Source organism: Humulus lupulus, chromosome 3, assembly GCF_963169125.1.
Source record: "Humulus lupulus chromosome 3, drHumLupu1.1, whole genome shotgun sequence".
Taxonomy (NCBI): domain Eukaryota; kingdom Viridiplantae; phylum Streptophyta; class Magnoliopsida; order Rosales; family Cannabaceae; genus Humulus; species Humulus lupulus.
In genome coordinates this window covers 228,952,066-229,024,154 of record NC_084795.1, presented here as the reverse complement: position 1 = coordinate 229,024,154, position 72,089 = coordinate 228,952,066, and the positions used below count along the sequence as shown (strand labels likewise).

The 72,089-nt window shown below is 39.9% G+C and overlaps 1 protein-coding gene, 1 long non-coding RNA gene and 2 other non-coding genes across 5 annotated transcripts; all 4 read right to left on the bottom strand.

The window, feature by feature from the left end:
- Window positions 1–22,873: 22,873 nt before the first annotated feature.
- Window positions 22,874–22,980, bottom strand: LOC133828208 (small nucleolar RNA R71). The gene has a single exon (XR_009890841.1). It is a non-coding gene; the product is annotated as a small nucleolar RNA R71 (small nucleolar RNA).
- Window positions 22,981–34,913: 11,933 nt separating this feature from the next.
- LOC133827736 (small nucleolar RNA R71) lies at window positions 34,914–35,020 on the bottom strand. The gene has a single exon (XR_009890387.1). It is a non-coding gene; the product is annotated as a small nucleolar RNA R71 (small nucleolar RNA).
- A 7,418-nt stretch (window positions 35,021–42,438) lies between these two features.
- Window positions 42,439–43,568, bottom strand: LOC133823457 (late embryogenesis abundant protein 46). Its single transcript, XM_062256233.1, has 2 exons — window positions 43,379–43,568; window positions 42,439–43,006 (listed from the first exon to the last, which is right to left on the bottom strand). Exons 1-2 carry the CDS (start codon window positions 43,484–43,486, stop codon window positions 42,599–42,601), a joined length of 516 nt encoding a protein of 171 aa, XP_062112217.1. The 5' UTR covers window positions 43,487–43,568; the 3' UTR covers window positions 42,439–42,598.
- A 17,075-nt stretch (window positions 43,569–60,643) lies between these two features.
- Window positions 60,644–62,281, bottom strand: LOC133821549 (uncharacterized). 2 transcript variants are annotated; one of them, XR_009887664.1, is made up of 3 exons: window positions 62,221–62,281; window positions 62,065–62,142; window positions 60,644–61,748 (listed from the first exon to the last, which is right to left on the bottom strand). It is a non-coding gene; the product is annotated as an uncharacterized LOC133821549 (long non-coding RNA). The 2 variants fall into 2 exon arrangements; XR_009887663.1 differs by having other exon boundaries at window positions 60,644–62,142.
- Window positions 62,282–72,089: the final 9,808 nt, after the last annotated feature.

Below are 72,089 nucleotides of genomic sequence, written 5' to 3'. Positions count from 1 at the left end.
AGAAGGTTTAGAACCCCTCTCAAGATAATGATATCACAAAACTGGGCATTTTCTAGGTAGATTTGGGTAGTTCATGGTAACTTTTTTTTTTTAGGAAATGCCCATTTGAGATGTAGAAGATGAAAGGTTAGGGTTCAAAAATTAGATTGCTTAGGGAACACACTACTTGGGTGGTCTCTTCTCTAAACCGCCTCCCAAGGTCAGTAGCGGTCGGATTCTTTGACACACAGATCCCGAAATATCAGGGGTCTGTTGGGAAACCGAGGTGCGTAGCATAGGGTAGCGCGTGTGATCACGCAACGGGCTGAGACCAACTCAACTCGTATATCACGGATACCTTTCTTCCCCACTCATCCATGTCATAATCTTTATAAAATATTAGGTCGCCTACTAAGTTATTCATCATTCTTGTTCGCAAGGCAATCTAATGGTGTCCAAGAACAGCGCACCAAAGAAGAACGTACCAAAGAAGGATGCTCCTGGTCCGTTTGCCCAGCAAATCAGCCAGGGGAAGGAGATCGCCTCTGAGTCTCCCCTTCCCCACTTCGGCCCCATGGTGGAGAGGGAGATCGTGGTAGATCCCAATGCTTTCTACGAGGAGGAGACGATCGTCTCCAAGATCACGACCCAAGGAAGGGTCAATAAGATAATGTTGTCCGACAACATTAAGGTCGGGTCGGGGGCTTCATCGCTTGACCCCATTATGAAGGGGAAAGGAGCTACGCGCCTCTTCAGGATGACTTCACGGCTTGAACCGAGGAGCACTTGAAGGCGGGGGCCTTCCTTCCTCTGGACCAGCACTTCACCGACTTCCTCAACTACGTGAAGTTGGCACCGTTCTAACTCCCCCCGAACTCATACCGACTATTGGCGGGGTTGGAGTATCTTTTTCTAAAGCACGAGTGGGAGGTCCCTATTCCGGTGGACATCCATTATTTTTTCTACCTCAAGGCCAGCCCGGAGAAACGAGGGCGAGGTGACGGGTTCTATTACTTGACCCGATTCCCAAACTCGCCCTCAGTCATTGAGCTCCCCAGCCACCCCAATGACTATAAAGATCAATTCTTTATGTCAAATGGGCTCCGCAACTGCGAACATCGATACTTCAACCATCCTCGTAAGTCTCATTTCCTTTCTTAGCTCATGAAATCATTCTCTTTGTGTCCGGACCTACTCCTCGTGTAAATACTAATTGAGTATTATTTTGTGCAGCCATATTCACGAGGACGGACAAATATGTGACCTTCGGGGGTCAATACGATACGCTGTCTAGGCTTCTATCTAGTGAGAAGGACTATCGCCAGCCCATGACCGACAACACGATGCTGGCGTGTAAGTTAATCGCTAAAGGCCAGAATTTGGCCTTGAGAAGAATACAGGCTATTCTCCCAGTGGCCCGCAAGCTCCCACCTACCCATGAAGGAGACGTCGAGGCCGTTGAAGGCGAGAAGCAAGAAGAAGATGAAGTGCCTCTCGTGCGGAAGAGGCGGGCTCCCGAGGCTGTTCGGGACCCTAAGTTAGAGTGAGCTTCATCGGGGGCAACAGCCGGCCCCTCCGGCCAAGGTAACCCATATCCCTATAGGGAATTAGATAGGGCTATCGCTGACCTTAGGTTAGTTAGGTTTAATCCGAACAAGCTCGTCCATCGTCACCCTAATGATCCGGACTGTAATATAACCCTACTCCAGTATGTGGACCACTTAGTGTTACGCCATGACATGGGCTATCCTAAGGGTACCGTTGTCGTAGATAATACCCTATCCTTTAGGTCAGTCTTTTTTTAAAAGTATGAGATCAATCATAGGTCGTGGCGCTCTCTGCTCCAAGGTACCCTTGCCCCTGGACTTAGGCAGTATGTAGAGGAGTCTAGCCCTGAAATAGAACCTGATCCTGAACCTCCCCCGATTCAGGAAATTATAGACTTAGGTTCCCATCTCCCCAAGTAGTCCTGAGGCTGGAGGTCGTGTTAATAGATTCCTCCCCCAACCCGGAGGGTAGGACTTTTATTATACCGTATATATAATTTTTTTTGTTGTAAATTTCTGACTTTATCCATGTTCTAACTCCCTTCTTATTCATTTCAGACGAAGAAATGTAGTGATTCAGAGCTTCCGATCTCCACACCGCTTTCCAGGTCAGGAAGTTCAGCTCAGGTCCTGTCGTAAAGAGGCCCCGCTATACGAAGAAAACGCCTCCTGTGGCAGGAACCACATCCAAGTCCCCTGCTAAGGGGAAAGGTACGAGCTCAGCAACTCCGACCTCAACCGTGATGGAGAAAAGGATTCCCCCTCCTCCTCCTCCTCCTCGATTTGCACCAGCTTGGGATCAAGTCATACAAGCCGATCCCCCAGCTTCTGCTGCCCCTTTCGCCACCGTTCGCATTCCCATGGATCCCCACGACCTGGAGAAAATCCCCAACACCTTCAGGGGGACCCTTTATGAGACTGTGAACCACATGGTGGAGCATGTTTACAAGGCTAACCCAAGGGACCTCAGGACGATTGAGGAGCATAGCCCGAAGAACATCTTGGAGTCAGCTATGGGGATGAACCTCACTGTAAGATCTCCTTTAAGTTAGTGTAATTTTTCCTTTTCAATTTTGCCCCCCAGTATGCGCCTAACTATCCCCTTTGTACTTTGCAGGCGGCCCTAGCTCAGCACCGCAGCATAGCCCGAGCTCGAGCTAGGAACGATGAGCTCCAGACCAAGCTCCAGGCCGTAAAGACCATCCTGACCGTAGCTCAAGAGGGCGAGCAGGCTGCCAAATCTACCCTTGCAATCGCGCAAAAAGGCGAGCACAATGGCAAGGCCGCCCTTGCATCGTACCAAGAAAGTGAGCAGGCTGCGAAGGCCGCCTTGGCCACTCTTCAGGTCGAGGTCGCTGAGGCCAAGGCAAAGCTACAAGAGGTCGAGTCTGCGGTGGAGGAGGAGAAGGCGGCCTCCCTATCATCCATGGAAGATATGTTGTACCATTGTTGGGCATTCAACCAGGATGGCAAATTTTCTTTCATGGCTCCCGAGCTGTGGGATCCCTATCTTGAGAAATTCAAGAGCCATCGGAGACGGGGGAAGCCTCTGTTGTGGGCGAGCAGGAGGTTGTGGAGGTCACCTCCTCGGAGCATCCTGGAGGAGTCTGAAGCGGAGCTCCAATCTGTTGTTTTGTTGTTGTTTTTTTCTCGAGACAATTTCATTTTTAATTCGTATATATAATTTTAATATTTTCCTTAATTCTCCCATATATTTGCACATTTGAGATTTTAGGTCGAGATAGATATTTTGAATTTGGTTACATTCGAACCAGATGTGTTGATTTATATCATATTTGTTAAGTGTCAGGCCTTGGACCTGGTTATATTCGGGAATTTAAATATTTCAAACTTAGTTCACGTTAGGTTTATTGATATCTCAAGCTTCTAGGAAAGCCATCAAATTTTCAATTTTGCTAACTTCTATGTTTTGGACCTGGTTGTATCCAGGGTTTTAAATGATTTAAACTTAGTTCGTGCTAGGTTTATTGACACCTCATGTTTTCTTAAAAGAAAAACATCGGTTAATCAATTTTATTAACTTTTAAGTGTAGGACCTAGTTGTATCCAGGGTTTTAAATAATTTAAACTTAGTTCGTGCTTGGTTTATTGACACCTCATGTTTTCTTAAAAGAAAAACATCAGTTAATCAATTTTACTAACTTCTAAGTTTAGGACCTGGTTGTGTCCATGATAGTTTTGTACCTGCTTATATCCAGGATTTTAAGTGTTTCAAAGTCATCCTTAATTTGTATATCTAATTTTAATCTATCTCGGGTTATATGCCCCCCAAGTAACCAAAATGTGAACTTTCTCGGTTACCTAGACAAACGTTATCACACGAATTGATATATAAATAATCTTGCGAAGGTTTAAGCTTAAAAGTATACGAAAAACAAGAAATACATGATGATCCCTTCATTTCTTAGTCAAATGGCTTTTATAATTAAGCCATACATAGATGGATGGTATCACTATTGATACTACTTCTTTAGGTGCATGGCATTCCAAGTCCGTGGGATTGTTTCTCTGCTAAGTCGAGCTAATTTGAAAGTTCCTTCACACATGACTCCCACAATCTGATAGGGCCCTTCCCAGTTCAGACCTAAAGTGCCATCTTTAGGGTCCTTGTTCGCCAAAAAGACCCTTCGGAGAACCAGGTCGCCCAAACCAAATCTACATCTTCTGACCTTCGAATTAAAATAACGAGTGATTTTCTGGTTGTAATGTGTGAGCTATATTTGTGAATCCTCTCGTTTCTCATCAATCTGGTCGAGAGACGCATTGAGCAACTCCTCATTCTGCTCCTAGCTAAATGTCTGTAGTCTGTGCATGGCTACTTTTGTTTCGACGGGAAGGACGGCCTCACTTCCGAAATTCAGGGAGAAAGGGGTGTGTCCCGTTGATGTCCGGTGGGAAGTCCGGTACGCCCATAGTACCTGCAGGAGCTGCTCAAGCCAGACTCCCTTGGCCTCGTCTAACCTTTTCTTATGACTCGCTTTGAGGGTCTTATTCACAGCCTCGACCTACCCATTGGCCTGTGGGTACGCGACCAAAGAGAAACTTTTAATTATGCCATGATTTTCATAGAACTTAGTGAAGAGATCACTGTCAAAATGAGTTCCATTATCTGACACGATCTTCTTGGGAAGCCCAAATCGATACCCAATACTCTTAACAACAAAGTCGAGGACTCTCTTTGAGGTGATGGTTGCCAGAGGCTCGACCTCTACCCACTTCATGAAATAATCAATGGCCACCACCGCATAACGAACTCCTCCCTTTCCCATAGCTAAAGCTCCTATTAAATTAATTCCCCATACTGCAAATGGCCATGGGGATGAAATCATCGTTAGCTCGACTAGCGAAGCTCGTGCGACTGTGGCAAAGCATTGGCATTTGTCGCACTTCTGAACATGGGAGATGGAATCTTTTGTTAAAGTGAGCCAAAAATAGCCCTGCCTTAATATTTTTAAGGATAGGTATTGCCCCCCAGCATGATCCCCACAGAAGCCTTCATGCACCTCTTACAGAATGGTTTTAGCCTCCTTCGGCAGAATACACCGCAGAGGAGGCAAGGAATGGCCACGTCTGTACAATATTCCATCCACTATTACATATCTTGGAGCTTGATAGAGTATCCTTCTCGCGTATTTCCTCTTTTCAGGTAGCTTCCCTGCTGCAAGATACTCCATCATGGGGGTCATCCAGGTCAGCCTAGTGTCAATCATCTCGACCTCCATCGCGTTTCCTGCCATACTTGGACTTTCCAAGAATTCCACCAATACTACGTTAAAAGTCTCAGCTTCCTTGGAGGTGGAGAGCCTCGCCAAAGCATCTGCGTTAGCGTTCTACTCACGAGGGATTTGTTCGACGGTGCCACACTCAAATTCTGATAGCTCTTTCTTCACCTTGGCTAGGAAAGCTGCCATCTTGGTACCCCGCACTTTGTACTCCCCTAACACTTGATTAACCATGAGTTAGGAATCACTATAACACTGGACGACCCTTACCTTCAATTTCTTTGCCACTCTAAGCCCGGCTAACAAAGCCTCATATTTGGCTTTGTTGTTTGACGCTTCGAATCTGAATAGTAGCGTAGTATGGAATCGATGCCCCTCCGGAGAGATCAATATGATCCCAGCTCCGGACTTGTTCTCGTTAGAGGAGCCGTCCATGAATATTCTCCACAAACCGGTTCTTTCACAAGCTCCTCTTGAAATCCAATGCATTCATCCATGAAATCAACAAGCACCTGGCTTTTGGTCGAGGTTTGTGGATTGTACAGTATCTCGAACTAGCTGAGTTCGACTGCCCATTTTAAGAGACGTCCCGACGCTTCAGGTTTTTGCAACACCTGCCTTAGAGGTTGGTCGGTCATGACGTGGATTGAATGTGGACTGGAAGTATGGCGTAAGCTTCCTGGAGGCTAATTTCAGGCAAAACGCCATCTTTTCCATCAAAAGATACCATGATTCAGCTCCGAGAAGTCTTTTGCTTATATAATACACCAGTTTTTGAACCCGGTCTTCTTCCCAAACCAACACGGCGCTGGTTGCATTTTCTGTCACAGCCAAATAAAGGAATAGGGGCTCCCCTGCCACTGGTTCAAACAATACTGGGGGCTCAGCCAAATGTGTTTTTAGATCAAGAAATGCCCGTTTTCACTCCTCAATCCATTCAAATTTCTTATTTCCTCGCATCAAGTTATAGAATGGCAAGGACTTGTCAGTGGATTTTGAAATGAACCAATTTAGGGCTGCCACCCTTCCAGTCTGGCTCTGGACTTCTTTACACGATCTGGGCAAAGGCATTTCTAATAGTGACCTGATTTTATCTGGATTTGCCTCTATCCCCCTTGTATTGACTATGAATTCGAGAAACTTTCCCGACACCACTCCGAAAGTACACTTCTAGGGATTCAACCTCACATTGTATTTCCTCAGGATCTCGAAACATTCATTTAGGTCAAACACATGGTCGTCGGTAGTCTTGGATTTGTCTAGCATGTCATCAACATACATTTCCATATTTTTTCTGATCTGGCCAACGAACATTCTGTTAACTAACCGTTGGTAGGTAGCCTCGTCGTTCTTTAGTCCGAAGGGCATAACTTTATAACAGTATACATTTGTTGGAGTCATAAAGCTAGTATGCTCCTGGTCCACAGGATTCATTGCAATCTGGTTATATCTAGAATACGCATCCATGAAGGACATAAGCTCATGCCCCGCGGTGGCATCTACCAACTGATCAATTCTCGGCAATGGAAAGCAATCCTTAGGACAAGCTTTGTTCAGGTCGGAGAAATCGATGCGGGTCCACCACTTTCCATTTGGCTTCAAGACCAGGATAGGATTCATGACCTAGATTGGATATTTTGCTTCACGAATGAACCTGCACTTTAATAACTGAGTTACTTCTTCCTCCAACGCCTCAGCTCGAACTGTTCCCAGACGCCTCTGTTTTTGGGACCTTGCGGGCACGCTTTTATCCAAATTCAGGGTGTGCATGATCACACTCAGGCTGATCCCCACCATGTCCTCATGAGACCAGGCGAATACATCTAGATTCTCATGCAAGAATTTTACAAGCTCCTTTTTTCTACCATCATCGAGATTTTTCCAAATCATAACGATTCTCGAGGCATCCTTGGGATCTATATTTACCTCCTTGAGCTCCTCGATAACCTGGAGCTCTGACTTGTCCTCGCCTATTCGGGGGTCGATATCATAACATGGGGTAATGTCTCTATCCTTGGCTTTTTGAGGTTCTTCCATCCCGAGAGCAGCTTTCGTCTCCTGGGACTCCTCGCCTCCGTCACTTACTGTCATTGTCTGCTGCCCGGGTTATGATTTTCCCTTAGTGGAAATGCTATAGCATTCCCTGACAGTGAGTTGATTGTCCCTAATAGTGCATATTCCCACAGAGGAGGGGAATATGATTGCTAGGTGACAGATAGAGGTTATGGCTTCAAATGCCATCAACGCAAGTCGGCCCAAGATCGCATTATAGGCCGCTGGACAATCAATGACCATGAATTCCAAGAGCTTGGAGATAGTTCATGGACCTTCACCTAGAGTTACCACTAACTCGATTGTCCCAATGCCTGCTGACCCCTCACCAGAGAATCCATACAGAATCATGGAAGTTGCCTTCAGGTCTGTTATAGACAACCCCATTTTTTCTAAGGTGGACCTAAATAGTAGATTCATAGAACTCCCATTATCTACTAGTGTCCTCCTAACTCTCCGGTTGGTGAGCTGGACCGTTACGACCAAAGGGTCGTTATGTGGGAATTGGACATGACTGGCATCTTCCTCTGTACAAGTGATTGGTTGCTTCTCCAATCGCTGATGCTTTGATGATCGTGACCCCGGAACAAATTCCACTCCATTGTGGGATTTTAGCTCGTTGATATACCTCTTCTAGGCACCTCTGCTCGTGCCTGCTAGATGAGGACCTCTATAAATGGTTGCTATATCTCCTCCCGTTATTGGAGGAGGGTTGTCTTGATTCACCTAAGCTCCATTTTGATTCATTGGAGCCTCCGGAGCTGATGGAATGTTTTGTCCAGCAGGCTGTCTGGAAGTCACTCGATTCCGGGCGTACTGAGCCAAGGGTCCTACCCTGATGAGAGTCTTGATCTCATCATTTAGTTGTTTGCAGTCATCAGAATTATGACCAATATCATTGTGGAATCAACAAAATTTCGAGGGATCTCTTTTCGCCCTTTGATTATTTAACGGCTCTGGTTTCTTCCACGAAAGGCAACCAGAATTTTCCAAGAAGATGCGCTCTCTAGTATCCGTGAGGTCGGTATAAGTTGAATAGACCGGTTTAAACTTATCCACGGATTTGTTTTTCTTTAACTCACTCTGGTCACCGTCACCATTTCCCTTTGTTTTATTACCCCCTTGGTTATTCTAGGAAACAGTTTTAGCTGCAACACCAGCCACATTTGTTGTCGCCCCAACGGGTTGAATAGGGGCTTGGCTGGTTCCTGCAACAGAAGCTCACGCCTCTCCTAGGTTAATCCACCTTTGAGCTCGGTTCAAGAATTCATCCACAGTGTTAACTCCCTTTCTCTGTAGTTCCTACCATAGGTCGCCTCCGACAAGGATTCCTGTCCTCATTGCCATAAGCTTAGAACTTTCGTCGACGTCTCTAGCCCGTGCGGCAACGTTGGCAAACCTACTCAGGTATGCTTTCAAAGGTTCTCTGAGCTGCTGCTTTACATTTGCAAGGGAGTCGGCCCTAATCCGAGTTTCCTAAGAAGCCCTGAAAGCTCTCTTAAAATGAGCAGAGAAATTCTTTCACGAGCTGATAGAGTGTTTTTTTTACTGTTTGAACCATTGCCTAGCGGCCCCGATCAGAGTCGAGGGGAATACTAGGCACCTTAGCTCGGGCCCGATGTCATGGGCCATCATCAGGGTGTTGAACATCCCCAAGTGGTCAGACGAATCTCCATCTCCATCAAATTTTGATAAATGAGGCATCCTGAAACCCAGTAGTTATGCAGTTGTCTCAATGTTTGGGGCAAAAAGCTCGAGCATTATAACTCTACAAAATAGAGTTAGTTTACCATATTTTATATGCTAATTAGTCCTAAGTTCTTAATTTTTTGATTAATTTATTAAGTTTTTAAGTAATTTTGACTTTATTAGTCTTATCATGATTTTATATATTTTTGTGTGTATTTATAGTTATTGTGTTGTAATATATTGTAGTTTAATTATTTGAATTATTGTTGTGTGTTTAGTGGTAAAAATAAATGCATATTTATTCAACTTAAGTGTCAAAAAAAATTAATTTTAAATTAATGAGATATATTTTTATTTTGAAAATATTTTATTTGAAGTTAATTTATACTATTTTATAGAAATTAACTTGCATTTTTTTGTTTAAAGGAAATCAAAAGAAAGAAGTGGCATTTTTTAGAGAAAGGCAAAGGAAATGGCATCACCAGCCAGGCCCACGGCCCATCAGCTCACCAGGCCCGCATGGCCCCCTACAACTGCCAAGCCGAAGTACTTCATTGCCCCAATGGCCTGCACCACCGAAGTCCCCTGCTGTCCCACCAGCCATTTCCTCCTGCCCAGCCATCTGGGCCGCCAGCCTTTAGTTCGGTCCAAGGCCCGCCAGCTGTCCGCTAAGGAGCCTCGTGCCACCATCATCTTGTGGCCCTCATGCAACCCCATCATGCCTTTTGAGACCCATGCCCAAGCCTCGTGAATGCCCGAGTCACACATGGGTACTCACTTAGGCACCAAGGGTCTTGCTTTGTGAGACCCATCCCCATGCCTCGTGAATGCCCAAGTCATGCCTGGATACTCACTTAGGCACCAAGGGTCTTGCCTTGTGAGACCCATCCCCATGCCTCTTGAATGCCCAAGTCATGCCTTGATACTTGCTTAGGCACCAAGGGTCTTGCCTTGTGAGACCCATCCCCAAGCCTCGTACATGCCTATTTCCAGGCCTCCTACCTGGAGGAAAGGACGGGATAAAAGAAGTACGGATCGGCACTTACTAAAATATAAAGAAACCTAGAGAAGATATTTAGGTAAAGGGGACCACTAGGGATGAGATAAATGTACAAGCACGGGATGTACAACCCTGAAAAAGGGCAAAGGCATGACTCTGACATCTGTGTCCTACAAGTAGTGGAGGTATGAATTTGTACAGAGAATGGAAGCACTACATGCATACCTCTGACTATGTACCAGGCTGACACCATAACCTTCTGCTCCACCACGACCTGTGCCACTACCCTGACAATGTACCTATGTACAATCTTGACCCCTGGGACCACAATGTATGGGGAGCCATTAGAGCTCCAGTATAAATAGATCATCACCCCTCTAGAAAAGGGGTTGGAAAATTGATTGTATGCTAAGGCTGTTGAGTAATATACAATTTCGACTCCATTCCAGTTCTACATATTTACTCTTTCTAGTTTTCTCCATCTTCTTCTGAGATACCTTTGGCAATATAGTCTTAGTTTTCTAACCTTTTATCGTTGACGAGATTTCACCGTCAACAATGGGCCTTTAACTTTCCTTAATAACCGCGTATCAAGGTCATAAAGAGGAAATATTCAATGCAACTATTATAGGATTACAATCTTAGAAGTAAATAAATCAAATTATACGACCAGCCTGGTCGTATCTAATAGTTAAGCCTGAAGAAGTGATGTGCCTCTGGTCAATAGTCGAACAGCACTTCCGCCACGTGTCAACCACATGTGAGAAATCCTTGCCACGTCATTAGCAGCCATTTTTTGGGTAAACATTTGCCCCCAAAGTTTATTTATTGCGACCAGCAATAAGTAAACTTAGGAAATTGACCTTTCACTTACTCCACGAAACCTGTCAGAGCCTCCCTTGTCCTCTTGGAAAAAGCAATTAATCATGTCTAATCAAGCCCTTTCGGTTTCCCAAAATCTTGTCTGACGCCTATTACACTTCCCCATACTCAGAAAAAAGTAATTAATGATTACATCTTTTATCGTGTCTCAGTCACTATATATAATACCCCAAATCCATATTTTTACTTTTTACTTTTCACTTTCCATCTTCTTGTCAAGAACTCCTAAGAACCTCGACTTTCAGGGCCCAAAAGATTTGAGGAGCCTCCATCGCTGTTCTAAGGACCCACCGTTCGGACGCTCAAAGCTCTTGTATCAGACCCCTCTTTTCATCCAAGTAAGTTTTACGAACCTCTTGGACGTTTGAGATGCCATGCAAAACTGTTCTTTATATATTCAAATTTGTGTTCTTGACTGAAACTGTTTCGGGGTAATGGCCATATTGATCAATGCTTGATAGGGAAGTGAAATAGTGTTGTATAGGAGTTAAGAGCAAGTTTGATAGTCGAGACCGTAGACTTAGGGTGTAAAATCGAAGCAAAAATTCGATTTTTAGGCTAGTTGAAAAACTGGGTTTTTCCCACCCACTCGGAGCTGAAAAAGTTTTCTCTGAAAAACTTTTTACTTCCGCTTCTGAATCTATTTCTCAAACTGCTCGTATAAAACTTAGTGTTTTTGTTAGAATGTTGCTGGCTGTATAAAAGTTTAAGTTTTATAGAGCAACGTTATTCTAACTCTCAACACAAATTTTTAGGCTTTACGTTCTCATCTCCCCCTTTCTCTGTTCGCAGCTTTTCATGCAAGATCCGTGGGGAGGTGAGAGACCCATCGATGACGACTTGCTAGCTCAATTTCTCGAGGACAAGGAGCAACCATCGTTACCAATACATGAAATTCCCTTTTCTCGTGCCACTTCAAACACTCCATCGACCCTCATCCAAAATATGGGTCGAGCAAAAACTAAAGCCCAGAAAAAGAAACCTTCCAATCCTTCAAATCAGCCTGCTCCTCGGGCTGAAATTCCCTCGACCAACAGTCGAGAAAGAAATATTCCCGACCCTAGCATCCAAACTCACGCTCAACTTCAAAATGCCATTCAACCAGATGTTGAATGGTATGTCACCCCTTCTAGCCGAGTAACAATTAGGATGATTACGAATTATATTAAAAAATACAGACTTCTTGGGTAACCTTAGTCCAACCCACCAAAGACCAAAGGGCAAACTTGCCTAGAGGCACTTTCAGTGCCTGGTCGAGGTATCACATCGAGACAGGAGCTATCCGGCCTTTGCACCCTTTCTTCCAAGGAGTGGCCAACTATTTTGGGGTCACTCTTTTCCAAATAACCCCTAATGGATATAGAATGCTCTTGGCACTCTATATCCTCTATAGCCATAAGAAATGTCCTGTCCTCACACCACATGAGGTCAACTATCTGTTCGGCCTAAAATCCAACCCCAACCAGGAAAACACGGGGTTCTTCCACTTCTGTCACTGTCCCGTACTTTCCTGAGTGACACAACTTTTATTTCCAATGTGGGGAGGTACCAACTTGAGTACTTCCTGACTATGGACATGGTTGCCAACAATCTGGCCTTCACCCAAGGAGGTAATACTTTAACATCCCTGGTCTCTTATTTTTCTGTAATTTTTTCCTGCACTTTCCTTAGATTTTTAGCGCCTTTCAGGCCCATGGTTACGACCAGACCCTACTCCAGACATGGAGGTTCGATCAGCCCTCTTGGCCAGTATGACTGGCGTGGAGAAAAGCGTCAAGCATCTGGTCATAGAGGCTAACCTTAGGCTGGTCGGGCTTTTGGCTCCTCACCAGGATGTGAGGGAGTCAACAGCGGGAAGTGCCACTGGCAAGGAGATTCCCGAGCAGCACCCAGACGTGTCATAACCTCAAAGGAGGAGGATGGCTGGAGTGACAATCAAGGAACCCTCTAGCATCCCACGAGCTGCCGCTCCCCCCGCCCCACTGGGAAAGGGAAAAAGGAAAGCTACCGAAACTCCCACTCCCATCGACGAATCTTCAGATGAGAACAGTACTGATATCTCGCTCTTAGATAGTTTGCCAATTCCCTATCACTTATTTAACGAGGACGGCAACTTTAAGTATACTCCAAACTTAAGTTCAGATTTCTTCCAGGCAGTAAGTAGTTCAGTAAATAATGTAGCGACCAGTAGTTGTAGCATGGGTAATTTACTTATAATCTCTTTATTTTCACTTTTATTCCCGCCTATATATCTTGTATCACTGCTTGTGTTGTTTCTTTTTGTGTAGATATGTCATCTGAAGACATGTTCAAGCATTACAAAGCTGCCGCTGCATCTTCAAGCAAGAAGAAAGATAGCAAAAGGACTCGGGGGGAGAGCAGTAAAATCGCCTCAAAGAAGGCCCGAGCTGAGGACCCTCCAGCCACTGTCCCTTTGAAGGAGAACACGCCACCTCCATCACCACTCAAACAGCCAGCCTCAACTTCTCCAGTCGACCAGGATGCTACTCCTCCAACACCTGTTGACCAACACCCCACACCTCAGGACCCTACCAGCCGAACACACCGCACTCAGCCTTCTCAGCCCGAAGCCTCTCTGTCCAGCTTCGTGGTCAGCTTAGCCAGGGAGAGGATATACAAGCTCTCAAAAAATAAACGCTGTCAAGAGGCCATTGACGACACTATTTCCATGGAGACCGACCAAATACTCAACCGGAGACTGAATGAGATAGTTAGCGTAAGTTATTTCCTAATGCTAAATAATTTGCTTTTGATTTTTTGCCATCGCCTTACCCTTTTCATCTGATTGCAAGGATTGTTGACCATGACCGCTGGCTGGCGCCATGCGGGTGCAATGGTGTCCAAGACCAAAAATTTTGACACCACGCTTTCTAAGGCTAAGAAAGCGCTTGAAGAGAAAATGCTGACCTGCTCGAGAAGAACAATGAGCTAACCAAGCAGAACGGCGAGTTGCTTGAGAAAAGTGCAGAGCTGTCTAAGCAGAATGAGGGACTGCTCGAGGAAAAAGCCACTCTGACCGAGGAGCTACTGAAGATTCGGGATGCCTTGAAGAAATCCAATGAAGACAAGGAAAAATTCAGGGAAAGCGCCAAACTCAACTACCAACAATCCAAACAGCTCGAGCTTGATTTGATTTCTAGCAAGCAGGAGACGGAGGATCTTGAAAAGCACGTGAAGGAGCTTGAGGAACTCGAAGCCAAGAACTTGGAGAAGTACAAGGAAGCCACTCATCTTTGCTTCTACGAGTTTTGGAAGCACAACCAGAAGGCTAACTTCAGCTACCAATCAGATCGCTTGAGGCGGACTCTAATGTCTCAGTGTGACATTCGCCTGGAGGAAGAAGAGAGGGCTAAAGTTCCTGCTTCCCCAGAAATCTCCCTGGCAACAGGGATAGATGGTGTAGATAATGAAGCTGGCGCAGCTATCGAGGAGGATGCTCCTCAAGACCCTCCAGCTTCTTAGTCTTTTTCCTTTCTATCTTTTAATCTTTTAATTACACGACCTACGGGTCGTGATGTAAAGACACTTTAATTTTCTAGTTAAAATTTTATTGTTGCATGGGCAACTTTTACTTTTAATTGAACAATTACATCCGAGCAGTAACTACTCACAGTGTAAAAGGTTTCCTTACGATATGATAATATTTTCCTTTTATTATAACATATGTTCGCATGACCGAACTTAGCATAGTACTTTGGACTGATTTTAATAAAATATAAAAAATTTGAAAAATACTCTAAGTACCTTAGCATGCTTTCACTTATTTTGCTCATGTGTTTACATACCTTTCGATATGCTTTGCTTACTAGATGCCTTATATGCCCCCCAAGTGATTGAGGAGCTTTAGGTTCTTGGTCACTTGCCTTGACCAGAACCTTTTCGAACATTATTGGTCGGAGCAAAATAATTAAAATGATAATACAGCAAAACAACACGCGTAATGAGCAAATACTTGTAATAAATACAATAATTGGCAAGAATGACGCGTGCAATCCCTTATATTTCTCGTAATAAATGGACAAAAATTGTCTGTACGAGTGATCAATAAGATCTTACACTTATAAGCGATTAGTCACATAAAATGACCAACCCTTTTTCATAACTTGTAAAAAGTAAAATTAATACAAGCCAATTCTTTAAGAAGAATTGTTTATTGATAGTACTTGCGTAGGTGTTCTCCATTCCAATAGCGAGGAATGAGATCTCCATTTAAGCGAGCAAGTTTGTAGGTTCCTGGATGGAGAACTTCTTCAATCTGGTACGGTCCTTCCCAATTAGGTCCGAGTACTCCAGCAGCCTAATCACGGGTATTTAGGAAAACCCTTCGAAGTACTAAATCTCTGACGTTGAATTTTCTCTCGCATACTTTAGATTTGAAATACCGGGCGTTGGGCTTGTTCACGTTTCTCATCGATCAAGTCCAGGGATTCCATCAGTATTTGGTTATTAGAGCCTTGATCATACGTTATTCTACGATGTGAGGGCAGATCTAACTCCACATGCAACATAGCCTCATACCCATAAGCCAAAGAAAATGGAGTATGGCCTATTGCTGTTCGATGAGAAGTTCTGTACGACCAAAGGAATTCTGGCAATTGCTCTGGCCAAGCACCCTTAGCTTCTTCTAGTCTTTTCTTCAGGGTATCCTTTAGCATTTTGTTGACTGCTTCGACTTGTCCATTTTCTTGGGGATGAGCAACTGAAGAAAAGCTTTTGATAATCCCATGCCGTTCGCAAAAGTCCGTGAATAAATCACTATCAAATTGTGTGTCATTGTCTGAGACAATTTTCCTTGGCAATCCATAGCAACAAACAATGTTTTTAACCACAAAGTCCAGCACCTTCTTGGTCGTTATGGTTGCGAGTGGCTCGGCTTCAGCCCATTTAGTGAAGTAGTCGACGACAACTATAGCGTACTTGACGCCGCCTTTTCCCGTAGGTAAAGAACCAATCAAATTTATCCCCCATACTGCAAATGGTACGGACTTTGCATCTGTTTCAGTTCGTTAGGGGCTGCTCGCGGGATTTTTGTGAATCTCTGGCACTTGTCACATCTCCGTACAAATTCCATCGAGTCATTCATTGTTGGCCAGAAATACCCTTGCCTCTGGATCTTTTTTGATAAGCTTTGCCCCCCAGCGTGGTCTCCACAAAAGCCTTCGTGCACCTCTTTCATCAATTCTTTGGCTTTCTCTTTCAAAGCACATCTGAGGAGTGGCATTGAGTATCCCCTTCGATACAAGACTCCATCGACCAGGATATACCTAGCAGCCTATCGCTGAAGGGTCCTAGCTTTGTTTCTGTCCATCGACAACATGCCTTGCATCAGATACTCTACGTATGGTTCCATCCATGTATCTGCCACCTGGATCACCAAAGTGGTCTCCTCTGCTTTGATACTTGGCACAGATAGTCGTTCAACCTGTACCATGTTCAGAGTATCAGCATCCTACACACTTGCTAATTTGGCCAAAGCATCCACATTTGAATTCTGGTCGCGAGGTACCTGCTGAAGGGTGTACTTGTCAAACTGCGCTAATAGATCCTTTGTTTTGTTTAAATAGGCAACCATCTTTAAGCCTCGGGCTTGGTACTCTCCCATGACCTGATTTACCACCACCTGAGAGTCACTGTAGATGTCAAGTATCTTTAAATTCATGTCCCTGGCTAATCGTAACCCAGCGAGCAACGCTTCATACTCAGCCTCGTTGTTGGAAGCAGTGAAGTCAAACCTGATTGCACAATGAAAACGATGCCCTTCAGGCGTAATCAGGATCACCCCTGCCCCTACATGATGCACATTGGAAGAGCCGTCTATAAATAACTTCCATGAAGGAGGTTGATTTTGAAACTCAGGCTCTTCAGTCTCTTTGGTCTGCTCGCTAGCTGTAAGTTCAGTGAACTCTGCAATGAAGTCAGCCAGGGCTTGCCCTTTTATCGCTGCTCGTGGTAAGTAAGAGATATCGAACTGCCCAAGTTCGATTGCCTATTTCAACAATCTTCCCGCAGCCTCTGGCTTTTGCAGAACTTGCCGCAGAGGCTGGTCGGTCAAAACGTTGATTGGGTGTGCTTAAAAGTAAGGCCGCAGTTTCCTTGAGGCCAAAATTAAGCAATAGGCTAGCTTTTTGATGGGCGAGTACCGCTGCTCTGCTCCAATTAGCCTTTTGCTTACATAGTAAACGGCCTTTTGTACGCCTTCTTCTTCTCTTACTAAAACAACACTAGCAGCGTACTCTGTAATCACCAAATAGACAAACAAAGTTTCTTCATCGACCAGCTTTGATAGGATGGGTGGTTGCGCCATGTGAGTCTTTAATGCTTGGAAAGCCTGCTCGCATTCCTCCGTCCATTCAAACTTTTTGTTGCTTCTAAGTAGATTAAAAAATGTAACGCACCTGTCTGTTGATTTTGAAATAAACCTAGTTAGAGCGGTAATTATTTCGGTCAAACTTTGAACATCCTTAATCTTTGCTGGCGATTTCATATCGATCAGGGCTTTGATCTTCTCGGGATTGGCTTCAATTCCTCTCGAGTTAACTATAAATCCCAAGAACTTCCCTGATCCTACTCCGAAGGAGCATTTGAGGGGATTCAGCTTCATCTGATAATTGTTCAATACGTTGAAGCACTCCTGAAAATCCTCTATATGCCCTTCTGCCTTCTTCGACTTAACCAGCATGTCATCAACATATACCTCCATGTTTGTCCCGATCAGCTCCTTAAACATGTGGTTGACTAGTGGCTGGTAAGTTGCACCAGCGTTTTTCAAACTGAAGGGCATTACTTTGTAACAGTAAAGCCCTGTATCAGTTCGAAAGCTAGTGTGATCCTCATCAGTAGGATGCATACTAATCTGATTATACCTGGAGTGTGCAGCCATGAATGAGAGAATCTCGTGCCCTGCAGTGGCATCGACCAATTGGTCGATTCTTGGGAGTGGGAAACAATCTTTGGGGCAGGCTTTATTAAGGTCTGTGAAATCCACGCATGTTCGCCATTTGCCATTTGGCTTGGGAACTAGTACGGGATTAGAGACCCACGGTGGACAAAACGCTACCCTGATGAACCCATTCTCCTTTAGCTTCTCCACTTCTTCTCTTAAGGCCTTTGATCTACCTTTTGTGGAGCAGCCTTCTTTTCTGTTGCACCGGTGGAAAACTCTTGTCGATGTTCAGGACATGGCTGATGCCTGAGGGGTTTATTCCAACCATGTCTTTGTGCGACCAGGCGAAGACTTCCTGGTTCCTCCTCAAAAACTCCACCAGTGCTTGTTTTGTTGTTGTCTCTAAGTTTTTACCGACTTTCAAAACCCTGGTCGGATTTTCTTCATCGAGTTGGACCTCCTCAAGATCCTTGATGGGTCCTACTCCTTCCTCAAAATCCCCAATGCGAGGATCCAAGTCTCTATCCTCGCATTGGGCAACGCCCTATTTGGTGGCATTATCACCTGACTCGGACTGAACATCGATTGCCATTTGCAACTCTTTTCTGGGAACATCTCTCGATACACTTTTCTTTGCCTTAGTTATCGAGGCGTTGTAGCACTCCCTCGCTTCCCGCTAATTTCCTAATACGCATCCTACCCCTGCGTCTGTTGGGAATTTCATGGCAAGGTGCCATATTGACGTGACGGCTCGTAGGTCGACCAAAATTGGCCTCCCAATTACAGCATTGTATACCGAAGGACAATCAACTATTATGAAAGAAGTGAGTAATGTCCTGTTAGCAGGTGCAGTACCTGCTGTAACTGGAAGCCTAATTGACCCAGTTGGGGCGAGCCCTTCGCCAGAAAAACCATAGATGGTTTGGTTGCATGGCTCCAGGTCCTTGACGGACAGTTTCATTCTCTCTAGCGAAGACTTTTATAGGATGTTGGCTGAGCTTCCTGTGTCAACCAACACCCTCTTCACCATCATGTTGGCAATTTGAACGTCCACGACCAGCGGATCGAAGTGCAGGAATCGTACGTGTTGGGTATCATCTTCAGAGAAGGTTATTAATTCCTCCTCTATTCGAGCTTTCTTTGGTGCTCGATCCTCCACACTCATCATCTCGATGTCCTGGTCGTGGCGTAGGGTCGAGCATATCATTCCCTTGCCTTCCCACTGTCCCCTGAAAGGAGTGGGCCTCCACAGATGGTGAGTAAACTGCTTGCCACAGGAGCTGGCTGTAGGGGTGGCGAGCGTTGGCGTGCAGGCACCTGCTTGTTCCCACTTTGAGCCTCTCGCTGGGATCCTCCTGTGGCTCGCACATATCTCCTTAAATGTCCCTGCCTAATCAAGAACTCAATCTCGTCTTTCAACTGGTTACATTCATTGGTGTCATGGTCGTAGTCGTTGTGAAAACGATAGAACTATGTCGTATCTCTCTTGGAGATATCTTTCCTTATAGGTGTGGGTCGTTTGTAAGGCACGCTGGAGCTGGTTGCCTGGTAGACTTCCGCTCAGCTTTCGACAAGGGTCGTGTAGTTGGTGAATCTCAGCTCGTATCGAGTGCCTTTGGGGCATTTATTCTCAGAAGCTGAGGGTTCATTGTTCGCCCGTTTTCCATCGTTCCTACCATTGCTATTCCCATTGCCCTTGCCATTGCCATTGGGTTTTTCTGACCCGTTGGCGGCTTTGGTTGGGTTCTTACTTCGACCCCTTGTCTTTTGTTGGCGATTTCCCTTCACTGGCAATCGCGTCTTCGAGCTTGATATATCAATCAGCCCGATCCAAAAACTCTTAGGTACTTCTTACCCCATTCTTTTTGAGGCTACTCCAGAGGGGTGAATGGCGCCTAACCCCAGCAGTTAGAGCCATCATCTTACCTTCATCGCTCACTATCTTGGCTCCAGCTGCTGCTCGCATGAAGCATTGGACATAGTCTTTTAAGGGCTCTCCCTCCTTCTGGCGTATCTTGACCAGCTAGTTGGCCTCTGTGGGGTGTACGAGACCCGCGTAGAATTTTCCATTAAATTATTTTACGAACATCTCCCAAGATACTATACTAGCAGGAGGGAACTTAAAGAACCACTCCTAGGCAGTGTCAGACAGTGTCGCTGGGAAGATCCGGCTGCGGGCATCTTCCGACACTTTCTGTATATCCATTTGTATCTCAAACTTATTAACGTGAGATACTAGGTCTTCGTACCCGTCAAAGTTCAGCAATGTTGGCATCTTGAACTTACTGGGGGTTTCAACCGCAGCAATCCTCTGTACAATGGGAGTACCCCTCCTCTGATCGTACTCAATATGGGACATTCGTCCCCCAACCAGCTGTTGTACTGCCTGGTTTAGGGCAACAATCTGAGTCTGAACGGCTTCTGGGACTGTTGGGGCAACCGGTGCCGGGGGAGCATACTCGTCGTCCTTTCACGGCGGTCGTTAAGTACGTCCCTTAAATCATCATCCCTGGGTTTCTGCTTGCTAACTCCTAGCCGATCAAAGATGTTCTGCTGCCTGGGTTGCCCCCCAGCGTTATGGCTAGCTGGCCTATTTTCTCAAGGTGGGGGGCTTCTGCCTCCACCTCTTTCCTCATTTCTCCGACCAGCATTTCCTCTGCCGAAATCAGCTTCATTATAGTCATGGCCATCTCTAAATTGTGTCTGACTAAGGCGTGACTGGATATTCACGCTATTTCCTCCTTGGGCTGGCATCTCCCGAGCGTCAGGGGGAGGCATGCGCTGGTCGTTGGGTCCCCGTGCATTGTTATGTCGTGGGGGGCCCCTGGCTGCAGAGCCTGACTCGATGTTCCTTCTGTTGACGGAAGGACGCTGTCCCCTGCTCGATAGATTCGGCTCTTCATCCCCTGGGCGTCTAGAGCTACAGGGCAGTTGCTCGGTCCTATTCTGCCTCAGGCACTGGGGATTGCCTCGACCAGCCTGAGACGGAGGCTGCTGCTCAGGATCCCTAGGTGGGACAACATCTTGAGCCACAGGCGGCTGCTCAGGCCTTTGAGGGCTTTCTGGCTGGAGCGGAGGGCTAGGATTAGGAGCCCTCTGAGGCGGCGCACTCGGCGGCTGATCTGGCTGAGAGGCTGGCGTAGCCTGACTCCTAGCCAATTGGATGGCAGCTTCAAGATCGGCCATGGCATCCCTCTGCCGACAGTCCATGTCCACCTACCGCTCACTCAGCTCCTAGCGCAGGCATTCTATTTCTCTTTGCTGCAGCGCCATTGTCTCCGCAGCATTCTCCTGATTAGCCCTCAGATTAGCCAACTCAACCTGCAACACCCCCAGCGTTTCTCTCAACGTTTCAGAATCTAAATCCTCCTCTTCAAACTCCAAATGTGGTTCATTCTCAGCCACATTTGGGGGAGGAGGTTGGGATGGTGCAGCGCCAGCGGGCTGTCCAGTCTTCTTGGATACTTTCGCCATTAGATTTTTTTACAATTTTTTATCAATCTCTCAAAGAAAGCACCAGAATGTTGACCCTCAATTTGGCCAACGACACGGAGTCAAATATACGACAGGAAACGAGACGACAATTAAAAATTCAATCTAATGGAAAAGAAGAAAACACCAATGATTTATAGTGGTTCGGCCCCAAAGAATGGTAATGACCTACGTCCACTTAGTGCTATTATTAATATTGAATCTCAAAGTCGTGATCAAAGAACTAGGGTTCTTGAGTTTCACAAACCTTGAGAGAATTACAATGAAATGATGGATAATCGCACTATAGCTCTCTCTCAATATTCAGAAAAAGATTCAAAAGTCAAAAAGTCCCCTCCTTGAGCTATTTCATGCATATTTATAGGCTCAATGAGGGTTACCTGGGCCAATGGGCCTTTAACTTTCCTTAATAACCGCGTATCAAGGTCATAAAGAGGAAATATTCAATGCAATTATTATAGGATTACAATCTTAGAAGTAAATAAATCAAATTATATGACCAGCTTGGTCGTATCTAATAGTTAAGCCTGACGAAGTGATGTGCCTCTGGTCGATAGTCGAACAGCACTTCTGCCACGTGTCAACCACGTGTGAGAAATCCTTGCCACGTCATCAGTAGCCGTTTTTTGGGTAAACATTATGTTTTAGTTGATGGAACTTGTGCCTCCTAATTTTTACCTTATTTTTGTTATGGTTGATGGCATGCTATGCCTCCCTACTCTTACCTAATTTTTATAGTCTTATTTAATTTTACCTTATTTTTCTGTCTTTTATCATATTTTAGTGTAATTGTGAAAAATACTTGAAAAAAAAAGAAACTTAAATCTTGTCCTTTCACCAGAAGTAATTTTTGCATAAAGGAAATTTGAACAAAATTCCCAATCCACCTCTACTAATTAATCTCGGGGAGTTGTTAGTAGTGCGCGAGTAAGTGGAATCAAATAGGCCTCAGGACAAGTAAAAAATAAGAATTATATTGTTGTAAAATCTCTAAAAATCCGAAGTATGCTCTGTGTTTGCGGTTTTAAATGATCTTCCACATCAGACAATTGTTTGTTTGAGATTATCTCTGTTGATTTGTGAAAATTGTATGCATCATTGGGAAAGTAAGTCTAAAAATTGATTAGTAAAAAGACGTTTATCTTTGTTTGAAATTGAAAGTGTTAGTAAAAATTTAAGCATCATGGAACCAATTGCTAATCCTGTTGATGAAAATGTTGTGCTTGAAAAAACTTTGCTTGAATATTTTGAACCTATTTCATCTAATGCTCCTTCATGTATCATTCTTCCTACCACTTCTGCTACCCATTTTGAGCTTAAACCATCAATCATTCAATTGTTTCCATCTTTTTATGGGTGAGATAGAGAGGATCCCTACATGCATGTCAAAGATTTCTTAGAAATTTGCTCAACATTTAAATTTCAAAAAATTTCTGATGAGTCGGTCAAACTAAGATTGTTACCTTTTTCATTAAAACACAAATCAAAAGCTTGTTTATATTCCCTTCCCATGGGGTCTATAACTACATGGGATCAACTTTATAATAATTTTTTGCTGAAATTTTTTCCTATGTCTAAAACTGATAGTCTAAGGAGAGAAATCTCCGAGTTTTTTAAAAAAGATAATAAAGAGTTTTATGAATGTTGGGAAAGATTTAAAGATTTATTATTAAAATTTCCTCATCATGGTTTTGAAAAATGGAGAATTGTAAAATATTTTTATGATGGTTTGACTCCCTCTAATCGTCAAATGATTCAATCGATGCATACTGGAAAATTTTTAAAATTTCAAGGACAAGAGGCGTGGGACGCCCTTGAAGATTTATCTATCAATTCACAACAATGGAATTCTTTTGATCCTAGATCTAGGTCAACTAATTCACCAAAAAGAGGAGGAAGGTATGAAGTAAAAGAGGAATTAGACTTAAGAACATCCTTAAACAAATTAGCGAGAAAAGTAGAAGCTTTAGCCATAAGCCAAACTATAAACTCTCCAATACAACCAAGAAGAGATGTTTGTTCTATATGTTATAGTCCTCGCCATAATGCCCAATCATGTCCTTCCTACCAAGAAGCCTTTTCTGAGGAGGCCAATGCACTTCATGCTTATGGCAAACCAAATGATAGCCCATTTTCATCCACCTACAATCCAAATAGGAGAAACCATCCGAACTTTTCATGGAGACAAAACCAACCTCAAATGAATCAAGGGCACCAATACAACACGCAAAACCAAACTCATGCCCCACAAAATCAACCATATTCTGAACAAAGGAAACCTTCCTTAGAAGATACTTTACAACAATTTATGCAATCCACTCAACAAATCCTACAAAATTAGTGTCAATCAATTACCAAACTCGAGACACAAGTAGGACAACTCGCCACTGCTTTAGCTGATAGAGAAAAAGGAACATTCCCTAGTCATCCTATCCCTAATCCAAAAGGTCAATATGAGATAGGAAAGCCTAGTCATAATGGAGAAATCAAATCAATTTCAACTCTTAGGTCTGAAAAAAACATTGTCAAACCCAATTACATACCCGAGGTTGAAAAAGAAATAGAAAAAGAAAAAGAAAAGAGTTAGCCTTCTAGTTCTAATGCTAATGAATCTTCAAACAAGGAAACTCCAATCCATCCTTTCATTCCAAAAGCCCCATTCCCACAAAGATTACTTCCAATTAAAAAAGGCAGCCAATACAATGACATCTTAGAAGTTTTTCAAACAAGTTAGTATCAATATCCCTTTCTTAGATGCCATTAAACAAATTCCTGCCTCCTCTAAATTTTTAAAGGATCTTTGTACTTTTAAAAGTCACACTAATGTTCCTAAAAATGCCTTTTTAACTGAGCAAGCTAGTTCCATTATTCAATAGAAGAGTCTTGTTAAATATAAAGAACCTGGGTGCCCCACAATTTCATGCATTATTGGTGATCATTTTATTAACAAGGTTTTACTTAATTTGGGTGCTAGTGTGAATTTATTGCCTTATTCTGTTTATAAGCAACTTGGTCTTGGTGAACTAAAACCTACCTCTATAACCCTTCAATTAGCCAATCGTTCTGTGAAAATTCCTAGAGGCATTATAGAGGATGTTTTGATAAAAGTTGATAAATTTTACTTTCCTATTGACTTCATTGTTCTTGATACTCAACCTGTGGAAAATATGCATGCTCAAATTCCTATCATTTTAGATAGACCATTCTTAGCTACATCTAATGCAATCATAAATTATCGTAATGGTGTTTTGAAATTATCTTATAGAAATATGACTGTTGAATTGAATGTATTTAATGTTATTAAATCTGTTGAGTATGAGGAAGTGCATGAAGTTAACATGATAGATAGTGTTTGTGAAGATGATGAAAATGACTTACTTGACTTTTGTGAAAAATACTTTGGTATGAACTTGCATGTTGATGATGGGAATTCTTTGCCAGAGTCTATACCCTTAAATGAAACCGAAGTTGAACCTTTTTCACCCTTAGATCATGTTCAATCAATTTTTCAAGTCTCCAAAGTTAGACCTTAAACCTTTGCCAGAAGATTTAAAATATGATTTTCTAGGAGAGTCTGAAAACTTACCTGTTATCATAGCTTCCGCTTTAGATAAAGAACAAGAAGATAAATTGTTAGATGTCCTTAGAAAACATAAAGAGGCCATAGGTTGGACCATTGGAGATGTTAAAGGAATTAGCCCATCCATATATATGCATAGAATCCATCTAGAAGAGGATGCTAAAACCTCTCGGGAATGTCAAAGAAGGCTAAATCCAAATATGAAAGAAGTAGTTAGAGAAGAGGTCATAAAATTGTTAGACGTAGGTATTATTTACCCTATTTCTGATAGTCAATGGGTTAGTCCAGTTCAAGTTGTGCCTAAGAAGTCTGGGATCACAGTTGTTGAAAAGGAGAAAAATGAATTAATACCTACTAGAGTACAAACGGGGTGGAGAGTGTGCATAGACTATAGAAAGCTAAATAATGTTACTAGAAAAGACCATTTTCCATTACCCTTTATTGATCACATGCTTTAACGTTTAGCTGGTCATGCATATTATTGTTTTCTTGATGGGTATTCGGGATATAACCAAATCCCCATTGCCCCAGAAGACCAAGAAAAGACTACATTTACATGCCCTTTCGGGACTTTTTCCTAACGTCGAATGCCTTTTGGGTTATGCAATGCACCTGCAACTTTTCGAAGGTGTATGATTTCAATTTTTTTTGACATGGTTGAAAGATTTCTTGAAGTGTTTATGGATGATTTTTCTGTGTTTGGTTCTTCCTTTGACGAATGTTTGCACCATCTTTCACTTGTTTTAATTCACTGTAAAGAGAAAAACCTTGTGCTTAACTAGGAAAAATGTCATTTTACGGTTAAAAAATGAATTGTTTTAGGTCATGTAATCTCATTTGAGGGAATAGAAGTTGATAAAGCTAAAGTTGATCTTATTTTAAAACTTCCCCCACCTAAAACTGTGAAAGAAATTAGATCATTCTTAGGACATGCCGGTTTCTATAGAAGATTTATAAAAGACTTTAGCAAAAGTTCTCGGCCTTTATGCCATTTACTTGGAAAAGAAAATGCTTTTGTCTTTAATAATGATTGTCATGTTGCCTTTGAAAATTTGAAAAATTTGTTGACTACTGCACCCATTATTCGACCCCCTGATTGGAAAATACCTTTTGAAATAATGTGCGATGCTTCTGATTATGCTATAGGTGTTGTCTTAGGACAAAGACTTGAAAAAATACCTCATGTAATTTACTATGCTAGCAAAACTGCAAATGATGCTCAATTAAATTATTCCACAACCGAAAAAGAATTGTTTGCTGTTGTTTTTGCATTGGAGAAATTTAGGGCTTATGTGTTAGGATCTAAAATTATTGTCTATTCTGATCATTATGCATTAAAATATCTCTTATCGAAAAAAGATGCTAAGTCTCGTTTGATCCGTTGGATCCAGCTTTTACAAGAATTCAACTTAGAAATACGTGATAAAAAGGGATCTGAAAATGTTGTTGCTGATCATTTATCTAGACTAGTTGTTGAAACTATACATGATTCCACTCCTATCACTGAAACTTTTCCTGATGAACAATTGGTGCATGTTTCTTCCTTGCCTTGGTATGTTGATATTGTTAATTATTTGGTCACTAAAGAAATACAATCTCATTGGTCTAAGCATGATAAATCTAAATTTTATTCTGAGGTGAAAATTTTTATTTGGGATGATCCTTACTTGTTTAAATACTGTCCTGATCAAATAATTAGAAGATGCATTCCAAATTGTGACCAATCTAAAATCATATCTTTTTGTAACGATCATGCATGTGGAGGGCATTTTAGTGGTAAGAAAACAGCTGCTAAAGTTTTACATTGTGGTTTCTATTGGCCTACTATCTTTCATGATACATATGTTTATTGTAAAGCTTGTGAACGTTGCCAAAAGTTAGGAAGTTTAACTAAAAGAAACATGATGCCCTTAAATCCTATTCTTATTATTGACATATTTGATGTTTGGGGCATTGATTTTATGGGACCATTTCCTAACTCTTTTGGTAACCTTTATATTCTTGTTGGAGTTGATTATGTGTCTAAATGGGTTGAAGCTATTGCATGCCACACTAATGACCATAAAGTTGTGCTTCAGTTTTTGAAAGAAAATATATTTTCCCGTTTTGGTTCACCACGTGCTATCATTAGTTATAACGGTACATACTTTTGTAATAAGTCATTTGAACATTTGATGAAACAATATGGCATTACACATAAAGTCTCAACACCATATCACCCACAAACTAGTGGTCAAGTCGAAGTGTCTAATAGGGAAGTTAAGCACATTTTAGAAATAAACTGTGAATCCAACTAGGAAAGATTGGTCCTTAAGACTCACCGATGCATTATGGGCGTATCGTACAGCGTAAAAAACGCCCATTGGCATGTCCCCCTACAGACTTGTGTATGGGAAGGCGTGCCACTCACCTGTTGAGTTACAACATAGAGCCTTTTAGGCAATTAAGCAGTTAAACTTTTCTTTAGACAAGGCAGGTGAGAAAAGAAAGCTTCAATTGAATAAGCTAGACGAAATTAGGAATGATGCATATGACTATTCAAAAACATATAAGGATCGTAAGAAATTTTACCATGACAAAAATATTTTTCTCCAGGTCAGAAAGTCCTTTTATACAACTCTCGTTTGCATTTATTCCTGGGAAAGTTACGCTCTAGGTGGTCTGGTCCTTACATTGTTCGTATTGTTTTTCCACATGGTGCTATTGAAATTGAAAATCCTAAAAATGGTGATATATTTAAAGTTAATGGACAAAAATTAAAACCATTTTTAGAATTAAAAACCAATGACGTGGATGAGATCCTCCTTGAGGACCCTGTGTACCATGCTCTTTGATTCCTATTTGATCTTGATAACTTGTGTTTTATTTGTTTTGTTTGTTTTATGTGTTATTTAATTTTTGTTTGTTGTATCTTTTACTCTCTAGTGATGCACCATATCGAGGTACAACCATTCTAAACTCTAAACTCTTGTCAATTTTAATTTATATTTATATTTTGACACATTGAGGACAATACTTAAATTAAGTTTGGGGGTATCGAGTTTATATGGTTATTATCATTCAGGAGAGTATTATTTATTGTGTTTATGTTTTGCGTTCTTTTTATTTTTGAATTTATGTTTTGTGTTTATGTTTTGCGTTGTTTTTATTTATGTTTGTTTGAAAAAAAAAATCAAAAAAAAAATTGGTGATATTTTGCACTTTCAATGATAAAATCTTGATTGAGTTTGAGTTTAATTCTCTTAACAATATGAATAATTTTTAAGCTTTGTTTTTAATTATAGGGTCAATTTTGCTTATAACAAAAATTACCTTTTGCATAGCAAGAACACTCTTATTTCCTATAAGTTTAAGTGAAAAAATAATTTTAAATAAAAACCTCTTTTCAAAAGCGAAATTGGAAATTTAATTAATTACATAAGATTAACTTTTATTCATAATAATTTTTTAGAATTATTTTCATTGTGCAATTTTTGAGAAAATCATTTTTATATCACCAACAAAAAAAATGTGTGTTTTAATTTTTCTTTTGCTTGAGGACTAGCAAAACTTTAAGTTTGGGGGTGTGATAACTCTACAAAATAGAGTTATTTTACCATATTTTATATGCTAATTAGTGTTAAGTTCTTAAGTTTTTTATTAATTTATTAAGTTTTTAAGTAATTTTGAATTTATTAGTCTTATCATGATTTTATAGATTTTTGTGTGTTTTTATAGTTATTATGTTGTAATATGTTGTAGTTTAATTATTTGAATTATTGTTGTGTGTTTAGGTGTAAAAATAAATGCATATTTATTCAACTTAAGTGTCAAAACAAATTAAGTTTAAATTAATATTTTCTTTAAATTAATGAGATATATTTTTATTTTGAAAATATTTTATTTGAAGTTAATTTATACTATTTTATAGAAATTAATTTGCATTTTTTTTTAAAGGAAATCAAAAGAATGAAGTGGCATTTTTGAGAGAAAGGCAAAGGAAATGGCATCACCAGCCAGGCCCACGGCCCATCAGCTCACCAGGCCCGCATGGCCCCCTACAGCTGCCCAGCCGAAGTGCTTCATTGCCCCAATGGCCTGCACCACCGAAGTCCCCTGCTGTCCCACCAGCCATTTCCTCCTGCCCAACCATCTGGGCCACTAGCCTTCAGTTCGGCCCAAGGCCCGCCAGCTGTCTGCTCTTGCTCCAGCACTTTCTAGGTCACACGCCCAGCCCAACCTCCACCTCCTTCAACTTCGGCCAGCTCCAGCACTCATTCGGGCAACCCCAACATCCCAACCGAAGACCCCTTCACCCCAGCAAGCACGGGCTAGCTCAAACTCCCAAGCCCAATCCAGCCATCCCAGCTGCCACCAGCCACCTTCCCACTCTCTTAATCCCAAAAATTGTCCTTTTGTCCCTTTGTACTTTGGTCTAAAAATGGTACATTTTTACCCAACTTCTCTACAACATTTTACCCAAAATCATCATCACCTCTACAATTTACCCCTACTTGCCATTTTATTACTAATTTAATTAATCTAATCAATTTAAGCAATTTAAATTGATTATTTTAATAGTCTCATTTTGGCTATAAATAAGGGTATTGAAGACCATTTTTTGGGGTGCTTAATTTTTGGTTACCATCTTCTTTTCTTCCATTTTCTCTCTACCATTCTCTCTTCCATTTTGGGGTTTTTCAAGAGCATTTTCAAGTATGTATTTTGTTTATTTTGTAATTTCTATTCTATTTATGTGCTTCTAATCTTTTTCATAAGATTATTAAGATCATGATGAAGCAACTTGTAACTAGATAACATTTATGTTGTATGTTGATTTCCCTTGTAATGCAACAAAGTTTATGGATTTTTCTTCTTCATATATGGCTTTCATCTTTAATATCTCATAATTTGGATTGTTAGATAATATGCACTTTGTTCTTCCTTTTGCAAAACATAATATTCTTTGTGTAAGATGTGTCATTAAATTGTACACATCCAATGCTTAGAACAAAAATATTATGTTTTGCCTTATAAATAATGTTATTTGATTTTTTGTTGTTTCATTAGGTTGATTCATATTAAATACTTTGAAATTATACTTTTTGAAAAGTGAAGAAAAATCCTATCTTTTTAGAAGTAATTTGTGCTTAAAATTATAAATCTATTTGGAAAATGATAGTTTAACTTATTTTAACTATCACTAAAACTTGGGAATCAATATACTAATAAGTATTATTAAACTTACATTTTGTCGATTCTAGTATCTTAATAATCTTTCTTTTAACACTTATTTTCAAATCATTATTGGTTTATTTTTATTCTCTTAAATAGCTTTATTTTCAATCTTTTATTTTATGTTCATAACATTAAAACTCATCAATGTTTGGAGCTAGGTTAGAATTTATTAATTTTGGTTTAAAATAGTTTTCTTTTTTATTTTAGACAACTCATTTGGGTTCGATCTCGTTCTTACACGAACACTATATTCCATATACGATTCGTGCGCTTGCGAGTATAAATTTTTAAAACATACCCATTTTGGGTCCATCAGAGCTCATCTCCTGAATCATATTCATCTTTTTCATTTTATGATAGGAGTCTTTTCATCAGCTCCTCCATCTGGGCTAACCTTTCGAGGGTTTGCTCTTTGATTCCTTAGTTATTCTGGGGTTGTTCAACAGCTCCCGCCCTACCGTACACGCTCAGCGGGTTGTTGTCCCTCCAAGTTCGAGCTTGGTTTGGTGGGGCATTCCCGTTATCACGTACTTCAGAAGGACCTTCCTCTTGACGAGTGTAACTGGCTCCTTTGTTTTGGACTGAATTTATCCTCTGTGAGTTTAGGCGATCTCGTAGATCAGGCTGTGGATCGAACCGAGGGCTCTGAGCCGAACTCAGGTGATTTCTCAAGTCTGCATTGGACCTGCCACTTCGATGGCTCTCAGTCTAGTAACTCCCATTAGCGAAACTCAGTGCTCGTGGTTGAAGCTAGGGATCTAGATCATTAACGCACGTCCGCTGGGCATAAGTAGGGGCTGTGGGAGGAGGATTTCTCCTGCTGTCCCCATAAGTTGGAACATTTTGCATAGAACGAGGCGGTGTTGGATGTCTTATGGGTGATGGGGGATGTTTGACTGGTGAGGCAATTCTTGTCCCATCAGGACGAACCAAATTAGCCTGCGGTCGTTCTGCTCCACCATTTCTAACTCTCTGCATCTAGCGATCTGATCGTGACGCAGGAGGGTTGGCTGGAACATGCTGTCTTTGCGAGCTTGCCCCAGACATTCCCCGTGGGTTGCCATGGGCATTTCCAGGCGCATACGATGGTGGTACTGAACTTGGGGTCGAGGTCCTAACCAACCGGCTGACTTGTCGATGGCTCCTGGGAGGGCCATTAGGCTGAGCATCTTGGTGATCTTGTGCCATGGGCGCAGAACTTGGGGTGGCAGTTCTACCTGACCGACTTGGTTTGGATTTTTCATTCTTGCAGGACTTATGAGATCCACTTTACCTTTTTTCGACATTAACGCTGGCTGCAAGAGGGGGTAGCTGAGCCAAAACCTCATCGATTTGCTTGTTTTCTTTGGTCAAATGGTTTCTTAACTGCATGTTTTCCAGTTCTACCGCAGTCAAGTAATCTGGGTTTGGATTCGGCAACAATGACGTCGAACTCCCAGTGTCATCGTGGCCCATCGGTTGCTTTCTCGATCGTTGTTGGATTTCAGGGCTATGCTCATGATAACTCTACAAAATAAAGTTATTTTACCATATTTTATATGCTAATTGTTGCTTAGTTCTTGAGTTTTTAATTAATTTATTAAGTTTTTAAGTAATTTTGAATTTATTAGTCTTATCATGATTTTATATACTTTTGTGTGTTTTTATAGTTATTTTATTATAATATGTTGTAGTTTAATTATTTGAAATTAGTATTTTTAGATTAAAAGTTAAAAATGTAATTTTATTGAACTTAATTGCCAAAGTAAATTAAATTTTAATTAATATTTTCATGGATTTAATATGGTTTATTTTATAATTGAAAATATTTGATTATAATTTAATGTTTACTTATTTTGCAGGATGAACTTTGCATTTTTTTTGTTATGCTTGAAGAGAGAAAAGTGTAGTTTTAAAAAGAAAATAACAAAAGAAAAATGGCATTTTTCTTAGGCCCAAGGAGGCCTGCCCAGATCCGGCCCACCTTCCTCCAATTGAAGCTACTCCTGCCCAGCCACGGATTGGGCCTTCCAGGCCCACAAGCCCTCTCTCAGCCGAAGCTCCTCGTGCCTCCAGCTTTTGTCTTCAACGTGAGCCTTTAGCAGCTCAGCCAGATCCACTCCTGGCCCAATTCCTCTTCAGTCAGGCCCACCCGAGGCCTACGCCTGACACTTCACCCAAACCACGGGCCCACCTACCTCCAGCCTTCTCTCCAGGCCCACTCGAGCCTCCTTCCCAGCCAAGCCTTCAGCCCAACCAGCCCACCTGGGCAACCGACTGCCACACCCACCAAGCCACCAACAATTTTCCTTCTTGAGCCCATAAATTGCCTAAGTGTACCCTTTGTCCCCTATGTCCAAAATGCCAACTTTTTACCCGTTTTTCTACACATTTTCACCACAACACCATCATTACACCCTATAATTTACCTCTACATACCATATTTATTTTATTTAATTAATCTAATCAATTTAATTAATTTAAATTGATTATTTTAATAATCTCATTTTGGCTATAAATATGGAATTTCAAGACCATTTGGGGTGCTTAATTTTTGGTTACCATATTCTTTTCTCTCATTTTCTCTCCACCATGCTCTCTTCCATTTTGGGTTTTTCAAGAGCATTTTCAAGTATGTATTTCATTTATTTTTTAATTTCTACTCTAGTTATGTGCTTCTAATCTTTTTCATAAGATTATTAAGATCATGATGAAGCAACTTGTAACTAGATAATATTTTTGTTGTATGTTGATTTCCCTTATAATGCAACAAAGTTTATGGATTTTTCTTCTTCATATATGTCTTTCATCTTCAATATCCCATATTTTGGATTGTTAGATAATATGCACTTTGTTCTTCATTTTGCAAAACATAATATTCTTTGTGTAAGATGTGTCATTAAATTGTACACATCCAATGCTTAGAACAAAAATATTATGTTTTGCCTTATAAATAATGTTATTTGATTTTTTGTTGTTTCATTAGGTTGATTCACATTAAATAGTTTGAAATTATACTTTTTTGAAAGTGAAGAAAAATCCTATTTTTTTAGAAGTAATTTGTGCTTAAAATTATAAATCTATTTGGAAAATGATAGTTTGATTTATTTTAACTATCACTAAAACTTGGGAATCAATATACTAATAAATATTATTAAACTTACATTTTGTGGATTCTAGTATCTTAATAATCTTTCTTTTATAACTTATTTTCAAATCATAATTGATTTACTTTTATTCTTTAAAATAACTTTATTTTATGTTCATGACATTAAATCTCATCAATCGTTGGAGCTAGGTTAGAATTTATTAATTTTGGTTTAAAATAGTTTTCTTTTTTATTTTAGACAAACTCCTTTGGGTTCAATCTCGTGCTTACACGAACACTATATTCCATATACGATTCGTGCGCTTGCGAGTATAAATTTTTAAAATATACCCGTTTTGGGTCCATCAAGTTTTTGGCGCCGTTGCCGGAGAGTTGCAAGAAAAAAAGAAACAAAAGTTATGTCAAGGTTAGTAAATTCTTCTACTAGTTATTTAAATTTTTACATTTAAAAAAATATATATTATATACAAAAATATAAATAATATATATTTAAAAATATAAAAACTAAAAAAAAAAAGATAAAAAGAAAATTTGGGACGGATCTACCACCCATAAAAAAAAAACTTACTTATATATTTATATTTATTGTTTTTTTTAGTTGACAGCACTTGTGCCTCCTATCTATCTTTTTAATTTTTATAGTTGATGACACTTGTGCCTCCTAATTTTGTTATAGTTTTATTCCTTGTATTTCTTTGTTAGTTGACGGCACTTGTGCCTCCTAACCTTTATTGTAACTTTCTTTATTTATCTTATTGTTATATTTTTGTGAAATTTACTAGTTGATGTCAATTTTGTCTCCTAGCTAGTTGATGGCAATTTTGCCTCCTAGTCTTTTATCTTATGTTTTAGTTGATGGCACTTGTGCCTCCTAATTTTTACCTTAATTTTGTTATGGTTGATGGCATGCTATGCCTCCCTACTCTTGCCTAATTTTTATAGTCTTATTTAATTTTACATTATTTTTCTTTTTCTTTTATCATTTCACCATAAGCAATTTTTGCTTAAAGGAAATTTGAACAAAATTCCTAATTCGTGTCTACTAATTAACCTCGGGGAGTAGTTAGTAGTGTGCGAGTAAGTGGAATCAAATAGGCATGGGGACAAGTAAACCATAAAAATTATATTGTTGTGAAATCTCTAAAAAAATTTAATTATGCTCTGTGGTTGTGGTTTTAACTGATCTTCCACATCAGAAAATTGTTTGTTTGAGATTATCTTTGTTGTTTTGTTTGTTAAAATTGTATGCATCATTGGGAACGTAACTCTAAAAATCGATTAGTAAAAAGAAATTTATCTTTGTTTGAAATGGAAAGTGTTAGTAAAAATTTGAGCATCATGGAACCAATTGCTAATCCTGTTGATGAAATTGTTGTGCCTGAAAAAACTTTGCTTTTATATTTTGCACCTATTTCATCTAATGCTCCTTCATGTATCGTTCTTCCTACCACTTCTGCTACCCATTTTGAGCTTAAACCATCAATCATTCAATTGTTTCCATCTTTTTATGGGTTAGATAGAGAGGATCCCTACATGCATGTCAAAGATTTCTTAGAAATTTGCTCAACATTTAAATTTCAAAAATTTTCTGATGAGTCGGTCAAACTAAGATTGTTCCCTTTTTCATTAAAAGACAAATCAAAAGCTTGGTTAAATTCCCTTCCCACGAGGTCTATAACTACATGGGATCAACTTTATAATAAATTTTTGCTGAAATTTTTTCCTATGTCTAAAACCGATAGTCTAAGGAGAGAAATCTCCGAGTTTTTTCAAAAAGATAATGAAGAGTTTTATGAATGTTGGGAAAGATTTAAAGATTTATTATTAAAATGTCCTCATCATGGTTTTGTAAAATGGAGACTTGTAAAATATTTTTATGATGGTTTGACTCCCTCTAATCGTCAAATGATTCAATCTATGGATACTGGAAAAAATTTAATATTTCAAGGACAAGAGGCATGGGACACCCTTGAAGATTTATTTGTCAATTTACAACAATGGAATTATTTTGATCCTAGGTCTAGGTCAACTAATTCACCAAAAAGAGGAGGAAGGTCTAAGTATAAGAGGAATTAGACTTAAGAACATCCTTAGACAAATTAGCAAAAAAAGTATAAGCTTTGGCCATAAGCCAAACTATAAACTCTCCAATACAACTAAGAAAAGATGTTTGTTCTATATGTTCTAGTCCTTGCCATAATGCCCAATCATGTCCTTCCTACCAAAAAGTCTTTTCTGAGGAGGCCAATGCTCTTCATGCTTATGGGAAACCAAATGATAGCCCATTTTCATCCACTTACAATACAAATTGGAGAAACCATCCAAACTTTCATGGAGACAAAACCAACCTCAAATGAATCAAGGGCACCAATACAACACGCAAAACCAGACTCATGCCCCACAAAATCAACCATATCCTCAACAAAGAAAACCTTCCTTAGAAGATACCATACAACAATTTATGCAATCCACTCAACAAATCCTACAAAATCAGTCTCAATCAATTACCAAACTTGAGACACAAGTAGAACAACTCGCCACTGCTTTAGCTGATAGAGAAAAAGGAACATTCCCGAGTCAACCTATCCCTAATCCAAAAGGTCAATATGAAATAGGAAAGTCTTGTCATAATGGAGAAGTAAAATCAATTTCAACTCTTAGGTCAGGAAAGAACATTGTCAAACCCGATTACATACCCGAGGTTGAAAAAGAAAAAGAAAAGAGTCAGCCTTCTAGTTCTAATGCCAATGACTCTTCAAACAAGGAAACTCCAATCCATCCTTTCATTCCAAAAGCCCCATTCCCACAAAGATTACTTCCATTAAAAAAAGGCGACCAATATAATGACATCTTAGAAGTTTTTAAACAACTTAGTATCAATATCCCTTTCTTAGATGCCATTAAACAAATTCCTGCCTACTCTAAATTTTTAAAGGATCTTTGTACTGTTAAAAAAAACACTAATGTTCCTATAAAGGCATTTTTAACTGAACAAGCTAGTTCCATTATTCAACAGAAGAGTCTTATTAAATATAAAGATCCTGGGTGTCCCACAATTTCATGCATTATTGGTGATCATTTTATTAACAAGGCTTTACTTGATTTGGGTGCTAGTGTGAATTTATTGCCTTATTCTATTTATAAGCAACTTGGTCTTGGTGAACTAAAACCTACCTCTATAACTCTTCAATTAGCCGATCGTTCTGTGAAAATTTCCAGAGGCATTTTAGAGGATGTTTTGTTAAAAGTTGATAAATTTTATTTTCCTGTTGACTTCATTGTTCTTGATACTCAACCTGTGGAAAATATGCATGCTCAAATTCCTATCATTTTAGGTAGACAATTCTTAGCTACATCTAATGCAATCATAAATTATCGTAATGGTGTTTTGAAATTATCTTTTGGAAATATGACTGTTGAATTGAATATATTTAATGTTGTTAAATCTGTTGAGTGTGAGGAAGTGCATGAAGTTAACATGATAGATAGTATTTGTGAAAATGATAGAAATGACTTACTTGACTTTTGTGAAAAATACTTTGGTATGAACTTGCATGTTGATGATTCTAATAATGATGTGAATTCTTCGCAAGAGTCTATACCCTTAAATGAAACCGAAGTTGAACCTTTTTCACCCTTAGATCACGTTCAATCAATTTCTAAGTCTCCAAAGTTAGACCTTAAACCTTTGCCAGAAAATTTAAAATATGCTTTTCTAGGAGAGTCTGAAAACTTACCTGTTATCATAGCATCTACCTTAGATAAAGCAAAAGAAGATAAATTGTTAGATGTCCTTAGAAAACATAAAGAAGCCATAGGTTGGACCATTGGAGACATTAAAGGAATTAGCCCATCCATATGTATGCATAGAATCCATCTAAAAAAGAATGCTAAAACCTCTCGGGAATGTCAAAGAAGGCTAAATCCAAATATGAAAGAAGTAGTTAGAGAAGAGGTCATAAATTTGTTAGACGTAGGTATCATTTACCCTATTTATGATAGTCAATGGGTTTGTCCAGTTCAAGTTGTGCCTAAGAAGTCTGGGATCACAGTTGTTGAAAACGAGAAAAATGAATTAATCCCTATTAGAGTACAAACGGGATGGAGAGTGTGCATAGACTATAGAAAGCTGAATAATGTTACTAGAAAAGACAATTTTCCATTACCCTTTATTGATCACATGCTTGAACGTTTAGCTGGCCATGCATATTATTGCTTTCTTGATGTGTATTCGGGATATAACCAAATCCCCATTGCCCCAGAAGATCAATAAAAGACTACATTTACATGCCCTTTCGAAACTTTTGCCTATCGTCGCAAGCCTTTTGAATTATGCAATGCACCTGCGACTTTTCGAAGGTGTATGATTTCAATTTTTTCTGACATGGTTGAAATATTTCTTGAAGTGTTTATGGATGATTTTTCTGTGTTTGGTTCCTCCTTTGATGAATGTTTGCACCATCTTTCACTTGTTTTGATTCGTTGCAAAGAGAAAAACTTTGTGCTTAACTGGGAAAAATGTCATTTTATGGTTAGAAAATGAATTGTTTTAGGTCATGTAATCTCATCGGAGGGAATATAAGTTGATAAAGCAAAAGTTGATCTTATTTCAAAACTTCCCCCACCTAAAACTGTGAAAGAAATTAGATCATTCTTAGTGCCATGTCGGTTTCTATAGAAGATTTATAAAAGACTTTAGCAAAATTTCTCGGCCTTTATGTCATTTACTTGGAAAAGAAAATGCTTTTGTCTTTAATAATGATTGTTATGTTACCTTTGAAAAATTGAAAAATTTGTTGACAACTGCACCCATTATTCAACCTCCTGATTGGAAAATACCTTTTGAAATAATGTGCGATGCTTCCGATTATGCTGTAGGTGCTGTCTTAGGACAAAGACTTGAAAAAATACCTCATGTAATTTACTATGCTAGCAAAACTTTAAATGGTGCTCAATTAAATTATTCCACAACCGAAAAAGAATTGCTTGCTATTGTTTTTGCATTAGATAAATTTATATCTTATTTTTTAGGGTCTAAAATTATTGTTTACTCTGATCATGCTGCATTAATATATCTCTTATCGAAAAAAGTTGCTAAGTCTTGTTTGATCCGTTGGATCCTGCTTTCACAAGAATTCGACTTAGAAATACGTGATAAAAAAGGATCTGAAAATGTTGTTGCTGATCTTTTATCTAGACTAGTTGTTGAAACTATACATGACTCCACTCCTATCACTGAAACTTTTCTTGATGAACAATTGATGCATGTTTCTTCCTTGCCTTGGTATGCTGATATTGTTAATTATTTGGTCACTAAAGAAATACCATCTCATTGGTCTAAACTTGATAAATCTAAATTTTATTCTGAGGTGAAAATTTTTATTTGGGATGATCCTTACTTGTTTAAATACTGCCCTGATCAAATAATTAGAAGATGCATTCCAAATTGTGACCAATCTAAAATCATATCTTTTTGTCACTATCATGCATGTGGATGACATATTAGTAGTAAGAAAACAACTGCTAAAGTTTTGCAATGTGGTTTCTATTGGCCTACTATCTTTCATGATACATATGTTTATTATAAATCTTGTGAACGTTGCCAAAAGTTAGGAAGTTTAACTAAAAGAAACATGATGCATTTAAATCCTATTCTTATTATTGGCATATTTGATGTTTGGGGCATTGATTTTATGGGACCGTTTCCTAACTCTTTTGGTAATCTTGATATTCTTGTTTGAGTTGATTATGTGTCTAAATGGGTTGAAGCTATTGCATGCCACACTAATGACCACAAAGTTGTGCTTCGGTTTTTGAAAGAAAATATATTTTCCCGTTTTGGTTCACCACGTGCTATCATTAGTGATAACGGTGCACACTTTTGTAATAAGCGATTTGAACATTTGATGAAACAATATGGTATTACGCTTAAAGTCTCAACATTATATCACTCACAAACTAGTGGTCAAGTCGAAGTGTCTAATAGGGAAGTTAAGTACATTTTAGAAAAAAACTGTGAATCCAACTAGGAAAGATTGTTCCTTAAGACTCACTGATGCATTATGGGAGTATCATACCACGTACAAAACGCCCATTGGCATGTCACCCTACAGAATTTTGTATGGGAAGGCGTGCCACTTACCTGTTGAGTTAGAACATAGAGCCTTTTGGGCAATTATGCAGTTAAATTTTCTTTAGACAAGGCAGGTGAAAAAAGAAAACTTTAATTGAATGTGCTAGACAAAATTAGGAATGATGCATATGACTATTCAAAAAAATATAAGGATCGTATGAAATTTTACCATGACAAAAATATTTTGAGAAAAGATTTTTCTCCAGGTCAGAAAGTCATTTTATACAACTCTCGTTTGCATTTATTCCTGGGAAAGTTACGCTTTAGGTGGTCCGGCCCCTTGCATTGTTCGTATTGTTTTTCCACATAGAGCTATTGAAGTTGAAAATCCTAAAAATGGTGATATATTTAAAATTAATGGACAAAAATTAAAATAATTTTTAGAATTGAAAACCGATGAAGTGGATGAGATCCTCCTTGAGGACCCTGTTTACCATGCTTTTTGATTCCTATTTGATCTTGATAACTGGTGTTTTATTTGCTTTGTTTGTTTTATGCGTGATTTAATTTTTGTTTGTTGTATCTTTTACTCTCTTAGCGATGCACCACATTAAGGTACGACCATTCTAAACTCTAAACTCTTGTTAATTTTAATTTATATTTATATTTTGATACATTGAGGACAATGCTTAAATTAAGTTTGGGGGCTCACTGGAAACAGCAGCATGGTGAGCCTCCTGCCCACCAGGTTGTTCCATCTCATTGTCGTGCCTCGATCAAGTGACTACCACGATGAACTTTGATTGGGATTTTGATGAAAGCACTAGTCTGCAACTCTCAATGAAAGTACCAAAATGTTGACGCGTTTTTTCGCCAACAGTGAATTAAGAGAATAACTGGGATGAATTAGTGCTTAATGATAAATCGTAGTAAGAAAAGGACTCTCAAGAATTCTCGAAAGGAAATTCCCAAGAACACTCGTCTTTTTTTACGTGGTTCAGTGGTTAAAATCTACCTAGTCCACGAGTTTATGTTATTACTGTGTTTCTCTCTGAATTTTGACAGAGTTTTTGTATTATAGAAAAAAAAATATCCCTTCCCTCTATCCAAGATCTCAGTATTTATAGAGAAAATCCTTGGATAGATCTTGGGGTCATCACGTGACTTAACATCTATTTTTATCTGTATTACACTTATTATAAATATTCCAATTTATTCTAAGGCATGGTCTGAATCAGGAAATAAAATTGATCCTGGATCCTCAGGGATATGCGAACATGCCCCACCTGACCATGCACGATTATATTACGTGTCCGGGTTTTCAGGGATCCGCGGACATGCCATGTCTGGCCATGCACGATTATATAACGTATCCGGGTTTTCAGGGATTCAAGGACATGCCAGGTCTTTAGTGTGCCCCGAGCTGAATACACTATGAGCTCGTGCCATTGATGCTATGCCTTATACATCTTATAAGTTCGTACTTATCGCTTTATACACCCCAGCTCGTGCCATCACCTTGGGGACCATGTTGTCTTCGTAGAGAATACACGGATTCATTGGCCATTTTTTTTCCGTGCCTTTACTTGTCAGTTGTACGTGAGTTGAATAAAAGACTCGTACTGAAATTAGGATGCACAGAAATAAAAATAACAAGTAACAAATTACTAATAGTAAAAAAGTATATTGATGTTTTCCATACAAAAATATTAATCTCACTTTTGAAAGAAAATCTTCAATTATCCAAGGGTTAATAACTTATAATGGACTTAGACCCCAAAATAAAGTGAGAAACTAAAGAAGTGTCCATATTCTAATATGATAAATTTTTAATATTTATATTTATTAGGGCTGTATAAAAAAATTTGTAAGTCCAATCGTTCAAACCAAACAGAAAAAACTGAAAAATATAATAAGAGTTTTTTTTTTATTTATACATACATAATTTTTTTTTTTTCATTTATACATACATAAACCCGATCAATAAACACCCTAATATTTATTACATTATCAATAAAAATAAATATTTATGTATAAACATTATTAATTTTGAAAAAAAAATATAAAATTGGAAAACTATGAAAGTATTTGGCTCCTTAACTAAAAAATTATTTTTTATTTTTTAAAGCTAAAAACTAATTTTTGAAAACAAGTTGGGTTGTTTGGCATTGTTTTCAGAAAACAATTTTTAAAAACAAAGTTACAAAAAATAAAAAATTTTGAGAACAACAAAAAGTTATTTTCTGTTATTCTTAATTTTTTTTTGTCTATTGTTTTTTTTTTAATCTCACATCACTTTTTTAATTATTATTATCTAACATCATTTATTGTCACATTATTTTCTATCTCATTAGTTTCTCTTTCTTCACTTTCTCTCACATCACTTTCTATCTCCTTATTTTCTCTCTCATCACTTTATCTCTCATTATCTTTTCTCTCTTCACTTTCTCTCTTCTCTCTTTTCACTTTTTATCTTTTTATTTTCTCTTTTATCATTTTCTATCTCCTTATTTTATCTTACATAATTTATTATGTCATAATTTTCTCTTTTATCACTTATTATATCTTTACTTTCTCTCTCATCACTTAATATAACCTCATTTTCTCTCTCATTATTTTTTTCTCGCCATTTCCTCTCTACTCACTTCTCTCTATTCACTTTCTTTCTCATCACATTCTCTCTTATTTTTTCTCTATTCACTTTCTTTCTCATCACATTCTCTCTTATTTTTTCTTTTCTTGCACCAATCAATCTCTCTTTTTAATTTCTATTTCTTCAAATTTTATTTCTTTACTTTCCCACTTCTTATTTAATATATCTTTATAAATATATTTATTAATTTTTTTATTTAAAATTTAAAAAATAAATAAAACTAAAAAATTATTTTTAGAAAATATTAATCAAACAACCATAAAAATTATTTTTTGAAAACATAACTTTAAAAACAGAACCATTTCTGAAAACAGAACTTTAAAAAACGAGCCCTATATTTTGTTCTCATTCTTCTAAAATTGAGAAGGAAGACAATCGGTACCAGCAAAAGGCAATTATATTATTGTATTTGGTTCAACCATTGGAGCTCATCATCTCTAACCTCAAACCTCTTTAAATCGAATTTCGTGTTTTGATCAATCGTTACATCACCCTATTAAAAACAAAACCATACAATAACAAACACTTTATTTGGGAAATTTTACACGAGAAGCTACTTCCTTTTATTCAAATCATAAAGATAGAACACACATACACATGATATAGTTCTAACTATAGAACTACTGTCTTCACTATAAAACCCCATAAAAAAACAGGGAACCCATTAAAATAAAAAAAAGCCACAAATTGGATTTGCGTTTAAGCTCCGCCAGTCCAGTACCCGGGAGCACCAGTACCACCGCCACTTGTGTTGTGGGCCGTGGTCCGACCCGTACCCGTGTTGGTCCCAATTGGGTGGGTCCCGACTGTGCCCTCCGTCACGTGCCCTGCGGGCTGCCCTATCCCGTGCCCGGGCAGTGCTGACATCTGGTGGATCCCAGTAGGCTGACCCGTGGCTCCAGTTGCCGAGTAGGTGGTGGTTCCCGTGCCAGTGGCCGTGTGTCCCGTGTGACCGCCGGCATTGATTCCTGTTTTGGCAGCCTCTTTCGCTGCCGCGTTTTGCTCACGCGCCTCCCGTTTGTTTAGCTCTGCCTCGGCTATCCTTTGGTCCTTCCTGTCCGTTGCCATCTCTTTCTCCAATGGGTGATGGGCCTTCATCTTCTCCACCTGCGCCAGTGAACCAATTATTAGTCTCTACTAATTTGAAGCCCAATTACACCTGGCTTCAATTATTTATTTATTTCATTTCATTTAAAGAAAAGGAGAAACAATTTCCTTTTTGTATTTATAAAAATAAATAAATATTTTAAGGCTATAATCTACAATATTCGTAGCTCCTAAATTGCATGTTTGCAAATGGAATAGAATTATTGGAAGTGTTGAAATGGGCCATTAATGAAGGTGTTTTCTTTATCAAAACCACTTGTTCCTTAATTAATTGATTACAAAAACACAAGTTACAACGATTTAGGACTAACAAAGCTCTATTAATCCTTCAAGCAAAAGAAACCGAGAAAATAAGGAAATAAATATATATACCTTTTCTTGGACAGTGGCCTTAGTTTTATCCATGCCAGACTTGGCCGAGGCTGCCACATTGGCAGCAGATTCCTTGGCAGACTCCATTGCGTTCTTTCCCGATTGCATTTTTTTTTTAATATGACAATTGAACTATTTTCTCTCTTCCTTGTTGCTTTTGCAAAATGCTTGTAAATTGTAATAGAAACTCAATAACGAGGAGGTAGACTTAAATAACCTGCATTTAATTGACACGTAGAAGAATGGGCTGCTACGCGGAGGCATGAGAGAGCTCGTTGGATTTTCTATGTGACACGATTGCGCCACGTGTCGATATGAGAGCCTAGAGTTGGTTTTGTCCTTGGAATGTGGCGAATGGAGAAAAGCGTAGCTAGAGGCAGATATTTTGGAGCACGTGGCTGATTTTGATGGACGGTTGCAGTTTAATTGTTACTTTAACTTTACTATAGCAGCTAACCTTATCTCCAATGACAGAGCACGCAATAAAGCAATTAGAGATCTGACACTCTAAAAAATACGAAAAAAAATATGCTGTCACTAATTTCTTATTTACTTTCTACTCCACTAATTATGTTAAGACACATTATCTATATATTTAACATATATTTAAATTATTTTATAACTTATTAACGTTAACAGATACTCTAATTTCTCTCTTTAATTAATATTTCACCACTCAATTGATTTAAGTATTCTCTCTTTCCAAGACGAATAACGTTAGAATTACAATCTCTCTTATTTTATAACTTAAATATTTTTAGATATTTTAATATCTCACTTTCTTTTTTTCTTCTCTTATTTTATTGCAGAAAAAAGTACTTCTCCTTTTCCTTTGTTCATATTTTATTGGAGAAGACAACCTATTATTGTTGCGGACAAATAAATGAATTTTTTAGATGTTTTACTTTAATTTTTATAATATAAAGAACTCTTTTTTTATTTTTAACAAAGATTAATTTAAAATATATAAAATGTTATTTTGACTGATATTATTGTTCTTTGAGAGAGAATTGTAATATTAATTGAGTGGTGAAATATTAATTGGAGAGAGAATGTTAAGAGAGATTCTAATTTTAATGTTATTCTTCTTGGAGAGAGAGAATGATTAAATTAATTGAGTGGTGAAATATTTACGGGAGAGAGAATGTTAATATATTTGGGAAAAAAGAATTAGATTCTCAGTTAACCTTAGTTAGGTATAAACTAATTTAAATATATGTTAAACAAATAGATGACGTGTCTTAAAATATTTAGTGGGGACAGTGAGGGGATAGCAGATTTTTTTTTTCAAAAAATACTCTAAATCATTTTTTCTATTTCCTTATTTTTTCACATTTGTTATATTCTTCTTTTAAAAATTTATAATTAAAAAAACAAAATGTCTATCTAATGAAAAAAAAAAACATAAAAAAATATAATGAAATTTTTTTTTCTTAGTTTTTCTATTTTTTAATATATTTTTAATAATAATAATCATAACATATATGAGAAAAAATTCTTCATATATAATTTGGATTAAATTAATTTTATTGACTCGTTTTTTCACCAAGTCACACAGAGGGATAAATTAAGAGTCGTTTGTATGTAGTATTTCAGAGCATATATTTAATGATGAATAATGAGCTCAAGAAAAGAGAAGTAAATGTAGCAATAAATGAATGAGACGAAAATTTATAGTGGTTCAACCCAAAAAAGATGACCTACGTCCACTTTAGTCAATATTATTTATGAACTTTGAACCCTCAAGAGCAAGCTGAGTTTGATCTTGCTCTTGGGGTAGTTACAAAGATGGAGAGTATAAGCTCTCTTTGGAAATGAATAGGTATTTACTTGTTTTTCTCTCTCGATCCTCCTCTGTTCCAAATCCCCTTGTTACTGTGTAGGTGGCACTATTTATAGCCGCGAAGATGGGTAAGGCTGATGGTGGCACCTTGTTTCCCGATCAGGCTAAATCTTGGTACACTTGGCTTGAAGACAGGTTTGTGTCTCACCAAAAATGGTAGTCTAACCTGTTCTGTTTATTTAATGGTTAAAGACACACTAAGGGGTAGAAGAATGCTTGTATGACGAGGGCCATTAGTGAGCATCGAGTCGTGATCAGCTGCTGGCGGCCGGCAAGGAACTGCGGGGATCAGCTGAGTGTGATGACGACCTCAGCAGATCCTTGTGACATGTGTTCATCCAACTTGTGCATCTGGTTAGGGCAATTGATTATGGCCATTTTCTTCTTACGATTGAAGTTGGTGTGGCCATCTAGGGATTATTTGACTTTACGCGATGGGAGAAGTAGGCCGGTACGGGACCGTCCTACCTCTTCCCGAGTATTGGGGAAGTGGCGAGGGCCACTCCTCTCGGTGGCTGGTGGTGATTGTCGTGTCCCGACTCTTTGTCTTGACACGTCATCGCTTCGAGGGTCGCGACATGGAAATGCTGAATATTAGGTATAACATTTCCCCCTAAGTCAGGCTCCGCGTTGGTGTGGGGTTGACTTATCTCACCTCAGAGTGGTCCGCTTGTTGTAGTTTGTCGCTTCGTTGTCTTTGGGCTTGCTCCGGCTTCGCCTCCTTTGATTATGGAAGTTGTCGAGCGGTATGAGGTGGAATTGGAACTCTGCGTCTGTGTTACCCTTCATGGTTGGATGAGTGCTTTGAGGTTGTTTGTGGGTTCTGTGGCTCTTGGGTAGCCTATTTTGGGGTCAAATTACATTAAAATTGAGTTAGGAAACTTGGTTTGAGGACTCTTGAGGGTCTTGGGTCGATATTTGGCGAAAGGGGTTGGAGAAATCGTTGAAAACAAAACCCAGAATTCTATGTTCGTGTCGTAGCGCTTTTGCGCTATGCAGGGGAAGTCTTAAGGGAGCCTCTGCCTATTTGGGTGCCCCTGCCCTATGAACATTTCAGGATGTATCATTTTTAAAGTTTTGGGAAGAGCTTGGGGGCTCGGGGGACGATTCCACCACCCCGTTCGGTGGAATTGGAGGTCCCGAGAGCACGGGATTGGTCCAAAGTTTGTTTTTTTGATTTGGTTCTCATCGAGAGCACCGTTTATGGTTGCGAATAGGTTTACCACAAGGCTCGGGGAAGGATCATGCTCGGGGTCACACCATTATTCGCACATGACCTGAGGTAAGAGAATTGCACCTAGGTTGTGATTAGGGCTTGAGCCCCGGTTATTGAGCATGATTATAATCATGCCTTTGAATATATGTGTTAAATATGAATGACTGTGTGTATGTCTAAATTTCATACTTGATTGAATCTGATTGAAAAGCTTGTCTTATAAGTCATGGTCGGCATAAGCTTATGGAATGCAGGTCGTTATGGTTGGGCCACTTTGGAAGTGCGATATGCACTTGTCTGGCTCCGAAGTCGCTTAAATAACTGAAGTGCAGTATGCACTCGTGTGACTCTATGGTCGTATAATTGAGTTAAATGTATGCTTGAGTATGGTTATTACTGCTAAATATGTTATTTATGATATGTTAATTATATGTATATGCTTGTTTAGCTTTTCTTGCTCGGCCTTGGCTTACTGGTGCTATATGGTGCAAGTAAGGGTCAAGAGAAGCTGGACCAACCATGAGTTGGAGAGCTTCAGGGGCGGTGTGTACATATGCAGCCTACTTAACTGCCACTGTCAGGATTTATGTTGAGGAGATAGGGTTGAGCCCTATTTGGCTGCTTAGGTCGACCTCTCCTTTGTATTCTTTTGAGTTGTAATTAACTATTAAACTCTTTTGGGATCCCATGTACAAGCTAATTTTTTTAATGGAAAATGATTACTTCTTGACAAAAGTTTCTAATACCTAAGCCACTAGTTAATTTTAATTACATGTTGAAGTCCAAATGACTCGCTTAACGAGTTTGGCACTAATTTAAATACACAATGTAACAGTCTTGGATTAGTTTGGCGTTATAATAGCCGTTGGGGAAGCCCTGTCTGTGAGTTCCCTGTCATCTTGTTAAGGCCGACTCTTGTCGGCCATCTTCCCCTTCTCTGCTCTGCCTATCCTATCCTATGGCAAAAGGAAACGGGGTGCCTTTGGTGTGATGAGAGGCTCCGGCGAACTTCGAGGGAATGGGTAGCCTCATTTCCCATAGTTACCTCTGCTTGGCGACTGCACGGGGGCTACCCCTGAATATACCCTCATTTGGGAAGTTTCCTAGGGTGCAATCCGTCCCACCGTATGCTCAGACCTGATTGGTCTTCGCACTAATAGGCACGTTGTTACCCTGAGCTTGCTCGACACTAGTTGGTCTTCATGAAGGGAATTGGCTTCTCTCCGATTTCGCTTTCTAACTTGTGCCTAAACTTCGATCATTGTCTTTGAGAGAGAGCATGTGAGATATTTTAATGTTGGACACTGAGAGTGTAAGGGTGACTCTCAGTTGCGAACTTGTCTAGTGCTCTCCCGATTGAACACCATTGATCTGCTATTTATAGGCCAGAATTCTCCAATTGTTATAGACTTGTACTGCTCTCACTATTCGAAAACTGAGTGTGAGATGGTGTCTTGACGTTTGGACAGGTGATTGGATGGATGCTCAGCCCATACTCGGGTGGTCTGACCGTGATCAGGAGATACGATTGGCGGTCCTCTTTTTACTCACTTTTGATGACTGCGATTGCCGTTGGCGGGGTACAGAATAGTGATCAATGACGGGGTCGCAGGCGCTGCCTTGTAATTGTTGTCATCCGGGGTTTTTCAATTTTTGGGAATTATTCTGAGCATCTAGCATTTCCCATTTCTGTTGAATGTGAGTGAGTCCCACTTCAATAGTGCGACTGTAGGTGGTTGCAGGGAGCCTCCTCGGTGCCCCCTTTTATAAGGTGGCGATGGGGGAGGGGCCTTGTACCCCTTGTCTCATTCCCTACCTTTGAGAAACTAGGTTACCACCTCTGTTTCTTCCTTCTCCACGGGGAATTACTTAGTCACCGGAGCATCGCGGTGGAGTGCATAGCCAAAGAGCCTATAAAGGTGGTGCCTTTTCATTCTCATTTGGTGTCTTGGCTCAAAGAGTTGGTCATTTCTCCTCTCTAGCCCACCATCCCCCTTGGGTTCCCTTCTAGCAAGTGGTTGCGTCTCTTGCCTTTGGGTCGTCTTCTCCAAGCGCTCTCTTTGTTGTGGTAAGCTCCTTTGCCAACTAATTTTGCATTTTGTTTTAAATTCGCCTTGCTTTAGGAGAGTGCATGTGTTCTTGAGTGACCTCTCAATTTCTTGCATGACCTTTGAAATTGATGATATAAATTGAGTACGCTAGGTAGAATTAGGCACATTCTTGTAGAAATTGCACTATTGGTGGTCCAATTTCTCCATTGTAGTAATTTGGGGCATTTTTTAGCCTTAGATTGGGCTAAAGGAACTGATCAACGACGGGGCATGGCGACGAGGGGTACTTCGGTGATGGACACTTGGTGTGGTGCTCAGCGACCGGGCACTCGACGACTGGACACTCGGCGAGTGGGGTCCCGTCGAGGGGCGCTAGGTGCGTGCCAAGGGCTCAGCGCTGGTGTGCGTAGGGCACACACAAGGGGAAAATGGCGAAAGGTGTTGCGGTCCAGGACACCTTCTTACTGTTGGGCGATGGGTTGCCTAACTTTGTCTTTAGGACCTGGCATGTTAATATAAAATTTTCTCATGCAGTGGCATGCACGCCATTTTTGGTTTACTTAGCTCGCTCTTCACTGGTAGACAAAGTTGTCGCTGCCTCAAGGCACTTCTCCCCGATTGAGCCTGTGGGATCCTGGGGCCCCTTGCCAATCCTTTGATGATAGGAGAGGTACTTCGTGTATTTTTGGTGAATTTTTTCTAACAGGCTATTGTGCTCTTCTCTAGCAAAGAGTAGGCCTGTAATGTGGATCATTCTTATAATTCATCTGTACTTACTCTTTGAATGCTCTCTATTTCAAGTACCCTTTTTGCTATCCAAAAAATTAGCATTGATGACGTGGCAAGTGATCCCTGGACACGTGGCTGACACCTGGAAAAGTTCTGCTAGAGTATCGACCAGAAGACGCATTAGAAGCAGCAAGCACCCTAGTCTTACCTGCGACCAGTCTGGTCGATAGTTCCGCATACAAAGCAACATTAATGAGAAGATCTTTGTAAATCCCGAATTTAACTCACACAATCTCCTGAGTATCCGATTATTCAGGAAAGAATATCTGTAACGATCTTATGTAATCCCCCTTGAGCCTATAATTAGAGAAAGATAGCTCAAGGAAGGGACTTTTGGCTTTTGAATCATTTGAGACTATAGTAATTCTCCTAGTGATATTGTATTGTTCTTGAGAGGTTAGTGAAACTCATTGAACCCTTGTTCTTTGATCACTCCTTTGGTTCTCATATCAATAACAGTCTAAGTGGACGTAGGTTATTACCAGATCCTGGGGCCGAACCACTATAAAAATATCGTGTTGTTATTACTTTTTGTCATTACGTTTCTCTCTACACATTCATTCATATCAAGCATATTCTGACTCCGTGTCAGTTGGCCAAATCCTGGGTCAACATTCTGGTGCTTTCGTTGAGAGCTTGATTTATCATTGCTGAGAAAACTAATGGCGAAAACTGGAAGGAAAGCTGGACAGGCGGCCGCTGCCGCATCATCAAATCCACCTCCTCCTCCCCCCGCAAGCGTGGCGGAGGATGAGCCACATCTGGACTTTGAGGAGGAATAAATGGATGATGCAACGCTGAAGAGTACCTTGGGGGCGTTGCAGGGAGAGCTGGCTAGTCTGAAAGCCAGTCAAGAGACTGCTGCCAGAGTTGTAGCTCGACAGCAGCAGGAGATTGAACGGCAACGCGCCGAACTAAGAGAAAGGCAGGCGGAGATGGACCACCGCTAGAGCGAGGCCATGGCAGCCCTCGAGACGGCCTTGCAGCTGGCAAGGAATCAGGCCGCACCTGTTTCGCAACCTGACCAACCTGGCAATGGGCCACCTCAGAGAGGTCCTAATCCAAGCCCACCGATCCAGCCTTTAAGTCCACAAAGGGCCGAGCAGCCTCAAGCGCCCCATGACGACGTCCTGCTGGACCCTAAGGCGCAGCCACCATCCCAGGCTGGTCGCGGCAATCCCCCGCAACAAAGGCAGAATAGGGCCAAGTATCAGCCTCGTAGTCCTAGATGCCGTAGGGGTGATGAGCCAAACCTACCGAACAGAGGTCAATATCCCCCTGGTAACAGGAGGGACTCAGAGTTAGGCTCTGCGGTCCGGGGGCCCCCACGGCACGATGATGCACGGGGACACCACGACTAGCGCAGGCCACCCTCTAACGCTCGGGACGTTTCAGCCAGGAATGGAAATCGTGGGAACAGTCGATCCCACCATAGCCAGTCGAGGTTCAGAGATGGCCATGGATATAATGAGGCTGACTCAGGCAAGGGGAACGCTGGGCGAAGGAATGAAGAAAGAGGTAAAGGCAGGAGCCAGGTACCTCAAGATGACCAACCCAATAGATGGGATGCTGGGGGGCAGCCCAAACAAAATAATGTCTTCAACTGGCTCAGGGGTAGCGAGCAGCGGAGAAGAGACGAGGATTTGCGCGACGTAATTAACGATCGCCGCGAGCGGCATGGCGAGAACGTCCCCCCAGCGACAGAGGCCACAGCGATTCCTGCCGCTGTATAGGCCCAGATAGACGCCCTCAACCAGGCAGTGCAACAGCTGGTCGGGGGAAGGACATCTTACATCGACCACGATAGGAGGAAAGGCACTCCTTTCGTACAGAGGATAGCTAATGCCAAAACTCCAAGCAAGTTCAAAATGCCTACACTCCCAAACTTTGATGGGTATGGAGACCCAGTGTCTTATGTCAACAAGTTTGAAATTCAAATGGACATTCAGAAAGTGTCCAAAGACGCTTGGTGCAGGATCTTCCCTGCAACACTTTCTGAAGCTGCGCAGGAATGGTTTTTTAAGTTCCCTCCCGCAAGCATAGTTTCCTGGGAAATGTTCGTAAGGGAGTTTTACAGACAGTTCTATGCAGGTCGTGTGCATCCAACCGAAGCAAACCAGCTGGTTGAAATTCACCAGCAGGATGGGGAGTCAGTAAAGGACTACATCTAGCGCTTTATGCGAGCAGCGGCTGGAGCAAAAATGGTGGGGGACGAAGGCAAAATGATGGCCATTATCGCAGGGGTTAAACGTCGCTCTCCCCTCTGGAAAAGTCTCCGAAAGGAAGGAGTGAGAACTACCCAAGAATTCTTAGACCGAGCTGATCGCTACATCAAGCTCGAAGAAGCCATTGCTGATAATGGAAAGCCCTTAAGCAAGGATAAGAAGGCTTCCGAACCCGCCAAAGCCGCCAATGGTTCCAAACCAAATGGCAATGGCAAAGGCAACGACAACGGCAATGGCAAGAATGGTGGAAAACGGCCGTATAACGAGCCTTCCACCTCCGACAACAAACGAGCCAAGGGTAATCGTTATGAACCTCGGTTCACTAACTACACTGCCCTCATTGAGTCTCGGGGAGAGGTTTATCAGGCCACAAGTTCTAGTGTGCCTTACAAAAAACCTGGCCCCATTCAGAAGGATATTTCGAAGAGAGACATTACCAAGTTCTGTCGTTATCATAACGACTACGGACATGACACCAATGAATGTAACCAGTTGAAAGACGAAATCGAGTTACTTATTAGACAAGGACACTTGAGAAGATACGTACGGGCCTCGGGAAATTCCCAACGAGAAGCTCCGGGTGGCAACGAGCAAGCGCCCACGCGCCAACGCTCGCCACCCTTACAGCCTGCCCCCATGACTGGAACACTCTTAACCATCGGTGGAGGTCCGCACCTCGCGGGAAATAGCGGAAAGGCCAGGGAACGATATGCTCGGACTCTGCGCCATGACCAGGACATCGAAATGATGACTGTGGAGGACCGTGCACCAAAAAAGGCTCGGTCAGAGGAAGGTGAGATAACCTTCTCTGATGGAGACGCCTGACACGTCAGGTTCCCACATTCCGATCCGCTGGTCGTGGACATCCAGATGGCCAACATGATGGTGAAAAGAGTACTGGTCGATACAGGAAGTTCAGTGAATATCCTGTATAAATCAACACTGGAACGCATGAAATTTTACATTAAGGACTTGGAGCCCTGCAACCAAACGATATACGACTTCTCTGGAGAAGGACTCGCCCCTGCCGGATTGATCAAACTCCCAGTAACGACGGGTACAGTGCCTGCAACAAGGACATTACTCGCCACTTTTGTAGTGGTCGATTGTCCCTCGGCGTACAATGCCGTTATTGGAAGGCCTATATTGGTTGATCTACGGGCCGTCATCTCTATGTGGCACTTGGCCATGAAGTTCCCAACAGACGCGGGGATAGGACGCGTGTTGGGAAACGAGAGGGAAGCCAGGGAGTGCTACAACGCCTCAATCACAAAGGCGAAGAGTGGGACGTCGAAGAGCGCTACCTCAGATAGGTTGCAGATGGCAGTTGATACACAAGCCCAATCCGGTGATGAAGTCACCAAATAGGGTGTTGCCCAAAGTGAGGATAGAGATTTGGATCCTCGCTTTGGGGATTTTGAAGAAAATGTTGGACCCGTCGAGGACCTGGAGGAGGTCCAACTCGACAAAGAAGACCCGAACAGAGTCGTAAAGGTTGGGAAAAACTTAGAGCCTACCACGAAGAACGCACTGGTGGAATTTTTGCGAAAGAACCAGGAGGTTTTCGCCTGGTCACATAAAGACATGGCTGGGATAGATCCCGCAGTTATTAGCCATGTCCTGAATATAGACAAGACCTTTCCACCCGTGCAATAAAAGAGAAGGCTACTCGATAAAGATAGATCAAGAGCCTTAAAAGAAGAAGTCGAAAGACTAAAGGAGAATGGGTTCATCAGGGTGGCATTTTATCCATCGTGGGTCTCAAATCCAGTGCTGGTTCCCAAGCCTAATGGCAAATGGCGGACCTGCGTGGATTTTATGGACCTCAATAAAGCCTGCCCAAAAGACTGCTTCCCACTCCCAAGAATCGACCAGCTGGTTGATGCAACTGCAGGGCACGAGATCCTTTCGTTCATGGATGCATATTCAGGCTACAACCAGATTAGCATGCACCCCCCTGACGAGGATCACACCAGCTTTCGGACCAATACGGGCTTATACTGTTACAAAGTAATGCCCTTCGGACTGAAAAACGCAGGTGCGACTTACCAACGGCTAGTCAACCACATGTTTAAGGAGCTAATAGGAGTAAACATGGAGGTATACGTGGACGACATGCTGGTAAAGTCTAAGAAGGCAGAAGGACATGTGAGGGATTTACAAGAGTGCTTTAGTGTGTTGAACAAATACCAGATGAAGTTAAATCCCCTCAAATGTTCCTTCGGAGTTGGATCAAGGAAGTTTTTGGGGTTCATTGTAAATTCAAGAGGAATCGAGGCCAACCCCGACAAGATAAAAGCCCTGATCGACATGAAATCGCCAGAAAGGATCAAAGATGTACAAAGTCTAACCGAAAGAATCGCAGCCCTAAGTAGATTCATTTCGAAATTAACAGACAAGTGCGTCCCTTTTTTCAATCTACTTAGAGGAAATAAGAAGTTTGAATGGACAGGAGACTACGAGCAAGCATTCCAGGCCTTGAAAGCCCATATGGCACAGCCTCCCATCTTATCAAAGCCAGTTGAAGGAGAAACTTTGTTTATTTACCTGGCGATTACTGAAGTTGCTGCTAGCGCGGTACTAGTGCGAGAGGAGGAAGGCGTACAAAAGGCAGTCTACTATGTCAGCAAGAGGCTGATCGGGGCAGAATTGAGATATCCACCAATCGAGAGGTTAGCATATTGCTTAATCCTGGCCTCTAGGAAACTACGCCCTTACTTTCAAGCCCATCCTATTACAGTTCTAACTGACCAGCCCCTTCGGCAAGTCCTCCAAAAACCAGAAACGGCTGGACGATTATTAAAATGGGCAGTCAAACTAGGGCAATTCGATATAACCTATTCATCGCGAGCAGCAGTCAAGGGACAAGTCTTGGCCGACCTTATTGCAGAGTTCACCGAACTCCCAGACAGCGAACAACCTAAAGCGCCTGAGCCTCAAGACAAAGCTCCTTCGTGGAAGTTATTCACGAATGGTTCATCCAACGAAGCCCACGCTGGAGCGGGAGTGATATTGATAACGCCGAAAGGGCATCGATTTCACTGTACCATCAGGTTCGACTTCACCGCGTCAAATAATGAAGCGGAATACGAAGCACTCCTCGCTGGGTTGAGAATGGCGAAGGATATGAGCATAAAAACGCTTGATATCTACAGTGATTCACAGCTGGTAGTGAATCAGGTCCTAGGAGAATATCAAGCGCGAGGCTTGAAAATGGTGGCCTACTTAAATAAAAAAAAAGACCTATTAGCCCAGTTCACTAAATACACCCTCTAGCAAATCCCGCGAGATCAGAATTCAAACGCAGATGCCTTAGCCAAACTCGCAAGCGCGAAGGATGCTGACACTCTGAACATTGTGCCAGTAGAAAGACTGAGTAAGCCAAGCATACAAGCGGCCGAATCCAGTATGGAGATTCGAATGGAAGATACATGGATGGCACCTTATTTGGAGTATCTGACAAATGGTACGCTACCAATAGATAGAAACAAAGCCAGAACTCTACAAAGGCGAGCCGCTAGGTACATACTGGTCGATGGTGTTATGTACCAAAGAGGATATTCAATGCCACTACTCAGGTGCGTTACACCAGACAAGGCTAAGGAACTCATGAAAGAGGTGCATGAAGGCTTCTGCGGGGATCACGTTGGGGGGCAGAGTTTGGCAAAGAAGATCCTAAGGCAAGGCTACTTCTGGCCAACTATGAACGAGGATTCAATGGAGTTTGTACGAAGATGCGATAAATGTCAAAGGTTCTCCAAGATTCCACGAGCAGCTCCAAACGAATTGAAATAGATGCAAAGTCCGTGGCCTTTTGCAGTATGGGGGATAGATTTGATTGGATCCCTGCCTACAGGGAAAGGCGGAGTAAAGTACGCAGTCGTGGCAGTCGATTACTTCACCAAATGGGCCGAAGCTGAACCGCTCGCTACCATCACGACCAAGAAAGTCCATGACTTTGTTATCAAAAACATTGTCTGTCGATATGGTTTGCCTAGAAAGATAGTTTTAGACAACGGAACCCAGTTTGACAGCGACTTATTCACCGATTTCTGCGAAAGACATGGAGTCATTAAAAGCTTTTCTTCAGTTGCACACCCCCAGGCGAATGGGCAGGTCGAAGCCGTGAATAAAATCCTTAAAGACACCTTGAAGAAGAGGCTTGAAGAAGCTAAGGGAGCGTGGCCAGAGCAATTGCCTGAAGTCCTCCGGTCGTATAGAACGTCTCACCGAACAGCGACAGGACATACCCCATTTTCCCTAGCCTATGGATATGAGGCAATGTTGCCTGTCGAATTAGATCCCCCCTCACAGTGACGAACTTGGTTAACCTCGTAAAGTCGGTTGGGACCAACTCTGGTGCAAACTTGACTAATCTGTTGAACTGACGAGCATATTCTTGTATCATTAGCGATGACTGCCGAGGAGTAATACTTCTTGTGGAACGGCTACACAAATCTTGTCCATATCATGGTGGTGACATCGTTAGTCTGGTGAACTAAGTCCCACCATATTTTGGCATCCTTCTTGAGTAATGACGAGATGCAGGATATGCGGTCTGCATTACTGAGATTCATGTGCGTAAGAATTGGCTTCACATTCCTTAGCCACTCTTCTGCCTCAAAGGGGTCTATAGTCCCTTCGAAGTTTGGAGCGTGCTGCTAGCGTAACCTCTCATACACTGACTCCATATTCGGTACTGGATGTCGCGCGTAGTTCGTCACTGGCCATCCCCCATATGGACCAACTTGTTGGGGTGCTAGGGCCATTTTTTGTAGCTGCGGCTGCGGTTGCGGCGGAGGCTGAGGCTGAGTCTGCGCTTGTTGACGTTGTTGCTGCAAGAGTTCCTCGACTTGTTGTCGCCGTCTAGCGATTTCCGCGGTGCTGTCAGCTGACGGTGTCGGCGCGTTGCGGCTAGTAGTAGCACGCACTCCTCTTCTGCGAACTGGAGGGCATCATTGGTCATTGGAACAACGTTGGAGGCATTTCCGTTGGTGCGTGCAGATCTTCGGAGCGACATCTTCACCAAAAGTTCTAACAGTTGAGAACTTGTTAGAACTTACCCTAATAGGCTCTAAGGCAAAACTTATTCTAAAACAAACATATCTCGGACCTATTTATTATGACTTCTTATGAAAAATTATATAGGTCTTTATTTATTATTAGAGTGGGTTTCTATACTTAGAAAAACAAGTCATCTTTATTTTCTAAGTGTGTTTCTAATCTTCCTATATGACTTAATTCTGAGGCTCGAAACTCTTTGTTCCAAAGTTAACCATATTGAGGGAGGGCTGGGATCAGTAAAATCGTTCCCACTACTAAGGCCCCCTAACTCTCAATAAGGAAACTTGGTTCATTGATTTGTATCCACCCTCACTGAACTTAGTCATTATTCATTTTATTTATTACTTATTATGATTGCGAAAATAAAATCAAACTCATACATGATGATAAAATAACATGAAATTAATTTGGATAAATAATTTTCAGTTATTACAATCATAAAATAAAGAAATAAACAAAACAAACAATGAAAAACTAGCTATTCTAAAAATCGGGATCTTCTACATCCGATCCTTCATCTAGCATATCATCGTCTATCTCCTTATAATCATCGTTGTCTTGAGCCTCAAAATTTCCTCGGGGAAGATTCAAGAAGATCCTATGTTGTTGCTCATTAGTGAATTGAAACTCTAAATCATAGGTGAACTTAAGTATGAGAGAATAATATCTTAGGGCTGCTTGTAAGTCATCATCATTATTTATATTCTCCCATATTTCTTCTAAAGTTAAAATTGCTGAAGGAAAATCTTTTAAAAGCCTAATTACTAGGACATATTGTTCTGCAGTTCTCATCATAATTTGCCTAGATTCTTGAAGGTGACCTATCTCATTGTGGAACAAGATCAATCTCCGAGTGATCCTTTCTAGTGCTCCTACGGTGTTTCTTGGCTCCCTTATTCTTTTTAAAGCCTTAATGGCTCGGATATCCTCATTGCTTAAAGCTCCGTTCATTCTTAACTGAAAACATAAACACTAAAGGTGTTAGCTATACACATAAGTAACATAACTAGTAACTTAAACACTTACTTGGCGGTCCGATTCGGAGCTTTGAGCGTGTGTATCGAGGAGAACTTCATGCAAAAGAACCGTTTTCTCTGATACCCACTGTAATGACCCACTAATCTAGACTCTTGGACCATTATCGAACTATACATACATATTCTTACTAAAACATATATTTGCGAAAATACCACAATTTATTATAAACTTGTAGAAACAAAGGTTACTTTCACAAAATAAGTAGGATATGGGTACCCATTGTCTTTAAAACAAAAATAACTTAAAGTAAAAAGAGTTACATAGAAAATGCGGAAAATACATTTAAAACCATAAAAAACATAAACAAGACTACATCCTCGAATCGAATAACGCTCGGCTCCTTGACTCCATTCACCATCGATACACATCCTCTAAGCGTCACGAATCTTTTAGCCTCTAAAGCTTATTTCCTGCACATAAACAGAAAGGAATGAGCCTAATGCCCAGCAAGGAAAAATCTAACACATAGTCATACACATCAATTTCATAATAACGTAAAGACATATCATAACACATAATACACTTATTATAATGGCCATTATTACTTGGGGTCCCATAGACTAAACAAGCTTATACCCATGAGATTAGTGGGGTCCTACCAGCTAAATAGGCATATGCCCACAATCTTTTTGGGGTCTTGTTAGTCAAAAAGGGCATAAGCCCAAGCCTACAAACATACACATTCATAACATATCATAACATAACACATAAGATAACATAAACATAAACATATAGATTCTAGCCTATTTTCCTTACCAAAGTTACCGGGATATGTGGACTGAGTTGGGACTTTTTGGAACACTCCTAAAACCATAAGAAAGAGTGAGTCTAAAGAAGAAAGGAGATGAAATGAAAGGGATGGAAAGACTAAACCATTGAAAGTCACACTTACCAAACTTATGTGTTTCAAGAACTTAGATCCCCTAACCAAAATGAAGATTAAGGTTAGAGATTGAGTAGAAGACTATGAGGAAGAAAATAACATAATACAGAAATGAACTAGAGTTTTGGTTACCTCAAAGACTTGTAAGAAAGATCTACACCACAACCAAAATACTATAGAATCTCACTTCCCAAAGTGTTTGATAAGCTTATGATGTTTAAGCTTATGATTTCCCAAACCAGGTGTTTACACTCTCACACTCACTTAGCACTAGCAGCTTCTGAACTTAGAGTAAAAGGTGAATAATGGCTGGGTACTAGGTCCTATTTATAGAGTTTGGGAATGAAAGTATCTTGATTTTACTTGAATAAAAATAATGTCTTTTTAGGTGAAAATCATTTGAATAATCGTTCAGCAGAGGCTGAAGACTCGTTCAAAAGATGCTGGACTATTGAAGGAGTTTGAATGGCTGAAAGGAAATGAATTCAAAAGAGTTTGAATTTATGCTGGAGGAGGCGATATATCGCCCCCTGTAGGCGATATATCGCCTGGGCCAGTATGCCCGAGGCTCCCGTGCATCGTCTCGTGTTTTCCGTATCTACGTGCTACGATATATCGCCCCCTATAGCTGCGATATATCGGCATACGCTGATTAATTAAACACGAAATTACACATTTTTAGTTAAGTTTGAATGGGGTAAACAGCCTTGACTAAGCCATCAACGTATTCAAAGCTGCTGACTGACCCTATAACATTCAAACTTTACTCCTTATTATTTTTAATCCTCAAAAATACATAATCCTTAATCACCATTCATAACATGTGCTTAAATTTCTATTGGTTGATATCTAAACCTTATAGTATAATAAATATTATCCTTAATATCAGTCACATTAATCAAACCTTAGGTTAAACTTAATATTCTTAAACTATAGATTAAACTTAGAAAATCTATAAGTAGTACTATGAGTGTCCAAATAATTCCCGGTCTGAACCAAAAATCCATAGTAACAAAGATAATGCTATAAATACTATCATACTATTATCTATCTTAGCTAAGTAAAGTTCTTGGACTCTACATGAGCCACCATTTTTTGGTAGGCTATGTAATGCCCTACAACCTTAGAGTTGCTACCATGTGATTTATAAATGTGTCAATAGCTCGCTAATTGAGGTTTTAGGTTAAAAAGTGTGATTAAATTGAAATAAAGGCTCATTCAACAACATTGGATAGAGAATATTTGGACATTCATTAAAATCATAAAGTTAAACATTTGGGATCCCAAAATACAATTTCAAAATGTATACAATTCAAAAGTTAATAATACAGTTGATCTAAGCGACAAAATCATCCATTTACAGTAATTCCTCAAACAACCCTGGCCGTGGCAGCCAGGTAGACCGAACATGTACATGCCGCTCCACACTCTCCAACTCATGGCTGGTTGATCTTTCCCTTGCCCTTACCTGCACCATAGAGCACCCGTGCGCCGAAGCCCAGCAAGAAAACTCAATGCATAACATATACAATTCAATTTAGTAATCAAAACAACTCAAACAGTCAACATATTGAACATATAGCAACCTATGCTGACCCAGGTGCTTTACAAGGCACCGGGTTCGTGGTCTTCACTGAGCGGATGGATACAACACCCACTACAAGAAAAAATGCTTTTAATAAGACCAAAAATGTGTTATCAAAACATACCATAACACTTTTTGACGTGTTAAGACCGGCTATGTTATCGTAGGTCAGGGTACTTTACATAACACTTTATCATTGTTATACATATGTGTTATTATACTGTCAACGATAACACACTTTCTGTGTTATTTTAATGAATAGATAAGTGTTTAATTATATTATTTATAGTTGATTATATAACACATTTCAATACTTATAAATTTGTGTTATACTACACTTTAGTATAACACATTTTTTGTGTTATATAATGAAGTTTGCATAACAAAATTCTTTACTTATAAAAAAGTGTTATTGTAATAGATATTATAACACATTTTTTGTATTATTTTAATATTTAGATAAGTTTAAATTCTCATTATATATTCATTTATATAACACTAATTTATTCTATTATATTTTTATTTTTTATTTATATAATTAAAATTAGCTTTCTAATATATACTAGCATCATCAAATGAACTTGATTTTCAAATAACAAAAGGTAAAAACATTCAACATTGTATTAACAATCCACAAATAAGTTTAAAACATTCAACATTGTCATCAACAACAAAATGTTCTTTAAGTATTCAAGTAGTCTTAAATATTCAACATATTGAAAAGTTACTACTTTCAGCACAAAATATTCTACTGCTGCCCAACACAAAGCCTTCAAAATTAAGTATCCTTTTTCTATTTCGCTTGTCACATCTGCAAAATAAACAAAGAAATATTTTATTGTTATTATCTAGCATCACAAATTACTTCAAGAAAAATGCTATGGAAATTATTTCCAAGAGAGGACACCACATACAAAATAATGAATTCACTCTTGGTATTTGGCTTTGGCTTGCCCAACTACATAGTATTAAAACACACCTTAAAACAAAAGTGACCTTCCAATTTGAAATTCAAGTTATAAATGCTAACCCAAATGCTGAAAAACAAAATCATATTTAAAAATTAAAAAAATAAGGCTTGCTCTCTAATAAAAAATCAGTTCTATTCATACTAGTCTCAAGAATTACATGCTATAAAGTCTATTGTTTACTTGGTAAATTATTTTATTTTGAAAAATAGACCAATCATAAACTAAGCAAAGTGATAGAAGGCAAAGATAAATTAAAGCATAGTATTTACATCAAGTAATATTTGATAGAAATTATTCTTTTGTGCTGTTCAGATCAGAAAGCTAATAGCCCAAAAGATAGCATTGTGTTAAACCATCAAAAAACACAAAAGAGAAACAATAAGCTAAGAGATGAACGAAGAGAAACTAATTATTATATGAGCTGAGAACTGGAATTTTAATGCAACAGTCTCTTAAAAGTTTTTTATTACCAAGAAGCACTTGGCATCGATAATGAATAATATCTAAGTCAAATGTAGTCAAACAACAAGACCAAAGTGAAAGGTTGTATATAGCATGGTTTAGATACTAGGAAGAAGAATTAAAAGGGTTTTGAGAATTTTCTATATATTATTATCAATGTCCTGTACAAGGGATATAAATACAAACTAAGGAACGAAATAAAGAGGACCACCAGGACAAGTTTCCTTCCTCATGCAATGCAAGCTGTACAAAGAATAATAAGAGAGGAATATACATTAACTAATTACAATAGAAAATAATTAATTACAACTGAAAGTATTAATGTGTATTAGTGTGCTTAACACAAAGTAGAGGACGAAAGGGCATAGAATAGTAGGTATTTAGAAGAGTTGTTAATTTGCCTATCATAGATTTTTTTTAAAAAAAAACTGCATTTGTAAATAAATACCCATTATTAAAATATATCAAGATAAGAGTATGCCATAATCAAGCTTACTAAGAATTTAAACAGAATTCCATGCAACTATGGAATTGAGATATTAAAACTGTTATAACTAACCAAATCTATCCCAGGGTCTTCTCCTCTTTTGAGTGCAGCTTCTACCTCAGGGTCGCCAGAATGATTACGTGCCCAATCCTGAATAATAAATATGAACATCAATGACATGAAACTGAGAAGAACAAGATCATTATGGAACCAAAGGTAGAAGATTACCCTGATTCGACCAACAAATATCTGAATAACAGACGCACCAGCTTGAGTTGCAGCTGTAGCTGCAGCTTGAGCGAAGCTAAGGAAACAAAAGGAAACTATCACCATTAATAAGAAGGTAATAAAATGGAACTAATAAGAAGTAATGGCAGAAGACAAGCAATGATAATTTATTTCAAAATGATGAGTACCCACAACAAAGCTATGCAAGAGAAAGTAATGTACTTAACCATTAATTAGAACATATATAAAACTTGTATACAAAAGTCAAATGAGTTTGTATGCCCTCAGATTCCAGTAATCTTGCAGCCTATATTCCCTAAGTTGAGATGCAATAAATTAGAAAAAATAGTTAGATGACAAAAACTATGAGCATTCATGAATATATTCCCTTGAAGAGAAATCTAAAGATAAGGAATAGAGATGTTTTGCCAAGTTGAAGGAATTTTGAACAACAAACGCTTAGAAGGGACACCAATTTCATTGTAAAGCTTCAACAGATGATGAACCTGCATTGTTGATAAAGTACTTGTGCAAACCACAACAAAATTAATAGCAAGTAAAGCACTAGCATCGGAGGGATAAGATAGACTACAAGTACAGCTTCAGAAACATGAAGCAGATTTGGAATACATTCCCTTTCTCATTTTGTGCCCTATGTACAGTTTACAATTCCAATGAGATTTCAAAGTTTGAAAATCATAGTGCACAGTGATGGTTTCATCTCCATAATATCTGTTAAATATCATCATCAAATGAATTAAAAGTAAAATGCCAGATCATAATTTAGAAATGATTATTTTGTTGCAGAATATTCACAACACAGCCACAAAAATTCAAGCAAATTATTTATAAAGAATTTCCAAATACCCCTAAAGTTTTCTTTATTTATGGAAAAGAAAATAGCAACAGGAGCATTGGAATCCAACAAATTCACTAAGTAAATGGACAAACAAGGAGATCCATTCAAGTATTTTAAGACAAAGGAATAATTTGAAGTGCTAACAATGAGAATAAAATTTATGGAGACATTGTTGTAAACTTGTAATGCACAATTAGGAGCTGAACATATTGAGCAAAATATGAAGAAAAACATCCAATATGTGTTAGTACATAAGTGAATCAACATGAAAGAAAGGAGGGAAAAATGAAATTTTACATCAACAAAAGTATTATTTATATGCACACCTGGCTACATAATCAATCTCATATGCAAGTTCAGCTTCTTCTTGCAAAGGTTCAATCCAAGAGCTTACGAGAGTGCGGTACTACTTGGATGAATCCTTTAGTTGAAATCTCACTAAAATTCAAAGCTTACATAAGCTAATTTACTGACTTGTTGGTTTTATAATTATACAGCTGCCTACCTGTAACAAACCTCTCCTTCCTAAGCTACTCCAACATACACTTAATATTTTTTATTCAGTAAAATTATAACTTTATAAGCATCTTTCCCCCTTATTATATATTCAGAATACTCTTCTCTAAGAGCAGCAGTAGGATAAGCAGAAAAAGGCCCTCTTATTTGGTTATGTACCATTACCATGTACAATGCTTAGTCAAAACTCTTGTAATTCCTTATTACGTGTCTGTAGTTGGCAATCATGACCATATACTTTAGAGATTTCCGGCAGAAAATGTAACGCCCAAACTCCAGGGACTGCTACAGTGCACATTGCAAACAGTGCTAAACTCGCTAAAATAAACGTGTAATTAAGCATGATTAGCGGTTAAAAACTTTGGTTAAGATATAACGTTTTATTAGAACGTTTGCTGTATACATTGGGATCCCAAAAATATAATTTCAGAGTCTATTACAAGAAAGTGTTTACAACAGGTCGTTCTAAGCGGCAAAACAGGGTTCAGCCCTAGTTCCACTTTCAAACCTCGCCCAAGTATTGGTCGAGCAGCTGCATATGTACACGTCATCACCTAAGCTCTCCATCTCAAGGATGGTCCAGCTTCCTTTTGCCTTTACCTACACCACAAAGACTCCGTGAGCCGAAGCCCAACAAGAAAACTCATATGCTCATAAACAGTCATAACATGATATCAATCCATATCTGGCATGCCTAGCAAACATAGCTTTATTCAAGCATGCAAATGACCTCAAACAATGCTGGGGTATCCAGGATAAGAAATCCTAGCCTTCTGATTGGAGGACTATCAAGTCAATCCTAATCAGATGAGTGTCACAACACTTGAGGTTCTGATAAACCATGCTGAGTGACCGACAAGTAGGCCACTAATTCAAATGGAGGAGTGGCTGTTAGGTAAGCCACCAGCCTCAACAGGTTCTGGTAAACCATACTGAGTGACTGACAAGCAAGTCACTAATTCAAGTGGAAGAGTGGCTACTAGGTAAGCCACTAGCCTTCAATAGGTTCTGGTAAACCATACTGAGTGACCGATAAGCGAGTCACTAGATCAAATGGAAGAGTGGCTGCTAGTTAAGCCACTAGCCTTCAAGCGCTTATAATGTTCATCGACCTTGAGGTTCGGCATTAATGCTCTTTGAGTCATTCAATGCAGATAGTCGATTAGATCTAATCTCTGTTGGCTTGCGTGATACACGCTAAGGCCGTTCTGACTAATGAGTTAGTGCAACGTGACCAGTGCCTAGTACCACTGCCGAACCTGACTAATGAGTCACAGCTTCACAGTTGATACTAGCACCTTTGCCAAATCTGACTGATTAGTCAGTACCATGCACAGGTAAGCAATGCTGTCAATGTGTATCATATGCCAATTATCCAAGAATAGGGCATTCAGCATGCTTACTAAACAGTTGCTAGCATAATTATGATCATGCACAAACACAGTGACTCAAGCTCTGACCAATCTCATTTTCATCATTCATGGCATGCCCTAATCACATGTTTCTCGTGCATCACATGCATCACACTTAATTATCCAGCATGCCTCAATAATAACCATGTGAAAATGGGAAAAATTGCCAAGCATACATTATGCTATCAATGTTCACATTCAACATCTAACATGCATCAATCATAGCCATGCATGTCACATATGGGGTGCAGTTTTCTTACCTTGGGTTCGAGCAAGAATTAATAAAAGAAATGACCTTTGAGAATGATCAGTCCTTTGGTCCTTTAACGATCACCTCAAACTTGATTTTGAATCCCCTTTAATGGCTGAATCAAGTTCCTAAGCTCCCACCTTTGATCTCCTAGCTTAACTCCTCAATTTGGGCTCTCAAAATTCAAAGGAAAGTGAAGGGAAGAACATGTACGGGAGAGAAGAAGAAGATGAGGATGAGACTCTGTTTTGGTTCTGTTTTTCTACAGCCTTAAAGTCCATATAAATCCAATCCAATGACCTAAATACCCCTAGGTCACTTAAAGTTCCTAAAGCCACCCCAAGGGCAAAATTGTCCTTTCCAACCTATACCGTTAATTATAAATAATGCTCTCCAATTCCTGCTAATCTCAAAATTATCAAATACCAATAAATTCCCGGCAACGTGCTAATCACCAAATTACCTCGAGACTCACTCCGAGCCTCGAACTTAATCCCGTTATGACTAGACCGAAAACTTGCATTCCCATGATCGTCTCATGCCGAATGGCTCGAACCAATCCACATATAATGTGGTAAAATTTATAATTCACCCATATGCATGAAATTACACAATCACGCCCCCAGCGGCCAAATTACCAAAATGCCCTTGCAATTAAAATATGAGCCCATATGCATGCATTCACCATCATATAATAATATAATTCACATAAACATGCATATAATCATTAAATACCATAATAAATCAATTATGGCCCTCCCGGCCTCCTAATCAAGATCCTAAACCTTATTAGGAAAATTTGGGGCATTACAGAAAATGACCAAAGAAAATTTCTAGAATCAAATAACACGTATTCTTTAGACAAATTTAATAAAACAAAGTCACTCAATAAGCTTTATTTTTTCCTTGTTTCATCCAAGACTCATGAATTTATCTACTCTGTAACAAATAGAGTAAAACACACTAGATGATATATGTGTTCACTAAGGAAGCCAAACAACCTTCAATGTGGAAATGAAGCAAGAAATAGAAAAATCTGTGAAAACTATCAACAAATTAAGCTACAGATTGTACCTAGTGTCACCATGATAGCAGCAAAAATGATTATGCCAACAGGCTGCACCCTCAATTTTCCAATGGGGTATCTATAAATATTTATACTTTTCATTGACAAGTGAGTGAACCAAAGTATGCCACCAGCCATGAAATCTAGCAAAGAATCTAGTGTTGATGCTGCAATGGCTATGGATCCACTCTTTATAGTAGCATAGATCTGCAGAATCAAACATAAGTTTCAATTTTAGTTTGTAAAGTGGGAATGAATGTTCTATAAGGCCATAAAATATTATTTGATGCAAGAACTCAAATACTCTAAAACATGGTCTATATAATCTAAAACGTTACAGATACAACTGGAGCTATAAAAGCTCTTAAGAACTTACTTCAGCCAATTTTTCTTATAAAAATACCCAAATTTTACCTTAAGTCCCAAGAGAATTATGTTTGCATAATTAGAGATCTTCATGGATCTTTCATGTTGAGCTTGTTCATTAAGATCATCTTCATCAATGCCTTTTGATTGCACTATAGAGTCAACTTCTTCAAAACATTTCAGAGTTAAAAGTTGTCTTTCATAGTAGTCCTTTTCTCCTATAATTTAAAGAAGAAACAAAAAAAATTATTTGTAAGAACATGTATATATAACAACATAAGAATGGCAAAAGAATAAAATCATGCATTGTTGGATTGCTCTGGTTGTAGAATCTTTGAACAAGTGAAGAATTCTCCCCCAATTTCTCAATAAACAAACAAGGCCTTAAACCACAAAAAATACCTCTGTTTGTTTCCTAAGAAAATTAATAAGAAAACCAAAACAATAATCACTCATTTTGTGGTTCCAAGAAACCAATCAATCTAGGTAAAATGATGTTTTCTCATTTTCTGATTACTCATTACATATATAACCAAAAACAACAAGAAAAAGAACATAAAAATATTGAGCGCATTTTCTCAGTAACCAAACAGAGTTTTCTTTAATTGAAGTTGAAACAAACCTCCACTCAAGCCACTGGTCTGAGTTAGATCGATATCGTAGGGACTGGACTCAACGTCAAGACCAGAATGGACCTTGTCGGGGAGCCTAGAGATGAATTCGGTCCTGAGCGAGTTAACAGAGCATCCTTGACTGAGTCGACGATTCTGGCGACCGTTATCACTCGGTCTCCGACTTCGCTTCATCAAAGAAGTTGAAAAGTTAGTGACTGAGAGGCTCCTTCCATTCGTTGAGGCTCTTGTAGAGGTTACGTTGGAAAGAGGTAAAGAGAGGAAAAGAAAGTGTACCACGTATAAGAGGGAAAAATAATATAACACATTTCATTTACCACTTTTTATTTTATTCAGTTGTCGCATTTTTAATTTAATTTTATTTTCTATAGCACATTTATTTTATATATATTATAATACTTTTTCAATAGTCTTATAATGATGTGTTATAGAAAGCAGTCTTTGTTGTGGTGACCCTTGGAGGGTCTTGCCCTAACGACCTACACTCAGCGTGCTTAATGTCAATCTCGGCCCTTGCCGTACCCAGCCTTCGCCGCTCTCAGTCTTCGCCGTTCTCGGCCTTCGCCATTCTTGGGCCATGCCATTCATTCATAAGCATGCACAACATAGCGTAGTATTTGCAAGTATTCACACATAAATTAAACAACAATATAAGGGCCACGCCTTGCAACACAAATAATAGGGCCATGACCTGCTCTACGGGCACCAACAAATTTTCTTACCTGTGTCCTGAGCTGACAGATTAATGCGATCCTGAGCATGATCCTCTAAACCCGAGCTTCGACATAAAACCTAATCACAACACCATAACAGATAGATATCCATCAATCCCTAACCTTTAAAACCTTTGGATTAAAATACTTGCCTTCGAGACCTCGGATTCTACTAAACCAGGTAGTAGAATCCTTCTCGAGCCTTAACATTTGGGTTCCCGAGCATAAAACCCTCAAATGGTCAATATTGCATATTTGAGCCGCGGCCCAGCCCACTTAAGGGCTGCGGTGTGCTCCAGTCAGAGAGCACGACTCTCCCATTTGGGGGACACGGGCCGTGGTGTGGCTCAGCCTATGTCGCAACGCCAAGCCTTAGAGTTCAAGTGGGCCGCGACGCCTCAAGCCTCAAAAACCAGAAAACCCACCATTTTTTTGCATTTTCCCTAAGCCTAAACCACCAAATCACACCCTAAACAACATCCAAACCTATAATTAAGTCTTGAATCCTCATCCACATAGCCTAGGCATCATAACAACCCCATAAATCATTCCAAATCCTCATCAACACTCAAAATCAATCTAAAGTACAACTTTCATGGAAGCTTTTAGTTCTCTGCATAATTAAACAGAAAACAAATCAAGTTTGAACCCTTAACCTCACTGAGAATTCGACCTGAGCTAACTCTCCAACACTTCTAGCTTCAAGTCTTCAGATCCTTAGCCAACTCCTCAATAATTCACAAAGCTTCCAAGCTTAGAGAGGGAGAGAGAAAGTGGCGAGTAGAGAGAAAGAGGGAGAACTGAGGTTTTTTTGTTTTCTTCTAAGTTCCATAAGTGTGTTTTTTTTTCAGCTTACGCCTATCCTCAGCCACTTAAGTCGCAAAAATGCCTAAAATGCCCTTAATTCTATCCTAAATCCTTTAATGCCACCAAGGGAAATCTCGTCATTTTCCACATCTCGCTAAGTCCTCAAGTGTTCCTATAATTCCCCATTTAACCCCCGACATACTCAAAGAATCACTAAATCACTATCGGTTACCCAGTAAATCCCGAACACCAACTATGTTCCCAAAATACCCCTAGGCTCATCCCGAATCTGGTATTCGACCTTGTTGTGACTATTTCGCTACTTCGCTCCCTATGACCGTCTCAGATCACATATCACAGATATAGCACCACAATTTTGTGGTATAGAGCACAACACACATATAATTCACATTTATGCCCTTAACTGGCAAAAACTACAATTATGCCCCTATTAACCGAAATGGGCCCACATGTATATTTAATTCACCTAAACATGCATTTATAATCATATAATCATTTAATCATTGCACTAAGCCTTATTAGCAAATTTGGGACGCTACAGGCTGCCACACGCTAGTTAGCTTGCTTCTGCCTTTCTTCAATGAGATCTAGGGATTTGGAAAGCAGTGCTTCATTCTACCCTTGATCATAGTTCATTCTTTTGTGTGTCAGGATCTCTAATTTTATGGGTAACATGGCCTCGCAGCCATAGCCGAGCGCAAAGGGCGTGTGCCCAGTAGAAGATCGAGTAGTGGTGTAGCATCCCAAATTTGCTAATAAGGCGTAGGGCCTTGATTAGCATGCCTGGAGGGCAATAATTGATTTAATTATGTTAATATGTGAATTTGATGATTATGTGATTAGAAATGCATGTTTAGGTGAATTAAATATGTATGCGGGCTCCATTTGGCTATTTGGGGCATATTTGTAATTTTAGCCCGTGTAGGGCATAAGTGCAATATTTGTGTATATTGTGATTGATACCATGAGTGAGTGGTGATATATTTGTGATGCACGAGTCGAGATAGTCCTAGGGAGCAGATTAGCTAGAAAGTCACAATGGGGTCAAATACCCGGCTCGGGAGGAGCCTAGGGGTATTTTGGGAATATAATATGTGTTCAGAATTTATTGAGTAACAGGTAAAAGCTTAGTAATTATTTGGAATGTCGGGATTAAATGAGGATTTATAGGAACACTCGAGGAATTAGCGGGACACGATAAATGACAGAATTGCCCTTGATGGCACTTGAGGGTTAAGGATAGGCTTAGGGGTACTTTAGACTTTTGGCAAATGGATATATACATAGTGGCTGGAGAAAACACTGGAACTAAGAAAAGAACAAGTTAGAAGCTCTCAAGTCTCTCTCTCTCCTTCGGTTCTCTCCTCATCTCTTTATGGTGCTTGGTGTTTGAGGAATTTTTGAAGAATTCTAGGCCATAGATTCAAGGATTCAAGGCTGAAACTTGGGAGGCTAGAAGCTTGGAACTCAGGGAATTTGTTCAAAGGTTTAATTAAGAACAGAGGTTTTCAGTGAGGCTCAGGTTAGAGGACTGTGCTCGGGATTGCGGTGCTCAGGAAGCTTGGGACACAGGTAAGAGAACTGTTGTACTCGTAGAGCAGGGAATATCACTATTGTTTGTATTGTAGGGCATGGCCCTATGTGATTGAATTGCAGGGCATAGCCCTATTGTTTATGTTTACTATATGTTTAATATTTGTTGATATTATGCTATGTATTGCATGTTTGTGAATGAACGACGAAGGCCAAGAACGGCAGGAAGCCGAGTACGGCAAGGGTTCGGGAACGTCGTCGAGCACATGGAGTGCAAAGCTGAGTACGACAAGGGCCGGGAGCGGTGCTAGCACACAGAGTGCAAAGCCGAGTACGACAAGGGGCCGGGATGGTGTTAAGCACGTGGAGTGCGAGCCGTTAGGGCGAGACCCTCTTAGGATTCTGGAGTCATCCTCACGGTGAAGACCGCAAACCTAGGGCCTGGTAAAGCGCTTAGGATGGCATGGCCACTATGTGTTTAGCCTGTTGGCTGCTTTGTTATATGTTATTGATAAATATGCATATGTTATTTGTTTTGTGTTGAGTTTTATTGCTGGGATTTTGCTCATGGGTGCTCTATGGTGCAGGTAAGGGCAAAGGAAATGTCGACCAACCATGAGTATGGAGAGCGTGGAGCGATGGGTACATGTTCGGCCTACCTGGCTGCCACTGCCGGGTTATTTTTGGGAAAATGTTATGTATTGACTTGAATTTGTTGCCTAGTCGACCCTAAATGTATTTTGAGTTGTAAATATTTTCTAAACAGTATTTTGGGATCCCAAATGTTTAACTTTTAGTGTTTTCAATAAATAAACGAATGCTTTATATTTAATGCCTTTAAACGACCTTCAACACATTTTAGCTACACTTTTAACCTAAAACTTTGATTAGCGAGTGATTGGCACGTTTTAAACTCACTTAGTAACAGCTCTAAGGAAGTAGGGCGTTACAAGTGGTCCTGTAGAACCAAAGCACCTTCGAAAGTTCATTGGGCCAAGCTCCTTTTGCTTCATCTAGGCGCTTATCCAAAGTATCTTTGAGGGTCTTGTTGACAGCCTCTACTTGTCCATTTGCCTGGGGGTGTGACACTGATGAAAATATTTTCACAATTCCATGGAGAACACAAAAACTTGTGAAGCGTTCACTATCGAATTGAGTTCCAATGTCGGACGCGATCTTGTACGGAAACCCGTAATGGAAAATGATGTTTTTAACGACAAATTCCAGCCCTTTCGTGGAAGTTATGGTCGCAACGACTTGACTTCACACTAGTTAGTGAAATAATCAACAACGACGAATGCATACTTGACTCCACCCCTGACCTGTAGGAATTTGGCCTATCAAGTCCATTCCCCACATTGCGAAGGGCCAGGGGCTTTCATCTACTTTAGTTCATTCGGAGGGGCTCTGGGGATTTTGGTGAACCTTTGCCACTTGTTGCACTTGTTGAGTCTAGTTTTGTGTTGTTTTTAAGTCATGTTTTAGGTAGTTTTTATTAATCTTTTAGTTGTTTAATGCACTATTATGCTTTTTTCTATTGTTTATAGGTTTTAACTTTCAAATAAATGAAATGAGCAATCTGAGCAAGTTGGTGAAAAAAATGACAAATAATCTGGCTTTTTGGTGTTGTTTTCGTATTTGGATGGATCCTTGAGTAATTTAATGGCTTGAGTGAATTTTTGTGCTAAAAAATG

Excerpts from the sequence above, each read along its gene's own strand:
- LOC133823457 (XM_062256233.1), bottom strand. The coding sequence starts at position 43,486 with ATGCAATCGGGAAAGAACGCAATGGAGTCTGCCAAGGAATCTGCTGCC. Across the intron at positions 43,007-43,378 it reads AGGCCACTGTCCAAGAAAAG|GTGGAGAAGATGAAGGCCCA; the intron begins GTATATATATTT and ends TCACTGGCGCAG.